General features: G+C 45.2%; 2 protein-coding genes across 2 annotated transcripts; one reads left to right on the top strand and one right to left on the bottom strand.

Annotated features, from left to right (window-relative positions):
- Positions 1-10,896: 10,896 nt before the first annotated feature.
- psmb6 (proteasome 20S subunit beta 6) lies at positions 10,897-32,388 on the bottom strand. Its single transcript, XM_084315830.1, has 7 exons — positions 32,237-32,388; positions 31,686-31,753; positions 21,885-21,950; positions 21,303-21,368; positions 19,105-19,234; positions 11,758-11,902; positions 10,897-11,138 (listed from the first exon to the last, which is right to left on the bottom strand). The coding sequence occupies exons 1-7, from the start codon at positions 32,333-32,335 to the stop codon at positions 11,011-11,013; spliced, it is 702 nt and encodes a 233-aa protein (XP_084171956.1). The 5' UTR covers positions 32,336-32,388; the 3' UTR covers positions 10,897-11,010.
- A 3,514-nt stretch (positions 32,389-35,902) lies between these two features.
- Positions 35,903-68,279, top strand: trappc1 (trafficking protein particle complex subunit 1). The gene is made up of 6 exons (XM_084315841.1): positions 35,903-35,945; positions 36,986-37,002; positions 53,387-53,485; positions 55,811-55,881; positions 56,278-56,416; positions 67,366-68,279. The coding sequence occupies exons 3-6, from the start codon at positions 53,387-53,389 to the stop codon at positions 67,492-67,494; spliced, it is 438 nt and encodes a 145-aa protein (XP_084171967.1). The 5' UTR covers positions 35,903-35,945; positions 36,986-37,002; the 3' UTR covers positions 67,495-68,279.
- Positions 68,280-71,410: the final 3,131 nt, after the last annotated feature.

Here is a 71,410-nt window from a genome sequence, read left to right as displayed (position 1 = left end):
GTACAAAGTTATTCCTTTGAAATGTAGTGGAGTAAAAGTATAAAATCCTAATACTGTCTAAAAATGCAAGTAACATATTCAAGTAAATGTACTTAGTTACTTTCTCCCCCTGCCCTCCAGATCCCAGAGGTCTCTCCCAGCTCCACCCCGGTCCTGCCCAGTCTCAATGTGCTCCGGCTGGGCTCCAACACTCTGACTGGGCTCCCTGCTCACAGCTTCTCAGCCTGCCCTGGTCTCACCGAACTCCACCTCCACAACAACGCTATCGCCACTCTCAATGACCAGACCTTCTCTGGTCTCACTAAACTAGAGGTTAGTTTAATACTCTCAATGACCAGACCTTCTCTGGTCTCACTAAACTAGAGGTTAGTTTAATACTCTCAATGACCAGACCTTCTCTGGTCTCACTAAACTAGAGGTTAGTTTAATACTCTCAATGACCAGACCTTCTCTGGTCTCACTAAACTGGAGGTTAGTTTAATACTCTCAATGACCAGACCTTCTCTGGTCTCACTAAACTAGAGGTTAGTTTAATACTCTCAATGACCAGACCTTCTCTGGTCTCACTAAACTAGAGGTTAGTTTAATACTCTCAATGACCAGACCTTCTCTGGTCTCACTAAACTAGAGGTTAGTTTAATACTCTCAATGACCAGACCTTCTCTGGTCTCACTAAACTAGAGATTAGTTAGTTTAGGTTAGCCTGTCAGCTTAATCTACATGTAGACCTACTACAGTATGTCAGAGGTAATCCCTGACGTTTAAACATAATAGACTACATTTGAACATGTGTTTGTTCTGTTCAGTTCCTGACTTTGTGATTGGCTATTGTGTGCTCTAGATCCTGGACCTGTCGTCCAATCATATCAGGGTACTGCCTCCTCGCATGCTCCACCCCCTGTCAACCATCGAGACCCTCTACATAGAATACAACAAGGTAAGATAGATAGATAGATAGATAGATAGATAGATAGATAGATAGATAGATAGATAGATAGATAGATAGATAGATAGATAGATAGATAGATAGATAGATAGATAGATAGATAGATAGATAGATAGATAGATAGATAGATAGATAGATAGATAGATAGATAGATAGATAGATAGATAGATAGTTGATTTAGAGCAGTTATTTATTTCAAAGGTGCTATAGATAACATTCAACCACTAGATGTCGCACTAGAGCACCAGCATGTCATTTATCCACTCAGGTGCATTCCATGTGGGGAAATGGGAAGTAGGGAGGGGATACATGCATATATAACACAATATATGAACAACATACATTTAATTATAAATTAATTCATCAATAATTATTTGGGGGGGAAAGCAATCATTTTATTGCTCTACATAAAATCTTTATCTATAGCACCTTTAATTACTTGCCACTAAACAACATTCATGCCTCGCCTCCCAGATCTTAGTGATGCCAGATGATTGGTTCAGCCAGAAGGAGGAAGTGCCATACCTGTTCCTCTCAGCCAATCCCTGGGTCTGCTCCTGTTCCCTTGATTACCTCCATCGCTATCTCGAGGACTATGACTACAATGTGTACGTCAGAGACGGCCCCATCATCACCGTGGACGGAGAGAGTGTGGTGAGCAGCAGGAAAATACACTTTAACACAATAGTTTGCAATGTCCAACACGAGAAAACATAAATAAAGTATGAATCAACCACAGGAAAAAAAGTACATAATGTACGTTATGTTATAGCCAAAGGTAATATATTTACACATTGTATCGGCAAAAGTCCAAAACAAGCGCCGCAAACCAGGAGTTTAACCAACAGTCATTGCAATCGTGGATGAGTGCTCTGACCACTGTTCGTTTTAACATTCGCTTAACGGTTATGGTTAAGACATAACCAAACATATGGTTAAGTTAGGGTTACGGTTAGGGTTCGATCCCCAGCATGGAAACTTAAAGTAAATTTTTTTTTTTATATATGTGTATTATATGTACTTATTTGTAATAATTACGTACACATGTTACATGTTTGATACAATACGTAAATACATTACTTGTGTAATGTACCTTTTTTCCTGTGGTCGATTAGTAGCCTACTTTATTTATATATTTTAAGCGAGATGGGGCTGCAATGAAAGGGTAAATGGTAAGTGGCATTTATATAACAGATTCTATCCAAAGCGTTTTACAATTTTGTTCCTCACATTCACCCATTCACTCACACATTCACTCACAAACCATGCTAGGTGCCAACCTGCTCATCGGGAGCAATTAGGGGTTAAGTGTCTTGCTCAAGGACACATCGACATGCTGCCCGGGAGGAGTGGGAATGGAACCAGGAACCTTCCAATTACCAGACGACCTCTCTACCTCCTGAGCCAATGTCGCCCCAATGACGTAGCCCTATTTCCTTCTTACCTATGATGTTGTCGATTGTTTAGAGTCCTTCCCCGACACCACCCATGCTATTCTTCACACTGGACACCCATCCTCATTTAGACACCGACTTAACCCTTTCACTACCACACTAGGGTTAACCGTCTGTAGTGTGGTAGTGCAAGGTTAACCTTCTGTAGTGTGGTAGTGAAAGGGTTAATGCCACACTGTAGAAGCTGGCTGAAGCCGTCTGAAACCCACTCCACGGTGCAGCACACAGACTTACATGTACATGTCAATCAGATCGTACACACAGGAGTTACAGGTATCCTAATGAATCATTTGTTGTTGTTGTTGTTGTTGTTGTTGTCGTTCTCAGGTGTGTGAGTCTCCGGCTTGGTTGAAAGAAAGACCCGTGGTGACTTTAACGCAGCCGGAGTTCTGTGACCCGGCATCGCCTGCTGGGGACATGGACCTTCAGACTCCACCGCCTACTACTACTACTACTACTACTACTACTAGTCCTACTACTACTCCTACTACTACTCCTACTTCTACTACTCCTACTACTAGTCCTACTACTAGTCCTACTCCTACTAGTCCTACTACTAGTCCTACTACTACTCCTACTTTCCCTACTACTGCTTTCCCTACTACGATAACCACTGTAACTACTATCCTTCCTGACACGACTCCGGTGCCTGTCACCCGAGCAACACTCCAGACTCAGCCGGTGCCACCCAACGTACAGACAGAATCCTGGTTTTGGACGGGTGCCCCCAGCGTGGTCACGTGGTCCTGGTACCAAGCCTTTACAAGCCTCGTGGAGTGGCGTTCAGAAGAAGTCTCCTGGGGTTCAGAGGTCAGAGGGGAGGGGTCAATGTTAGCGTCAGACAGTTGGACTGCGTCTGCTGCTGGCACCTACAGGCCTACTGCCCCCTTTAGACGTGGCGCTCAAACTACACCTACTGTTCAAATTCCTATTACTACAATCAAACCGATTACTACTGCAACAACACCCACTACAAGTGCTATTCCTAGAAGTACTATTACACCAATAATTAAAACAACAACCACTATTTCCATGACAACCCCAACCACGACCCCTTCACCTGTGACCCTTGAACCCTTAGGAGGTATCGGGAGACATAGAGGTCGCGTCAGGGGTGCAGGCGTGTTCTGCGTTTGGCTGTTTGCTGGGTGTGTGTTGCTGTGCGTGCTCTCGGGGCTGTGTGCGTGCGTGACAGCTGCCTGGCTCACTAAGTGGTACCGCCGTGTCTACAAGCCTCTGCGTCTGGCACTGGGGAGGAGAGGAGAGGAGCAGGTCCGGTTACTAACGCATGTTTCCACGAGAGCAGAAAGGCAGGAGGGGCCGGCGGAGACAGGGGGCGACGGGAGGATCTCCCTGCCTCTAGGGGGCACCGCAGCAGGAGGAGGTATAGGAGGAGGTGTGATGGCGCTGTATCGCTCCGTTCTGTTCATCTCCAGAGAGAGAGGGGAGACAGAGGGAGAGGGAGTGGGAGAGAGGGAGAGAGAGGCTGTGAGTGCAGGAGAGAGAGAAAGGGCAGACGACACGGGAGACAGAGAGAGAGAAAGAGAAAGAGAGAGACTTCTTATCATGTTAAAGCCGGCAGGAAATGGTGGAGCCACAGCAGGCGAGAATGGGAATGACGGAAGAGAGCGAGGGGGGAGAGGGGGAGACGGAGTGACAGAGTGGACCGGAGGGAGGGAGGGAGGGAGAGAGAGGAGAGGGGTGTACAGGAAGACTCTGCACCGCGTGCTCAGCCGTCAGGAAACAATAGAGGGATGGAGGGATGTGACGGAGGAGTGCTGGGAAGAGAGAGAGGACAGAGACACCGACGGAGGGGCAGGGGGGAAGGGAGGAAATGAAGGGATGGAAAAGAAAACAGGAGGAATGGAGAGGAGGGGAGGAGGAGAAAGAAGTTCCAAGAAGCGCTACAGTGTGATTCTGAGGGAGGAGCGCCGCGAGGAGGAGCAGGGCGAGAGAGGGGAGGTAGACTGGGTGGTTGGGGGGTGGGAGGTGACAGGAGGGGGAGAGAGAGGAGGGGAACAGAGGAGCAGTTGGGGGGACTGGCTTTCACATTATCTACCCAGCATGCCTTGGGGCGTGACCTCGCCTCCTGAGACTGGCACGCTGGAGTGATGTCATCAGATTCTAGATCATAGCTTTATTATTATTTAAAATTTGTATATGGTGGGAATGTTTAAGGTTAGGGTTAGGGTAAGGGATAGGTTTATAAAGGGTTAGGGTAAGGGGCAGGTTTATAAAGGGTTAAGGTAAGGGGCAGGTTTATAAAGGGTTAAGGTAAGGGGCAGGTTTATAAAGGGTTAAGGTAAGGGGCAGGTTTATAAAGGGTTAAGGTAAGGGGTAGGTTTATAAAGGGTTGTGGTAAGGGGTAGCTTTATTATTAGGTTTTGATTATGGCTGCATACAGCAGTGCTTTAACACTTTGAGCGCCGGACGCGAGTAGTCGGGTTAACTCGCCGAACGTTCGGCGCCAGACCCGAGTATAGTCGGGTTTTTGGTCGTTATTTCTTTTATTCGCTATTTCCATTCATAATCCATCGAGGGAGCCTGATGTTATCATTGGGAATGGGTCTGAGATCGCAAACGTCCAATACCGGCCGGTATTGCACATCCTTGGAAACTCTCTGGCTTGGTCTGTGCGTCGATCTAAAAAGTCCAGTCCAGGTTTTCCTTGTCGGGCAGGATAAGCGTTTATAATGCATGGATTGAGGAGAATCAAGCACTCCCTGTTCATGTTCTTTGGTGGATTGTGTTGGCAACACGATCGACATCAATACTTGGAATAGCGATCAGATAATTGGAATATTCTTTTTGGAGTACATCCTAGTCAAGGTAAGGGCTATATGGTATCAATCTTGCGTTGATCCAAGAATCCATTCACAGCGATCCGACCTTATGTGTGTAATGTGTGTGTGTGTAACGTATCCCGTTGGTGGCGATCAAACCATGGAAAAAACGACCCCCCCCCCCCCCATTTCATGCATTCATGATGAAACATAATACCGATAATATAGCGTTGATTTCAGATTGATTGTTGATACAGGCGAGAAACGGCGCGCTTTTGAGTGAAATGCACTAAACGCTGCATAGCGGCGTTTTCTGGGACTAGACAGGATTACTCTAAAACTATACTCATATTCACCACGGTATAAAACGGGAATGTATGGATGAAAAAAGTATTTCTTTTTCACAAATTGAACGATAGATACGATTTATGTCAAATGGGCAAGTTTTATATCCATAGCTATGATATTTAATAGAGTTTGAGCCCTGCAAACACCGCCATGTATCCGTATACTTTAAAGCGGTGGCCTAATTACCACACAGCGACCTCTGGCGCTGAAAGTGTTAAAGGACGGGCTGTTTTGACGACAGACCAAAACCAACAATGCATTTCTCCTTCTTACAAGTCTGGTCCATCCAGCCACAGATTATAGTTCATATCCAGAAGTCATAGAACTCCATTGTTCACGGTTTGTACTTTCCCCGGGAATTCCTTTATGAGGTGACAGCGATTGCCCTGGAAGTAGTTCCGGTTCAGGCAGACTGTCCCTTCATAAAGTAATTAGATAAAGTAGAATAAATTAATTGTTGAATAAACAAGCCTTTATTTGTAGCGCCTTTCATACAAAAATTACAGCAAAGTGTTTTACAGCACAAAATACTGAAGATACTTTAACATGTTGTGATAATTTACTTCTACATTTACATTTACATTTAGTCATTTAGCTGACGCTTTTATCCAAAGCGACTTACAAGTTCTGTACGACAAGCCATCAGGAAGGGCACAACTCTATCAGCTGAGCAACAATGTTCATCAAAGTGTTGAGTGCTACAGTGTAGGTTAGTTTATTAGGACAAGTGCATGACAGTACGGTTAGTTAGGGTTAGATTTTTTTTTTTTCTTTTTTTTTAATTCAGATAATGGTTGAAGAAGTGCGTCTTTAGTCGACGGCGAAAGATTGGACGTGATTCGGCTGTCCTAACTGGGGTGGGTAGTTCATTCCACCATTGTGGGGCAAGGACTGAGAATAGGCGACTTCTCTTTGATGACCCTCCCGGAGCTTGGATAGGAGTAGGTCTGAGGCGGCCAGAAGATGCAGAGCGTAGGGGTCTTGAGGGTGTGTAGTTAGAGACCATTGACCGGAGGTAGGCGGGAGCGGTTCCCTTTGCCGCACGGTATGCTAGGTCGAGGGCCTTGAAGCGGATTCGTGCAGCAATGGGGAGCCAGTGCAGGTCCCTAAGAAGTGGGGTGACATGGGCCGACTTCGGTAGGTTTGAGATCAGGCGGGCCGCTGCGTTCTGAATGAGTTGAAGAGGCTTAGTGGCAGTGGCCGGGAGGCCAGCGAGCAGTGCATTGCAGTAGTCGAGGCGGGAGATGACTGTTGATTGGACGAGGAGTTGGGTGGCTTCTTTTGTCAGGAAGGGGCGTATCCTTCTGACGTTGCTCAGGAGGAATCGGCAGGTTCTGGTCGTCGCTGCGATGTGAGCAGAGAAGTTCAACTGGTCGTCGAGGACAACACCAAGGTTCTTGGCGGTCGGGGACGCAGTCACAGCTGCATTCTCGACTGTGATTGAAAGGTCGGTTAGGGGGGAGGATTTGGCCGGCAGGTGGAGCAATTCTGTTTTGCTTAGGTTCAGTTTGAGGTGGTTGGACGTCATCCAGGCTGAGATGTCGGACAGACAGGCCGAGATCCGCACAGAGACGTGGATATCTGAGGGAGGGAAGGAGAGGAAGAGTTGAGTATCGTCGGCATAACAATGGTAGGAGAAGCCATGAGACGTGATAATGTTACCCAGTGATTTAGTGTAGAGGGAGAAGAGAAGGGGTCCTAAAACCGAGCCCTGGGGGACACCCGTCCGCAGGGGGCGGGTGGCCGACAGGGTCCCTCTCCATGACACTTGGTAGGAGCGGTCATTGAGGTATGATGACAGCCATGTCAGCGCAGAGCCAGCCACTCCCATTCCTGCGAGGGCCGCAAGGAGGATCTGGTGGTTGACTGTGTCGAAGGCTGCAGATAGATCTAGGAGAATCAGGACAGAGGAGAGGCCTTTCGCTTTTGCTAAGTGAAGTGCCTCTGTGACCGCAATGAGGGCTGTCTCTGTGGAGTGACCAGTCCTGAAGCCTGACTGATTAGGGTCTAGGAGGTCATTCTGTAAGAGATAAGTAGTAAGTTGGTTGGATACAGCACGTTCAAGTGTTTTAGAAAGGAAGGAGAGAAGAGAGACAGGACGGTAGTTGCCTATGACAGTAGGATTCAGGGTTGGTTTTTTTATGAGCGGCGTGACTCTGGCTTGTTTTAGGGAGGTGGGGACCACCCCCGAGTTGAGTGAGGAGTTGATGGTTGCAGTTAGGAATGGGAGGATGTCTGGTGCTATGGTCTGGAGGAGTGGGGAGGGTAGCTGGTCCAGCTGGCAAGTAGTCGGACGGTTTGACGTTACCAGTGTCAGGGTCTCTGCTTCTGTAATGGGAGAGAAAGATGACAGAGTGAAGGATGAGGTTCTCGATTCAGCATTTGGAATGGGTGGGGGTTGGGAGAAGGAGCTGCGGATGTTCTCCACTTTTTCCTCAAAGAAGATCGCAAAGTCTTCGGCAGAGAAAGATGAGGGAGGGGGGGGTGGGGGGGGAGTGAGGAGGGAGGACATGGTAGCATGCAGTTTGCGAAGATTCTTGGCAGAGGCCTCGATCCTATGGTGGAAGAAAGAAGCTTTGGCATTAGTGATGGTTTTGGAGAATGTTAACAAGAGGTTGTGATATGTGTCGATGTCAGCAGTGAGGCGTGACTTTCTATACTTCCTTTCAGCTGCTCTCAGGACCTGTCTTTGTTCTCTCACTGGATCTGTCAGCCATGGACTGGGTGGGGAACGGCGGGCAGGTTTCTCAACGAGGGGACAGAGCTTGTCGAAGGAGGTTGCAAGGGCTGAAAGGAGGGTGGAGGTTGCCATCTCTGTGGAGAGAGCAGAGAAGGTGTCACTCAAAGGTAGAGCGGATAGTATGTCAGAGGAGAGGGTGGAGGGGGATAGGGAGGGCAGGTTGCGTCTGAGTGAGACTGTTTGAGTTGGGGTGAAGACCTTTCGGTTAAGCATGAGAGTTAGTGAGAAGGATATGAAGGAATGGTCAGATACATGTAGGGGAGTTACCGTGGTGTTAATGATGCTGGAGTTACGGGAAAATATGAGATCCAAGGAGTTGCCTGCTTTGTGGGTGGGAGGCATGGGAGTGGGAGTCAGGTCAAACGATTGTAGGAGGGAGACTACTATGACTGACTGAGATGAGTCAGGCAGGTTGAAGTCGCCCAGTAGAAGGAGAGGGGTACCATCTTCCGGTAAGGAGCTAAGAAGCATGTCCAGCTCATCTGTGAAGTGATCGAGCGGACCTGGAGGGCGGTAGAGTGTAACAATGGTGAGATTGAAAGGATTAGAGACAGATACTGCATGATATTCGAGAGAGGAGAGTGACAGTTCTGGGAGTGGTGTTACGTTTGTAGCCCATGAAGGAGATGTCATGAGGGCAGTGCCTCCACCCCGTCTGGAAGGTCGAGGTGTGTGAGTGAAGTTATAGTTTGTAGATAATGCTGCAGGTGTTGATGAGTTCTACAATACTGTTCAAACACTGAAGCCAATCCATACAGCTCTTATTACTGTTGTAACATACACTAAATGTATACATATAAACACATATAACAATCCTTTACTTTACTGTCTCTGTCATTGTTTTAACATGTTATCAATAAAGATCAATAAAGTCCCTGAATCACTGTCTCTTCTGTTAACAGAATCTATCATATATAGTGTTTTCTATCTCCAGTGTACTATTTGAGATAGAAAACACTTTATATGATAGATTCATATTAAAGATTATAACTCTGTTACTAGGGCTGGACGGTATGGTCTAAAATGTATATCACGGTATAATTTGAAGCATAGACGGTAACGGTATATATCGCAATTTGCGGTATATTAATTTATCTTAAAATGACTAACGTTAGCCCGTTGCTGCGCTAAAGCAAGTCTCCTCTCAGCCTCCTTAGCCAAATTGAAATGCCCAAACTATATGGCAAGGTCCGTGAGCAAGTGGAGAAAAACTCAGTACAATTAAACACTATGCAACGACCACTGCAAGCGTTTAGTGAATCGTCAAGTAACATTAACGTCATTGCTACTGCTGTCACTAGCTGCTCTAGTCTAGTCTACCGGTCACAAAGTATGAAGGTATAATCAAAATTCATACCGTTTATACCGTCCACCCCTACCTGTTACTCTAAATTCCATCACAGCCCTGAGAGTATAATGTATAGTAACTCTTGAACACACACACCCTGCACCTTAAGATGCACATACTTTTACACAAGACACTTTCTGTAGAAATGTACTATGATTTTATCTTACCTCATTCTGATATTTTATTATCGTACTACTACTATGTATTGTTATTGGACACACACACCCCCTGCACCGTATCATGCAAGACTTTCTGTAAATAATTGACTATTTGATCTTACCTCATTTTACATTTTATTTTGACGTTACTACTACCTATTGTTACCATTCTTGTATTCACTGATGTTGTGCACTGTTGAGTCCGAGCTCTAAATTCAAGAAGTTCATTACATGAAATGCCCCTGTATTGTTGTGTATTTGACAAATAAAGAACTTGAACTATAGGTTCTACCTAAATAGGGCACACACCTCACCCATGTGTAGATGGTAGGGCTGAGCTATAGCTATATGGCCGAAAATTCATATCACAATATATTTTTTTAACGGTATAGCGGTATTCAACTATATTCAGTTTTCCAGTACAATTTCCAAAATGACATATTTGTATGTCTTTATGTTGTAATAAAGTTGTCATGTACCGTTTGTATAGTTACACCACTAGATGGCAGTATTATATTAAAGGCCATAGCCTAGTCGTGGTAACCCATACAGTATGCAAGTTAATGGGGGAAGTTGAAATAAAAGGCATTCTTACAAGAGTACTCTGTGGACAGTGGATAGTAATAATCTATATAATAATAACTTTGCATGGATCCATGATGGTATAACTTATTCTATGTACCTCCTAGCCCTATGCTATAGATCATCTATACATCTGTCTTACCTTTATACAACTTAAAAACCACCTCGAAAATATACACACAAAATGCTAATAATTCCAATGATTAGCAGAAAGAGGGATGCATTTCTGTGATAGATATGGTACTCAAGATGTATTACTGTGATAGATAATGGTACTCAAGATGTATTACTGTGATAGATAATATGGTACTCAAGATGTATTACTGTGATAGATAATATGGTACTCAAGATGTATTACTGTGATAGATATGGTACTCAAGATGTATTACTGTGATAGATATGGTACTCGGATGTATTACTGTGATAGATATGGTACTCAAGATGTATTACTGTGATAGATAATATGGTGTATAGAATCACAACTGCAGCACAGAGCTCAGTTTGACCACTAGGTTACAGACGACACAGAAACATGACTTCAATCAACACCTGTCTTTTATTACAAATCTCAAACATGTCAACATGGAAACACGCCAACATAACGATATCTGAAAAACGTGTTTACGGGCGTGTGTGTGTGTGCGTGCGTCTTCAGTGAGTAGAGAACTTGGGGATCTTGTCGCCCAGTACAACTTGTCTCTCCACTCCGGTCTCAGAGATGGCAGCCAGTCTGATCACACCTCCACTAGAGCCATCTCTCTCCATCGCCAAGGCCACAGCTAAGGAGAGACAGGCAGAAGAACAGGTAGAGGGAGAAAGAGAGAGGACAGACGGACAGAGACGGACAGACCGAGACAAACGGAGAGAAACACGAGAACACATTAGAACAGAGGATCTCAGAAAGATGTTATCTTGGGTCACTACAGCATAATGTAGTGTATATGTAGTATAATCTTCGGACTATAAGCCACGCCTTTCCCCCCCATTTTTCGACCCTGCGGCTTATATAACGGTGCGGCTTATATGTGACTCGACGTGACCAAAACCGAAAATGTAAAAATCTAAATATTGCTTTTTTGACTGCATTGAAATGTTATTTATCTGTTCCCTTATTTGCTAAACTTTATACAACTTGTAAATGAGTTAATTCTTGTTATTTGTCCGACAGTATTGTGTCCCAATGCTAATTACATATGGTAATTAAACATTAAAACACCTGCGGCTTATAGTCCAGTGCGGCTTATATACCGGTATGTACACATCATTCAATTTAGCTGCTGCGGCTTATATTCAGGTGTGGCTTATAGTGCGAAAATTACGGTAGTATAATCTTTGGAGAAACATAAGGAACACCGATGCTTCCATAGTTACTAAGACACTTTTAATGGTCTCTCTTACCAGCAGTGGTGAGCTCCAGACATTGTTCTTTGGTCATGGAAGGCTTGTAGTTGGAGTCCATGAACCCATAAATGTAGGTGCTGCCACTGCCTCCAATAGAGACCGGCTGTCTCACCAACATACCTCCAATAGGTACAGAGTACACCTAGGGAGCGAGAGAGAGACAGAGAGAGAGTCTCACCAACATACCTCCAATAGGTACAGAGTAGACCTATGCCTCTTTTCCATTGCATAGTACCTACTCGACTCTACCCTACTCTACTCGCTTTAGGTACCTGGTACTTCGTTCCTTTTCCACTGCAGGTAGTACTCAGTTTGTCTCCGTGTGGGGAGGCGGGGCCGCTGGTGTACAGCATGAGAGCTCCGTGAGCATAGCTATGTCCGTGAGGGATTGGAGCAAGCCAGAGAAAACAGTTTTCAATCAATCAATCACAACATTAACCACTCTCGGTGTGTCTATTCCGCTAACATTACCTCTCGTGTCTATTCTGCTAACGTTAATGCTTCCTCTCGTGTCTATTCTACTAACTTTAACACTACCGCTCGTGTCTATTCTACTAACGTTAACGTTAGCATTAGGTAATAACCGGTTTAAAATGGATGATGATTACCTCACGTTGTGTCTATTCTACTAGCATTAGCGTTACTAGTACAAACAATCAATAGCGAGTTATATTGATCTGTGCACGCTATGTACGCTAGCCAAATGCTAATGGTAAAACGCAATCACATAAGCTAACAAATCAGCGATCTTTTTGTGAGAGTAAACTCTCCGCTCGGTGGTAAATTGTGTTGATGTTGGTTTTGTTTCATCAATAAATGAGGCAGAATACACAGTGAATGTATCCTTTTTTGTTTATTGCACTTGTTCCTGCTGCAAACAAATAAAGAAATCCTATGCCTCTTTTCCATTGCATAGTACCTACTCGACTCTACCCTACTCTACTCGCTTTAGGTACCTGGTACTTCGTTCCTTTTCCACTGCAGGTAGTACTCAGTTTGTCTCCGTGTGGGGAGGCGGGGCCGCTGGTGTACAGCATGAGAGCTCCGTGAGCATAGCTATGTCCGTGAGGGATTGGAGCAAGCCAGAGAAAACAGTTTTCAATCAATCAATCACAACATTAACCACTCTCGGTGTGTCTATTCCGCTAACATTAACATTACCTCTCGTGTCTATTCTGCTAACGTTAATGCTTCCTCTCGTGTCTATTCTACTAACTTTAACACTACCGCTCGTGTCTATTCTACTAACGTTAACGTTAGCATTAGGTAATAACCGGTTTAAAATGGATGATGATTACCTCACGTTGTGTCTATTCTACTAGCATTAGCGTTACTAGTACAAACAATCAATAGCGAGTTATATTGATCTGTGCACGCTATGTACGCTAGCCAAATGCTAATGGTAAAACGCAATCACATAAGCTAACAAATCAGCGATCTTTTTGTGAGAGTAAACTCTCCGCTCGGTGGTAAATTGTGTTGATGTTGGTTTTGTTTCATCAATAAATGAGGCAGAATACACAGTGAATGTATCCTTTTTTGTTTATTGCACTTGTTCCTGCTGCAAACAAATAAAGAAATCCTATGCGAGGCATTAAAGATGGCGGCTTTCTGTTTTTGTGCAGACGTTCCAACGTGTGACGCTTCTCTCTTCTGACCAATCAGTGGTCTGCAGTGTTTCACGTCACTTTTTTGGTACCACTTCTACCCGCTTGGAACCTCGACAGAGCAGGGACTAAAAAAGGACCGGGTTCCAGGTACTATCCGCAACTTTTGGCAATGGAAAACCGAAAAGACAGTAGAGTAGAGTTGAGTAGGTACCATGCAGTGGAAAAGGGGCACTAGAAAGTTCACCAACATACCTCCAATAGGTACAGAGTACACCTAGAGCAGGGGTCTCAAACTCACGGCCCAATTGCGGCCCGCTGGATGATATTTTGCGGCCCCCTACTTGCCATCAAAGTTTAGTGTTAGAGCGGCCCGCGCGCAACTTGTTGCAGAGTGTGCGAGTTGGACGTTTTATTTATTTTATGACTTGTAGGCTACCATAGCGCAGGCTCATGACAGCAACGTTACGTTAGTGACTTGGTTGAAACGTGATTCTGGAGTGATACCAAGTGGAAGGGAAATATATCCAGTGCGTGCGTATGGCAGGCATCCTCGAAATTCTCCGGTCTCCTCTGCAAGCAGTGCTCTGCCTGTCTGTGTCTGTCTACTCTGGTCCAATCACATTCAGCGTCCCGTCAGCGTTTCTCCCCCCCACCCACAGTCTGCGAATCAGAGCAGAGTAGGGCGGGTTTTCACGGAATGAGTTGTCTCTTTCAGCGGGTCCGAGTCAGAGCGAGAGTTGACAGCGCATCTACAGGTAGTCTAATCTGCAGGTACTGTAGCTAGTAACCTCGTTCCCAGTTTTACAGTATCTCCGTGAGATAAATGTAGCTAGTAGCCTAGTTTCGCCAGCAGGCAGTTAGTAGAAAAATATGGCATGCTCATGCTGAATGGACTGAAAAATATGCGTGCATCCTCCCAGCACCAAACCAATGTGCCTAATATGCCAAGTAATGGTAGCTCTTGGGGTGGGGAAAAAAATCGATACGTAGTAGTATCGCGATACTTTGCGTGGCAATACTGTATCAATACAGGGACGCCAAGTATCGATATTTAATTATTAACACTTTGGGTGCCATGGGTTAAATTCATTATTAACCGTAGGTTGCCGGCTCTATTTGTCTATAGAGAAAGTCCCCTTCTTTGCAGGGCTATAACTTTTTAAATTCTATTGCTACATTGCCATTATTAGGGCCCATTCAAAGTCCTATATGTATTGTTCATTGTGTAGCAACGTTAAACTTTTTCATTCACATATTCATAGTAAAGTATGGTCTAATGTATAAGTATGTTTTCATCTCTTTCTGCAGCTTTCTCCAGAACGTGATCTATAGCCCCAAATACATTATATTGATGATGCAATACAGTTTTATGGCAATCAGCGCGATATAAAAAATTCCAACTAGACGTACTTCTAGAAGTTACTACACGTCATCTGATGTTGACCGGATGGGCTAGGGGGCGTTTATAATTCCGTGGGCAGCGTTATACCAATCATCTAATGTGGGTCAAATGTTGATAATAGCAGTTAGTATCGAAGACGGTAATTTTACACGCTAAAACTCACCCCAGTCTCCGCGCGCCATTGGGCGATCATCATAGAGTAGAAATTTTACCATTATGGGATGTCGATTTACCCGGTCCATCTCCAGCTTGTATAATGGTATATACGTCCAAATCATGTTGTTTATCGAGTTATTGGCAATCGATCGCTATGTAGTGTGTCGAGATCGAGTCCCGGGACCTATAGCGAGTGCCCGGAAGTAATACGGCCGACCAGCACAACCTCTACGGCACTTCCTGTTAAGCGATTGCGCCGATCGGCCACCAGATGGCGCTCCTGAACCGCCAGAGAGCTCAGTGGGTCCTCCTGGTGGATCTCAGGCCAGCGGAGGGGAAATATGAATCCGATCCCAGATTTTTGAAATATTGATATTAAAGACGCTGTAAAGCGTCCTCGGCAACTTGAGCATGGCCGGGAATGACGCTTTTAAGCGTTTTCCGGCAGTCAAAGTGTTAATAAAAAAAATAAAAGTATACGGAAGTTGCATTGTTCATTTCAATACCTGTAATAGTACAGTAGTCCACACACACATGCATTCAGTTAAGTTGGAATATGACTAATACAAACAGTTCAGTTTGTCAGGTACATGCAACACAGATTACAGTGTTTACATCTGTCTGCTTGAGAAAATACCATGTTCTGCAATAAAAATGATTGAAGTGAGATGAACAGACTGAACTTTATTTTATTAGATAAAACATGTTGACAACGTTTTACTTTGCAGTTGAAAAAAGGTAATAAATTAAATTTGATCAAAAAAGAAAAAAGTTTTTTCGCAATACTCAGTGTATCGCGATATATTTAGTATCGGGACACAAATATCGCGATAGTATCATATCGTGAGGTCTCTGGCGATTCCCACCCCTAGTAGCTCTTGTGAAGAGTGGCAATTTGAAACGCCACTACGAAACAACAGTTATTTTGATGCAGCCTTTCCTCAAAATTCAGTGCCAAGAACCACAAAAATAAATGGAATGAAAATATCAAATCAAATCAAGCTGCAAGCAGAATTATTGTTAAAGCTATGTCACAACGAGAAAAATCAACCAAGTCCTTACTCAGTGGCATGGGTGTTGGCTAAACACAAGAAGCCATAATAAAATAATGTATGACTGAAGTGATGGAGACCATGTTTGAAGGCAAACAAAAGCAAATCCTCCTCAGATAGCACAGCAACCAGAATAACCGAAATACTGGCTGATGATTTGATTAAACAGCTTTGTGATAGAATAAAAAAAAATTTAGTGCATTTCCATAGCTGTGGATGAGTCCACTGACACCACTGAGAATGCTCAGTTGCTGGTGTTTGTGAGGTTTTAGTGAGTTTGTGAGAAGATTGGATCAGTTGTACTTTTTTTTTGGAATACTTGAAACCCTTTTTTTGTGGAATATTTGATGCGGTCCAGCCTCGCCCAGCCTCACCCAGACTCTACCTCCAGCGGCCCCCAGGTAAATTGAGTTTGAGACCCCTGACCTAGAGAGACAGAGTTTCACCAACATACCTCAGGGCTCCAGGGTGCGCCCGTTTTGGTAGCATTTTACGACCAAATATCAGCGCAGTGCGACTGGATGTTTTCCCTTGTCGCACTGGTGCACCTCCCAGCAGGTCTGTGTGTGTGTGTGTGTGTAGCGTCTTTTTCCCGGCCATGTGCGTTCTATAAAAAAAAAAAAAAATCTCTGCCTTTGATTGGTTCTAAGTTAACACGTGCATTATGCAAAGACCAGCCCTGATCTGCCTCTGATTGGCTCTGATCGTTATTCACTGAATGACGCCACTGCACCACTGTGAAACCTGAAACCAAAATATATATCTTTCGGGAGGAATGGCTGGTTCAATTTCCCTGGCTCCACTACGATAAAGCGACAAACAGTATGGTTTGCATGTATTGCAAGGAGTGTGGTCCTAATATGGCTGTAGGCCTGCCGCGATAAGCAATAAATCGATTAATTGCCGCGATAATTAAAATTAATGCAATGATTTTGACGGGCGCGATTAATTGCTATTTGCGCGTTTGTTTTAATGAGGCGGAACCAGTGCCCCTTGTCAGTCACTGTCCGTGTTGGGAGGCGGGCCGCTGGCTTTACTACAGAGCAGAGAGCACAGCACAGGAGCTCCGTGGGGCAACACCACATAGCTTAACTACATTTCTCAATAGTGTTGCTCCTTTTAACCAAGTAGCGTTATTTGTAGTGTAACGTTAGCGTTTTAACGTTAGTAGCTAACGTTAAAACTAACTTAAAGTTAGTTGTTCACCAACAATCTCAACATTTGTTTTATCATTAGCTCATGTCGATCTACTAGTAGCATCAGCAAGCTAACGTTAGCTGGCCCCAGTCCACTAGCAGCATGTCGATCTACCAGCAGCATCAGCAAGCTAACGTTAGCTGGCCCCAGCCCATTAGCAGCATGTCGAAGTAGTAGTAGCATCAGCAAGCTAACGTTAGCTGGCCCCAGTCCACCAGCAGCATGTCGATCTACCAGCAGCATCAGCAAGCTAGGATAATCACAACAATACTTCCGGTCCGGTCGGTGGGCTTCAAAATAAAAGTCTAAAACACCGGAAAAGACGGAGCGGTGGGCTTCAAAATAAAAGTTTTGGGAAATAAATTTCTCAAAAAAAAATTCTCTAACCGGTCGCAATAATATCGCTTATCGCGATATTTTCGGGGGCAATTAATCGCCCAGCAAAATTTGTTATCGTGGCAGGCCTATATGGCTGGCAGTACTGCTTTGCTGTCAGATCATCAACATTCAGAATAGAAACATTAGAAAAGCATAGTGTCTCCAAAAAACACATACTGTGTCGTGACAGGTGTGTTGCCAGCACATCAACAGTGCCTCTCCACGAAGCATTTCAGCGCCAGACGGCGGCAAATAGAAAAAGCGAGGAGGAAGAAATGAAAATCAAAAACACTGCTTATAATATCGCAAAAGAAGAGCTGGCGTTTACTAAATTCGCAGATCAACCTAATGAAAAAAAAACGGCTTAAACGTCAACCCGACGTACAGCAACGACACTGCCTGTGCCCAGTTCATAGGAGTGATTGCAGACATTAAAAAAGACGTCCCTTCAGATCACGGAGAACATCTACATGAGCTTCATGATCGACGGAGATACAGACGTCTCTGCAAAGGAGTGCGAGCTCGTCTACAGCCGCATTATATTGCGCAATGGGAGACCTATCAATATCCTAATTGGCCACATCGAGGTGGAGCACGCACATGCAAAAGGTACAGCAATGTTATTATATAATAACTCCAGTTTAAGCAGAAATAAGACAAGCAACACATTTAAATAATTAGGCTATTCAAATACCGGTAGATGCAATAAGCATATAGGGCCCTAACTATGGAATCTGTTATTATTACGTTTTATTTTTTCAATATAATTTTCTGTTTTAATGTTGAGTAATAATAATAATAATAATAATGAGTAATAGACATACAACCTGGATTTAGGCTACTGGAGCTGAGCTGAATGTGTTAAAATAGACATAAAAAAGTGAAGGATTGGACTTTGCTAACTGTAATACAATGTTATTTTTTCATAGGAGTCTATGCTGCCAAGTCAAGCACAGCACTGTTCCCCCCTTCTTCTAAACAATTGAGGTTATTGCAATCTTATTTAAATTTTTAAGCTCCAGTGGAATTTTGTGAGACAATTAGTTTGAAAGCCATTTGTCTGAACTTTAAGACCTGCTGTGTGTCATATGACAATTTCTTGTTTGTGATTTAAATAAAGAAAAAACATTTATCTGTACCTTTTATTCCTGTTTACAATAATTTACACAACATATTAATAAATTACTAATGTGTATGGGAACTGACAAAAAAAGGTAACGGTAACGCTTAAAATGTATTATTGCAGCGGCAAGAGGCGCTGTGAAAATGTTTGGGTGCACCTAAATGATGTGCTGGTGCACCTAAATGAAAAAGTTAGGCGCACTGGTGCAACCAATGTAAAAAGTTAGTCTGGAGCCCTGTACCTCCAATAGGTACAGAGTACACCTAGAGTCTCGCCAACATACCTCCAATAGGTACAGAGTACACCTAGAGAGACAGAGCAAGATAGAGACAAGGAGAAAGAGAAGAGGAAAGGACAGAGCAGATAGAGGAGGGGAATAGCGAGAAGGAAGATGAGGAGAGAGAAGAGGAGAAGAAGAGAAAATACCTGTCCTCCTCGTCTCTTGTCCCATCCAGCCACAATGATCCCAGCAGACAGCTCCTCTCTGTACCTATAGCAGCTGGCCTTGAACAGATTGGCAGCTGTCTCCACCAATGGGGGCTCATCCAACTCAATACTAGAGAGAGAGAGAGATACACACACAGGGAGCTAATTACCCCTTTCTAACCTCAGACTCTTTCACTGCTAACAGCTTAAAACTCTTGGTGGGTATGTTAGGTTTTCACAGCCTGGTCTCACATTACCAGACCTACTGGCTCCACACTGTGTTTTGACTGAGAATAAATACTGCCTCTCAACACCAAACGCTTTGCTAGCTCAGTCTTGATGAAATATGAAGATATTCACTCAACATCTTCAGCTATAGGACGTGCTAGCTGACAGTCACACCATTTAACGTCACAGTGACCAAATGCGTCCCCATTTTTATAGGATTCTATCACATTTTCATAACAACAGCGAATATAACTTACCCTGCACCGTTTTCACTGAGGTTTCTTACAAATTAACAATGTTTTATTTGTCCTTTATATACGGATAACCTTAAAATCTTAAATTGTACCATTATGTTCCCCTTTAGACAACAAACATAATGCTAATGATGCACTTTTGTTAAGATAATTAGGTGACCATTCTCGGTCACTATATTCAGGTCGCATTAATAGTTTAACGCTGTTCAGATCACGTTTTTTCTAATCCGGTGCTGACCTGTGAACTAGGTGATAAATGGGTAGCACTTTATAATAACACCCTGTTATAATACATTTATAAGGTATTTGTAGATAATGAACTAATCATGAACAAACCATTTATATACATTCATAATTGATTATTAAATCATTTATAACTATATTTGTATAACATTTACAGATTAGTTCTACATTATTTATAACTCATTATCAACATTGTTTGTACTTGGTTTGTTCATCATTAAATAATGTTGTTTAATGTGTAGTAACACATTTGTAGATGCTTTGAAAAATGGATATGAAAAAACGACTATAGTGTATCTCCATTTATTTTTCATGTTCAACAAATGATTTGTTAAGACATTCATAAAACATTTATAAATCATTTGCAGATGCTATCGTGGGGGCCAATCTGAAGTGAAGCCTATTCATCATTAACAAATGTCTAATACAGTTAATTATTTGTTTACTTTTTCATCACATGTTACAAATGTTGTAGGCAGCTTTCGGATACACGCTTCTTTGTGACATCAAACAGTGACAGAATTAGGACTAAAGATAAATGCAATTTTATTAACATATAAAATACATGGGCATGACATATAGTGTAACTGGGGGGGGGCACTAGGACCCAGGAGTACCCTGGCCAGGTAGAGTATCTAGAGAGGAAGTCTCACGCGAGCGAGACTTGACGTCACGTATGTTGCACTGTTGCCGTCTGTTTGAATGGAAGCACAAGTTATCCGTGCTGCGTCTATACTTTCGCTTTTAATAAGGTATGGGCAGGTTAAACACCTATTTTTGTTGGTAAATCTGTTCCATCATTTCCGACCTACAAACAACTCTTATGTTGTGTAGACGTTCGTGTAGATGTGGTGGGCGCTAACGTTACATTTGGTCCTAATGTGTGCTCAGTGTGCTCAGTGATGATGACACGACACAAATAATTATTACTCTTGTGTGTCGTGTCGAACAAATGTAACGTTAGCGCCCACCACATCTACACGAACGTCTACACAACATAAGAGTTGTTTGTAGGTCGGAAATGATGGAACAGATTTACCAACAAAAAAAGGTGTTTAACCTGCCCATACCTTATTAAAAGCCGAATTTGGTCTACAGACAAAGAGTGTGACCGAGATTGGTCTACGTTCCGTTAGATCATCCGACCATGACGTCTTGTGATGTTCATCTATAACAGGATACATTGTAACGTTGTTGTTATGTTAATCTATAACAGGATACATTGTTGTGATGCTCATCTATAACAGGATACTAGGGCCGTCTTAAATACTTCGAAGCTTAATCGTTCGATAATAAAAAAAAAAAATCTCTCTCTCTCGAAGCTTCAAATTAAAATCGAAGCTCGGCCCCCGAAGCTTCGATTGCCAAAAAAAGCTTCGAAGGTCAGCCCTACAAGATACATTGTAACATTGTAGTGATGTTCATCTATAACAGGACACATTGTAATGTGTGTGTGTATGTGTGTGTGTGTACCTATGGAAGCCCAGCTGGTAGGTCACCACATCAGCGATGGCCTGAGTATCAGCAGCTGATCCAGACCTGTCAATCAAACATAAACTATAATAGTGAACCAGACAAGCATGAAACTAAGAGGAGGGAGAAGAGCGAAAAGAGAATAAGAGGAGAGAATATAATAGGTGGGTATAAGAGAATAAGAAGAGATGAGGAGAGGAGAGAAGAGTATAATAGGGGAGGGGAGAAGAGAAGAGGAGAGAAGAGAATAAGAGGAGAGGATAAGAGGAGAGAGAGAAGAGAAGGGAGGAGGAGAGGAGAGAGAAGAGTATAATAGGGGAGGGGAGAAGAGAGAAGAGAATAAGAGGAGAGGATAAGAGGAGAGAGAGAAGAGAAGGGAGGAGGAGGAGAGGAGAGAGAAGAGGATAAGAGAGGATAGAGAAGAGGATAAGAGAGGATAGAGAAGAGGATAAGAGGAGGGGAGGAGAGAGAAGAGGATAAGAGGGGAGGAGAGAAGAGAAGAGGATAAAAGGAGGGGAGGAGGAGAGGATAAGAGGGGAGGAGAGAGAAGAGGATGAGAAGAGTGGAGGAGGTCTGACCAACCTGCAGCAGAAGATGCGGTCATGGATTGGGGTCAGCTTGTCTGTTACTCTGTTTGCTATGTAGGCCCTAGAGAGAGAGAGAACATGTTACTTTATACTGATGCAGTAACATGAGGCGTGTTCGAGATTGGCGAGGCGGACGCAGATCTGCGCAGGTTTTACTACGGCCTCGCCAAGCGCGTTGCATGACTGTTAGAATGTTGTCCGACTTGCTCTGGAAATCTCACGAGGCGAGGAACTCTCGCGGGAGCGAGCCACGCACAGCCTTCAGAGCGAGGCTCCACAGTACCTCTCACCCGACTGCTCCACGCAAATCCATGATGGGGAACGACTTGCTGTCGTTGCGCAAATCGCCTATTGGCTCAGAAAAGTTGTCACCTGGTTGTCACCACCAGCCACGCCCACAAGAGGAAGTTATGAGACCTTTGATTGATTGAAAACTTTATTAACCGATTGCAGAATGGGTACAATACAGTACGGGTCCCGTCTATCAGATATATTTATTATTATTATTGAATACAGGAGTTTGGGTGAACTACAGGAGTTCATGATGAACTTCAAGCTGTCAGACACCAAATTATTTTTTTATCAGAGTAATGAATGCTGTCGGAGTTTATATCAAAATAACAATATATCAACCCCCCTGAACAAATGGTGATTGCTTCTTCAAGTCGATTCTACAGACGGACTGTTTCTATCATCGGAATTAAATAATTATAACGATAATAAATACAATTACGTTTTGCATTTATAGTCATGACTCAATGAGCAATCTGAGCATTACCGCTCTATACAGTACTCCTCTAAGCAATCTGGCTCTCAGTTAACCCAATCGCTAGATAGATTAACGAATTCCATATAAATCTATAGTTCATTAACGATGCAGCAGCTGATCTGATACTGTATCCTGCACACACGCGTCGTCTGTTTTGCCTCAATACTGTATATATATAATTCTGTTTTGTCTCAATATACAGTATATATATGATGCAAAACAGAATTATTCAGCAGTCTGTGTGTGTTGTGTCTGCGTGCGCGCTGCAGTGGCCAGGAGCGCGCAACAAGATGGTATACATTATGGATTATGAATAGTATATTCCACTATAGCAGTATATGGTGTGCTGTACATTTGAATCTAATCTAATTTTGCACACGGCCATCGCATTATAATGAGCTGGACAGGTGTGTATGTCTGTGTGGTAACGTGAACGCGTATCTGCCATGCGAGACTAGACGAGCAGGCTGTCGTCAAATCTGAAGTGTCCGACGTTCTGACTCCTCCCCCGGCTGCACTCGTCTACTCGTCTATTTTCGAGGCGAGCCGAAATCAATCTCGAAAACACGCCTATGTACACACACACAGCTGCCCACATGGAGCAGCCACGCCTCCTCCTCGCTGCTCTCCCTCTCAGCCCCGCCTCCTCACTGCTCTCCCTCTCAGCCCCACCTCCTCCTCACTGCTCTCCCTCTCAGCCGCGTCTCCTCCTCACTGCTCTCCCTCTCAGCCCCGCCTCCTCCTCACTGCTCTCCCTCTCAGCCCCGCCTCCTCCTCACTGCTCTCCCTTTCAGCCCCGCCTCCTCCTCGCTGCTCTCCCTCTCAGCCCCGCCTCCTCCTCACTGCTCTCCCTCTCAGCCCCGCCTCCTCCTCGCTGCTCTCCCTCTCAGCCCCGCATCCTCCTCGCTGCTCTCCCTCTCAGCCCTGCCTCCTCCTCGCTGATCTCCAGGGTTTGTACACCTTTTCCAAGGCAAAATGCAAGCACTTTTCAAGCATTTTCAAGGTACATTTTCAAGATTTTCCAGCATCTTATGCGGCTGTGGTAAATTAAATATTTACTCAAAATGATTATTTCACTTCTTCCATCACATTAGATCAGATGTTATTGTGCTAAACAACCAAAATTATGTAGACTTGGCATCATATATAACCTGGCTGAGCCGATCTGTTATGCAGTAACATACTGTATATCTGTATGTCATAAATGTCATGATGAATTGAAAATGGGGGACCCTGATGTAAACAAGACGAAAGTCTTTCTCTGGTCTGCATCCCCTTAACAATTATGTGTATTGAGCCGTACTGTATTGTACCCATTCTGCAATCTGTTAATAAAGTTTTCAATCAATCAATTAATCAACTCCACTGCAAGCTACTCCACTGGCTGCTCTGGCTCTCACTACACTGCTGGTTGTTGATGTGGATGTAGCTGTGCTGCTTGATGCATTGCTTGTCTGCTGGAAATAATCCACTAATGCAGGACCTGGATTTAGACGTGCTTTCATCAGAATTTGATGCTTCTTCCCTAAATAAAAAGGAGCAGCATGTTATAAATAAAACAAAGTGTTTTATTAATTTAATCTCACTGGTTGCACTTAACTTTAAGAGTGTTTATTGTTTAATGTTGACATCTAATGCCTATGAATTTTAGAGCCTAATGATGGCCTGGAATGAACTAACTACCTTAACATTAGTATCCATGTAATTAACTGTAAAGTTCACGTTAGCTGTTAGATTGCATATTCCATAAATAAACATGCTAAAATTGGCCTGGCTCGTCACATTTGATGATGACTATGGCTCAATACACACAATTGTTAAATGGATGCAGACCAGAGAAATACTTTCGTCTTGTTTACATCAGGGTGCCGCATTTTCAATTCATCATAACATTCGACATACACGTTCCAACCTACAACTGCTCCACACCAGTTCCACACCAGTCTCCGTAAATGTTCTGTTATAAAAATAAAATACCATTTCAATACACAACAAGTTTTCATGTTTTGAAATACATGAAAGGAAATTAGCTAACGTTGATTTGCCTAACGTTAAGCTATGCTACATGCTATAACACTGCGGTGAAAAACAGAGTCCGGTAAACACGAGTTTGTAATTCCAATAGTGTATTCTGCCTGTTACTTGACTATTTCGATTATTGAAGTGGTATTTTTATAACAAACATTTACGGAGACAGGTGTGGAGCACTTGTAGTCTCGAACTTAGTTACCTGGCGAGCCAGGCCGATACACGTTAATAACACCCATGGCTCAGTGGCTCACCTTTCAACGTGGCTCGAACGTGCAGACTCCCACATGGTAAAAATCCTTTCTGCATATTTTGCACACGGCTACTCGAGGATGTTCTCCTCTTTTTAACCATGAATTATATTTGATATCTCCGAGCCAGAGCTCATTAAAACGGCAGCCTCCCGGCATTTTGACCACACACACGCGCGCTGTTCTCAGATGGCACAGGTAAAAACACTACGGGTAGAGCCGAGCCACATTTCATTTTGCGTGAAAGGCGAAAGCAAAAATAGGCTTGCGAGTCGCTCCGACTTATTTTATTTCTTTGTCTAAAAACAAAACTATTCAGTCAGATAGCGATTTATTATTAAAGTATAAAGTGCAATTACAATTTCAATAACTTTCCGGCACTTTATACACAATTCAAGCACATTTAAAACCTTGAAAACAGCACATTGAAATACAAGCATTTTCAAGGATTTCCAGCACCCGTACGAACCCTGGATCTCCCTCTTAGCCCCACCTCCTCCTCGCTGCTCTCCCCCTCGCCTGTACCTGTTCCGCAACAGTAAGTTACTTCCGGGGTAGGCCTGATTGGCCCCGACAGGCACGTGACGCGGCAAACTCAGGACGCGCAACGAGGCTGCTGAGAGCTGTCGCGCGGAAATAGGCTGTCTATTGCCATTCTCTAACACAAACTCTAACCTTAACCAGCTCCTTAACAGCGCCTAAACTTAACCGTTCTAACCTTAACCAACTCCGAAACAATGCCTAACCTTAACCTTAACCATGCCTAACCTTAACCATAGAAAGAATATTGCCATTCTCTAACACAAACTCTAACCATAACCAGCTCCTTAACAGCGCCTAAACTTAACCGTTCTAACCTTAACCAACTCCGAAACAATGCCTAACCTTAACCTTAACCATGCCTAACCTTAACCGGCGAAAGAATACACGTAAAAAAAAAAATCACGTTAAAAAAAAAAGATTTGATGGGATTCGAACTCGTCAACAACGGACCGCAGTATCGCAGGACCGCCGCTCTGCCAGGTGAGCTGAAGCGCCGAATGAAAGTCATGGCTGATTTGGACGGTTACGTAATTCCGCAAGCTCTGCCGCTCCGCTCTGCGGAGCGTGCCGCGCGGCAGCGAAAGTTGCGCGTCACGTGCCTGTCGGGGCCAATCAGGCCTACCCCGGAAGTAACTTACTGTTGCGGATAAGCTATAAGCCTCCCCCTCAGCCCCACGTTGTTATTTTTTTTCCTAGCCGCATTTCTCGGAGACGCTCTCTGATTGGCCACTGACATGTTTTCTTAATCGCGTGACGAGCTGTGTCTTTGCCCATTTCCGCATCGAACAGCCTGCAAACTACCTGGCATTCTATCGCCATGCTCTAAGACAAACTCTAACCTTAACCAACTTCGAAAGAGTGCCTAAGCTTAACCAGTGTAGAAACAGGCGTCGGCCAATCAGAGAGCGTCTCCGAGAAATGCGACTAGGAAAAAAAAAACGCCTCAGCCCCGCCTCCTCCTCGCTGCTCTCCCTCTCAGCCCCGCCTCCTCCTCGCTGCTCTCCCTCTCAGCCCCGCCTCCTCCTCGCTGCTCTCCCTCTCAGCCCCGACTCCTCCTCGCTGCTCTCCCTCCAGCAGCAGCTATACTGTATGCAAGCCATGCTACAGAATAGTACCAGGTAACAGGTTCTAGCGCAACACATTTAGCAAAGCACCGAAGGTTAAAGGATAGACACGCAGGGCGGCGCACCACGTTACTGCACTGGAGACCTACGCGGTCGACCCGGGTTTGTCTCCCGAGCCCGGACGGTGGACGTACATTTGCCGCATGTCTTTCCCCACATCTCCTCCTGACCTTCCTCTCGCTCTGCTCTCTGTCGGTCATGTCTGACCCGAAAAGCTGTAAAAATGCTCAAAATAAATCTTAAAAATAAAAGAAAAAGGATAGACACACTGACCTCTATAAGTTAAAGACAGCTCCAATTTCAACATGACTGAAGCATTAAGATGGCTCAATAAACCGTTGTTGGTTGCAGTGTGTTGATTGAAGTGTGTTGCCCAATAGCCATTTTCGATGAACCCTCCTCAGAGCCATCAGGCCTGAGAAATCATACTGCTGGCCGGGTTTCAAACTTTCAATTGATAAGGAATATACTGCTGAGAACCCCGAGCCAAGAGAAACCACGTCTGAACTCGACATCCTTAGTTATACATGTCTAATTCACTACATTTCCCTCAGCTAGTGCGACTCCTGCTCCAGTCTCCTGCCTGCAGTCAGACAAACTCCTGCTCCAGTCTCCTGCTGAAACAGACAAACTCATGCTCCAGTCTCCTGCTGAAACAGACAAACTCCTGCTCCAGTCTCCTGCTGAAACAGACAAACTCCTGCTCCAGTCTCCTGCTGAAACAGACAAACTCCTGCTCCAGTCTCCTGCTGAAACAGACAAACTCCTGCTCCAGTCTCCTGCTGAAACAGACAAACTCCTGCTCCAGTCTCCTGCTGAAACAGACAAACTCCTGCTCCAGTCTCCTGCTGAAACAGACAAACTCCTGCTCCAGTCTCCTGCTGAAACAGACAAACTCCTGCTCCAGTCTCCTGCCTGCGCAGTAAGCCACATTAAAAGTACTCTGGATAGTTTGTTATCTTCATGTGAGCATTTCCCTCCCGTCATTCAAACAGCAGCTTATAATTTCATGAGCAATAGCTGTGGGTCCTTTATAGGAATGTCCCCAAGATCATTTTGGAGATGTGGCTTGTCATATAAAACCTTTTATTTTAAGCACAAAGGGAGTTCAAATAAGCTACAATATATGAAGGAGTGGAGATAAAAGCAGCGAATCAGGGAGAGAATAACAACCTTCTTAGAACGTTAAGAGTTTGATTGATTGGACATTTTATTAACAGATTGCAGAATGGGTACAATACAGTATGGCTCAATACACACAATAGACCTGTCGCTAAACCACACCCCAAAATAGAATTTGTCCAATCATATCACAGCAAAAATCTTCGCTGCAGAAAACTCGGTCAACACCAGAAAAGCCATTTGTGGGCTGCATCAAACCAGACGGCTGTGATCAAAACCACTGTGTAAGAGTTCAGTTTATATGTTATTATCTACCTAATATCCGATGGTGAAACGCTGTGCGTGGGGTACCTGTAATTCGGACACCAGGTACCCTGAAAGACTGGATGGAGGAGTATATTTCATACCTTTCCCGAAGCCCAAACGAAAACTAGAGAAATGCAAGCGATGGATTATGTTGTGTCGTCGACCACATACACAACTGAATGTGAAGACCATTACCAAGGACACTTATGTTTGCTCAAAGGTAAGGTCAATTCATAAAGACATAATATTTGACGGCATGTATTAGAAACGTAGACCAAACTATTAGTTTGCCAACGTTTGACTTTGACTGCGAACTAGCTATCGTATATACAGCCCAGCTGCCAACATGTAACGATACCGCAGATATTTCTGCATCATAAGGTTAGCTTTCTGCATCATAACGTGAGCCTTCTGTATCATAAGGTTAGCTTTCTGCATCATAACGTGAGCCTTCTGTATCATAAGGTTAGCTTTCTGCATCATAACGTCAGCAACGTTACCGCAAGCCAGGTGCATAACAGTGGAAATGATGACCAACAAGGAATACTATGAATACTACTACATGTAGAGCTGCCGCGGTATTGATGTTTTCCTTACCGCACACATTTGCAAAATATTTCCTACCGCCGCGGTATTACCGCACACACACAAAAAAAAAGTTTGAATGCATTTTTTTTGTAGTCTACTCTTTATATAGCATATAGCCTGCCTCTAGTCTAAATGTCTATCTTTAGAGGATGACTTTGCAGCATGAATATTGTTTGGGATTCGGCATGCACGCATTCGTTATTAAAAGTGAAACACGGATTCGAAGTCTCCCCTCGGTGTCGCGCCCGCCGGTTACCCCCCCGACCCTTTCTTCTTATTATTATTATAACGTTACTACTTATGATTACAAAGGTATTCGATTTGTGGCATTAACGTTAGTATAGTTACACGTTCGTATTTACCGGACCACATAGCAAGGCAAGCGTTACTCAATTAATATCTACGTTCCTTTCTTTGCTCAGAGCGTGCCGAGTTGTACCCATTCTGCGGTCTGTTAATAAAGTTTTCAATCAGACAAGTGTATAGAACGAAGGGCTTTTATTATAACATTTCGTTGCAGTAAAATCATTATGCCTCGTTCCCTGAGGAGCGACGGCGTCGGTAATCCACTCCGGTCTCCGGTGGGAGCTAACGTACTATTAGCCGTGTTGTGATGGCTGAGATTCAGGAAGTAAACGCACTGCAAGATGCTCCAAGCATGTGACGCGTATCTCTTCTGACCAATCAGTGGTCTGCAGTGTTTCATGTGACTTTTCTGGTACCCAATAGGGTCGCTTGGAATCTCGACAGAGAAGTAGGGAATATCTGCAGAGCCGCAAGCCCAACGAGAGCGTAATAATAATGATAATATAATAAAAAACAGCGGTGATGCCGGTATTCAGCCCAACGCTGCGGTGGGCATGATGTAACAGCGATACCGCGGTAATACCGATACCGCGGCAGCTCTAACTACATGCACTAAGAATGCTCGATGCACTTCAGATGCCATAGTGCCACTTGAAACCAGTAACAACAGGGACAACGATGTAAACAGTAAATAAGTCCTGGACTTTTCGTTTTATCCCTGACACTACTTACTTACTTAGGCCCATCGCTCCCAATGTCAACAGACCAGGCTATTAATCCATAATGGAGGTACTAGAAGAATATAATGTTAAATTACCATAGATGCATCACAACAACACATGATATTGTTCGCTATTCCAGTTTATATCGTACATCCATTTGTTTAACTGTAAATCCATGTATATTTATTGTATATATTAAAAATAGTGGCTATTTATGTACACTTTAGTTGTGGGTTTTCTTTTCTAATCAGAGTGATCTATCTTGAGAATGTGTTGTATATGCATTTATTTATATTTATATTAAATATAACTTATACTTAGTGTTATAAGAAAAGCTATGTCCTGACCTGTACCCATTTACTGTGATTTACAGGTATTTTGGTAAATGGTAAATGGCTGTATTTATATAGCGCTTTTATCCAAAGCGCTTTACAATTTGTTTCTCACATCTTACCCATTCACTCACACACCGACGGTGGAGGCAACCATGCAAGGTGCCAACCTGCTCATCAAGGACACTTCGACACGCTGCCCGGGAGGAGCGAGAATCAAACCGGGAACCTCCAGATTACCAGACGACTGCTCTACTCCCAAGCCACTGTCGCCATTAGGTCTATTTTATTATTAGGTATTTTTACTTTGGTCTCTATCACTATACATTTATAGTTAGTGTAATCAATCATTTGACCTGATGTACACTAGAATGTGCAGCATACCATTCTCTGACGTCTCACCCCTTTATGGAGGAGGATTGTTGGCAAGTGACAGCTCTCACTTTTTTCCTCATTCTAGTGACTAGTGACACAACTGTCGGGTCTAGCTCGTATACTGCGTTGGACCACTAAACTAAATGTATCAGCAATAGTAGTAATCATGGATTATCGTCATAGTTCTTGTAATCTTCAATCAAGTCAACTGTAAGTAATGCCTGAGACGTTATCTATAGCTAATGCTTGCATCACCATGGAGGTCTAAGGTAAATGTGTATCTCATGAACGTACTTTTCCACTGCATATTGTAACCCTCTCCGTCTGCTTCTAGATGAAATATTTGTGTTATCTTTAAAAAACAGGTCTATTACCTGCTGTGGTAAATCTCCAGCGGCCTAGCCCCTTTCGTGACTGTGAAGCAAGGCTGCATCACAGTCAGGAAAGGGGCTGCTTGCCGCCATCGTCAACGAGAGTCATTCACGGTCGGCTCTGTGTCAGTTTTCAAAGGGGGCGTGGCTTAGCGATAGGTCTATTGTTAAGGGGATGCAGACCAGAGATGCAGACCTCGAAATTTACAGGGGCCAGTTTAGAATTGCAGCCTCCCGTAGGTGCTCTTTGAGAGTGGTTTTGAAGGTGGGTAGTGATTAACATTCCTTTACAGCTGTGGGTAGGGCGTTCCACATTGTTGTGGCATAATTGCAAAACGTGTTTAGTCCCTTGTTTGAGACAAATCTGGGTTGAACATGATTTGTGGAGCTCCCTCTGGTGTTGTGATCGTGGAATTCACTGACCTTTGGGAAGTATTTCGACAGGTACATGGGTATCTTAGTGGTGTAGTGTATCTTGTAGACCAGGCCCATTGCAAGTTGCTGTACTCTCTCTGGTGAGGTGGGTTTTAGGAGTAAGGTCAAGCAGTAGTCTGACCAGTTTGTTTTGTGATGTTTGTAGTCTTGTTTTTAGTGCCTTTGATGTGCTTTGGTACCATGAGGTGCAAGCATAGTCGTAGTACCCTTGATGAGTGCTCCTGTTAAGAGTCTTCAGGGTATTCTTGCTTACCAGAGAGGAGATCCGGTACAAGAATCGTGTTCGTTTGTTGACTTGTTTTAATTACATAATTTTGCCATTTTTTCACAGGAAAGATTTGCCTCTAGGATAGAGCCCTAGAGAGTGTTTACAGACATCTTGCAATACTTTTGTATGTTGCATCCAGTCTGGTTGTGAACCTTGATCTGAAATGGTCTTTATATGCGTCACACCTCTGATGCAGGCATTTAGTAAAGCTACTTTAATGCAGGATGATCTCTCTTTAAAGGGGCTACAGTCTCACCCAGTAGTAGTACGGGAATCAGCTCCCATCACCACTCCTCCATCATACTCTACTGCCATGATGGTAGTCTGAGAGAGAGAGGAGAAGAGAGAGAGAGGGGAGAAGAGAGAGGGGAGAGAGAGAGAAGATACATTTAATGTGTTGCACTTGCATCATTCATGTAAAATATAAAGTAAAGATAATGCAGTTACATTGCAACAATTACCGAGGAGCTAAATGAACGGTAGCGAGCTTCCAAAAGACTACATCATCAGACGAGCAATGGCTCGACCACCACCAGCCCCAGACAAGTACAGTATTAGCTAACGGTACGTTACAGTCAGTACAGTCAGTACAGTAGGCTCGTTAGTTATCAATGATAGTCAGTTGGGTTGTAGTTGCGTTTATAAACAACGTGACACATGATGGACACTGACGTTAGCTCAGTCCTCCAGCGGGAGAAGTGCTGTCTCACTCTGCCTGCTAGCTTAGCTCAGCTCTCCAGCAGAACCTTCCCCGGGGTCTAAACCTTCACCCAGACCAGGTCCGGGTCTACACGGACTAGAACTTACTCCAGTGCTGACTTCCTGGCCGGCCCAGTCCGGTACCATCATGTCACTTCGAGAGGAAACCTGCTGCTGCTGTCCGAACCGCATCATTGTTGCCGACATCTTGGTCAGAATTCTAATCGGCAGCGTGAAGTAACGTGACGTAGTGAACACCGTTAACGTACCGGGCGTAATGACGTGAACGCCGTAACGTGCCGTGCGTAATGACGTAGTGAATACCGTTAACGTGCCGCGCGTAATGACGTAGTGACCACCGTTAACGTGCCGTGCGTAATGACGTAGTTCACGTTCCGTTGATGATCTATTGATTGATTGATTGAAAAGTTTATTAACAGATTGCAGAATGGGTACAGTACAGTACATCTCAATACATACAATTGTTAAGGGGATGCAGACCAGAGAAAGACTTTCGTCTTGTTTCCACCAGGGTCCCCCATTTTCAATTCATCATAACATATATGACATACATGACATACAGATAGATAGTACTGCTACATCTATACATTTATGACATATCAGATTTGCAAATACAGTACTGTTTGTGATACAAAAGTGTCCAGAAAAGGAGTGTATATACATTTGGCGTAGAAACTGTACATTGGAGGAGGTTGGTGGGGTGGGGTTGGGTGGGTTGGGTGAGGGCTGTACATTGGAGGTGGGGGGGGGGGGGGGGGGGGGGGGTTGGGTAGGGGACACACACACATTTTACACTGTACATTGGAATGTTGACAAAGCCTTACTTGGTCATTTACTGTACAACTAGGTTAGGACATTTGTAGGGGCCAGTTTCGAATTGCAGTCTCACGTAGGTGTTTTTTGAGAGTGTTTTTGAAGGTGGGTAGTGATTCACATTCCTTTACAGCTTTAGGCAGGGCGTTCCACATTGATGTGGCATAATTGCGAAACGTGTTTAGTCCCTTGTTTGAGCCGAATCTGGGTTTTACATGATTTGTGGAGCTCCCTCTGGTGTTGTGATCGTGGTATTCACTGACCTTTGGGAAGTATTTTGACATGTACATGGGTACCTTGGTCGCGTAGTGTATCTTGTAGACCAGGCCCATTGCAAGTTGCTGTACTCTGTCGTCTACTCTAAGCCATCCTAGGTTGTCAAAGTGGGCAGGGGTGAGGTGGGTTCTAGGAGTCAGGTCAAGTAGTAGTCTGACTAGCTTGTTTTGAGATGTTTGTAATTTGTTTTTTAGTGCCTTTGAGGTGCTTTGGTACCATGAGGTGCAAGCATAGTCGTAGTACCCTTGAATGAGTGCTCCTGCTAGAGTCTTCAGGGTATTCTTGTTTACCAGAGAGGAGATCCGGTACAAGAATCGCGTTCGTTGGTTGACTTTTTTTATTACATTGGATGCCATTTTGTCACAGGAAAGATTAGCCTCTAGGATGGAACCCAGGTAGGTAATTTCATCTTTCCTTGTGACAATATTGTCACCCACTGTAACCGAGAAGTCGTCAGTCTTGCTGAGTTTGTTATTTGAACCGAAGAGAATGGACTCTGTTTTGCCCATGTGTAATGATAGTTTGTTGTCGGCGAGCCATATGCAGATTTTGCCTAGTTCCGAGCTGAGGGCTTTTTCAACCTGTAACTTGTTCTTGTCAGAGACCAGCAGGGCTGAGTCGTCCGCAAACAGGAACAAGTTGCAGTCACAAGCTGACGACATGTCATTTGCATAAATTAGGAATAGTAGCGGTCCTAGTATGCTTCCTTGTGGAACACCACAGCTCACTGTGAGGGGGGGGGATAGGGTACCGTTTACTTCCACCATCTGTTCCCTCCCCTCCAGGTAGGATTGTATCCAGCTCACTGATAAACTATCAAAACCAATTGCTTTTAGCTTGTCAATCAGAATGGTGTGATTGACAGTGTCGAAGGCCTTTTGTAGGTCCAGCATGACCATGCCGCAGTATTTGCCCGCGTCCACCTCTTGTTTGATGTGGTCGTTCAAGTAGAGAAGGCATGTGTCAGTGGAGTGGGATGTTCTGAAGCCAGATTGGAATTCGTAGATTAGATTTTTTTCCGCGAGGTATTTTTCGATCTGTTCGTATACTATTTTTTCCATGACTTTCGAGATGGATGTAAGGATAGAAACAGGGCGGTAGTTACCCGGGTCTAATTTGCTGCCCTTTTTGTGCAGGGGTGTTACTCTCGCAATTTTGAAGTCCTTGGGGACGTGTCCCTGTTTTATGGAGAGGTTTATTATGTGTGTGATGACTGGGGTGATGGCTGCTGCTGAGTCTCTGAGGAATTTGGAGGGGATGTTGTCATGGCCAGTGGCCTTGTTTGGTTGGAGGGCGCTCAGTTTTTTGAGTACCTCATCTGTAGTTACTATTTCCAGTTTGAAGTCGTCTTTGTGGACGCCTAGGTTCATGTAGTATGCTACTATGTGTTCTACCCCATACTGCCCTGAGTGGGAGGGTAGTTTGTTTACCAGTGTTGTGGCTATGTTTGTGAAGAAAGTGTTTAAGTAATTGGCTACATCCAGCTTGTCTGTGATGAGCGTGTTGTCCGTCTTTATGTTTATGTTTGAGAACCTGGTTTTGAGTTTTTTACTGCAGCCTAGTTGATTGTTGAGTAATTTCCAAAGTTCACGTGGTTTATTTTTGTTTTCCTCGGTTTTGTCATTGATGAAATTTTTTTTTGCAGTTTTGATCATGGAGTTTACGTCATAACATTACTTAGTAAATATTCATAACAATACTACAACTCTATGTATACATCCGATTAGCACTATTACTCAGTAGCACTAATTTAAGATATTTTATATCCATTAATCACCTGTACATTTACTGTTACATTTGCACACTGGTTTTGGATGCCAAACCTGATTGATTGATTGATTGATTGATTGATTGATTGATTGATTGATTGATTGATTGATTGATTGATTGATTGAAAAGTTTATTAACAGATTGCAGAATGGGTACAGTACAGTACAGCTCAATACATACAATTGTTAGAGGATGTAGACCTGAGAAAGACTTTCGTCTTGTTTCCATCAGGGTCCCCCATTTTCAATTCATCATATGACACACACGACATACAGATAGACAGTACTGCTACATCTATACATTTATGACATACCAGATTTTCAAATACAGTACTGTTTGTGATACTAAAAAAATCCAGAAAAAGAGTGTATATACATTTGACATAGAAACTGTGCATTGGAGGAGGTTGGGTAGGTGGGGTGGGGCTGTACATTGGGGGGGGGGGGGGTTGGGTAGGGGACACACACTGTACATTGGAATACTGACATTACATTTGACATAGAAACTGTACATTGGAGGAGGTTGGGTAGGTGGGGTTGGGTGGGGCTGTACATGATTGGAGGTGTGTGTGTGGGGGGGGGGGGGGGCACTGTACATTGGAATACTGACAAAGCCATGCTTGGTCTTTATTGTACAACTGGGTTAGGACATTTGTAGGGGCCAGTTTCGAATTGCAGTCTCCCGTAGGTGTTCTTTGAGAGTGTTTTGAAGGTGGGTAGTGATTCACATTCCTTTACAGCTTTGGGTAGGGCGTTCGTTATACTGTACTTGTACTTGTATATAGTAGGTGGTGGTAAGTAATGCAATTTATTGGATGCCAACCGTGAACCGTACTCGTAAAACAAAAGAGATTAACTAAAAATAGCGGAATGTCTTCTGGCATCGCAGCGGACTCCTCTTAGCGGGGTCCCGACTGAGCTGAAGCAGGAAGAGGAAGGTAAACACATTTGGACATTTCCTTATGTCCGATAAATGTTGTGTTTTATGTTATTATTACGTGTCTTTGTTGTGTTTATGAGACGGTCAAGAAACCGTTACAGTATCTAGTTAATGTTAGTTCGTTTAAATATGTTTCCTCGTCAGTTAAACCATAAACAGAACCAGACGGCCTGCTGCCTGTCTGCCTCCATAGGTCGGTGGTACTGAGTCAGTTAGATCAGATCAGATTAAAATAGATTGTCATCATACATCACAAATACAGTACAGCGAAAATAAGTTTGGCATCCAACCAGATTGCAAATCTAACACTAAAGTACAATATAAATATATGATATACAGGTGATTAAACTGGATATGAAATATATAAATGAGTACTACTGAGTAATACTAGTGCTAATCAGATGTATACATAGTTGTAGTGAATATGTACAGTGATACAGGTATAAATAAACTATGGTAGTAGTAAGTCATACTGGCCAGCGGTATAACTTAATAGTAGGTAAGGGATATGTACAGATATAGTATACAGTATGTAAAAAGGATTATATGCAAAAGGCAGGTATATACAGACAGAAGTGGATACATATATATACAGTAAAAATAAATGTGTATATACAGCATTATTGTACATGCTATCATACAGAGTTATGGGTTACATGGTGCAGGTGTATAAGTGTGACTATAAGCCAAGGTGATACCGTGATTATACGACTTACTTAGTGAAATGTACTGTGTCTCTGCTGCCACCTGCACACACTACACCTGTACAGTGATTATTATACTGTGATTATGATATAATAACTTGGTGCTACTAGTTGTTTCTGAGCTGCTTTGCACACACTACACCCATGCTGTGAGTGTTATGTTATAGTCTAGAGCTACTCTATCACTGTTTCATTGCCACTTTGTACACATTATATCCACACTGTGAATATTGTAAAATAGTGCAATTTGATTGTGTTTCTGCTGTTTTTTTTTAATGCTATTTCTATGTTTCTGTTCTCCTTTTTGTCTATTTCATTGATTGGCTTCTACAAGGCAGAGGAGCCAAGACGGTAAGCATTTCACTCCTGTATGCTGTACAGTACCACTGCACAGAAATGAGACATTTTCTTTTGAAAGTGGTTACCAATGGTTACAGGCTGCCATGTCGGAAAGAGAAAGAGAACTACATAAACATTCAATGCAACGTCTCTTGTGTTTTGGTGCCAGTGGTTCAGAACACACAATAACATTCACCTACAGACACGTGGTACTCAGTAATGTTAGCCTACAGACCGACATGTGGTACACAGTAACGTTAGCCTACAGACATGTGGTACACTACACAGTAATGTAATGTTAGCCTACAGACAGTGGTTCGGGAGGTAGAGCAGTCGTCTGGCAATCCGGAGGTTCCCGGTTCGATTCCCGCTCCTCCCGGGCAGCGTGTCGATGTGTCCTTGAGCAAGACACTTAACCCGTAATTTGCTCCCGATGAGCAGGTTGGCACCTTGCATGGTTGCCCCCGCCATCGGTGTGTGAATGTGTGAGTGAATGGGTAAAATGTGAGTAACAAATTGTAAAGCGCTTTGGATAAAGCGTTATATAAAAAAGCAGCCATTTACCATGTGGTACACAGTAATGTTAGCCTACAGACATGTGGTACACAGTAATGTTAGTCTACAGACATGTGGTACACAGTAATGTTAGCCTACAGACATGTGGTACACAGTAATGTTAGCCTACAGACATGTGGTACACAGTAATGTTAGCCTACAGACATGTGGTACACAGTAATGTTAGCCTACAGACATGTGGTACACAGTTATGTTAGCCTACAGACATGTAGTACACAGTAATGTTAGCCTACAGACATGTGGTACTAATGTTAGCTTACAGACATGTGGTACACAGTAACGTTAGCTTACAGACATGTGGTACACAGTAACATTAGCTTTTTTTTTGTATTTTATTATTTTTTAAACAAACACATAAACAAACATGACAACACACGATAAGATATACAAGCATTAGTTGTCCGTGCACATCCAATGAGATCACATTTTAGTTAATTGTCTTATATAGGATATACCCTTAATACCTGTTATCTAAAAACCTACACACATTATGCTCCAGCTCGTACCCCCCCCTTCCGGACCCCCCATTGGATAATCCATCCATTTTCCCTCGCTCCTAACCAGACATTACCATTATATGCTAGCTTTTATTTTCTCCACCACTTCTAACCACAATGTCATTTTGGATTCATTGAGACCCAAAATTCTTGCTGTAGACATTTCTTGATAGATCACATCGAGATATGTAATAATAATCCAGACCTTTCGGCACATTTTTTCCGGTTGGAACCATCGTGATGCTATCAGCTTTTTAGCCACTGTGATACCCAATAAAACCAATCTCTTTAGCTGTGGATGTACTGCACACTCAAAAACATCATTCAGCAGTAGTACAGAGGGGTGTACAGGTATATTCCAAGTTAAGAGATTTGATAGTTGCTGGGTCACCTCTTTCCAGAATATCTTAACTGGTGGGCAGTCCCAGTACATGTGCATAAATGTCCCCTCGTCCCCATTTGTACATAAGGAGCATTTGGAGTCTTGTATAAGACCCATTTTTCCAGTCTTATACTGTAGGAGTCAAGTATGTCCTGTGAATATAGTTAAGATTGATTTGTTGATGGTCCGGGTTCCTTGATGTGAATCGAATATTTGCCCAGGCTTCTTGCCAATCAAAATCACTTTCCAGGTCTGGTATATCCCTCCTCCAGACGGAGTCTAGGTGGAGGGTTTCATATGAGGACGTTAGTAATTGATGATAAAAATCTGAAACAAAACCTCTTGATGTCTCTCTTTCATAGAAGAATTTGTGGTATCTGTGGTGTACAATTGGTATATTTAATGGAACACCGTGAGCCTTCAAACATGCCAATAACTGTGCGTAAAAGTAATATGTGGACTTGGTGAGATAAATTTTTTTGCGTATTTCATTGAAACTACAAAAACCCTGTTTATTGAAGACGTCTCCTAATGAGTGTATGCCTTGCTTTTCCCATCTAGGGAATCTTATAGGTTGTTTTCCTATCCAGAGTGCATTGTTATTGAATAAGGGAGTATGATTATGCCATTTATGTAGGGTAGAATATTGTTTTTGTGTTTCGCGCCATATCCGGATCGCATGAGTGATTATGGGGCCAAATTTCCGTTCGCATTGCTTAATTGGTAATTTGGTGTATACTATGCCCTTCAGCTTATGTGGAGCTACTATATTTTCTTCTAAATTTCTCCAGGATTCTAATGCTTGGGGATCAAACCATGTTGTTAGTGGTCTTAAAGTGTACGCCTTAAAGTAGTGGTAGAAATCTGGAAATGCCATACCTCCGTCTGCTTTGTTTCTCTGTGCGGTGGATCTTTTTATACGTGGTGGTTTGTTATTCCAAATAAATTTGTATGTGGAGGAGTGTAATTCTTTCCAGTAACCCTTTGGAGGGGGTAACGGTAGCATTGAGCTGAAGAAGTTGATTCTAGGTAGGACGTCCATCTTGATTATTGATATACGTGCCTGTACTGAGTTTTTAAGTTTCGACCACCTGACAAGGTCGTATTTGATTTTGTTTGGGATTTTTATGTAATTGTGCTTCACCGTTTGGCTTATGGTGGGGAATATCTCAACTCCCAAACATCTAAATTGTTTTACCATCTGTATCTCTTTTGGGAGGGTTATATTTCCTTTTGCAGGGGCGTTAAGTGGGAGGAAGGCCGACTTCGGCCAATTTATCCTAAATCCCGATAGATCTCCAAAGTCCTCAATCAGCTTGAGAAGATGAGGCAATGCTGTGTTGGGGTTTTGCATGAACAGTATTACGTCGTCCGCATATAAACTAATTTTGTGTTGTGTGCCCTTGATTATGATTGGTTCTATGGATTGGGATTGTCTTATATATTGTGCTAAAGGCTCTAATGATAGATCGAATAGTCCGGGACTAAGAGGGCAACCCTGTCTGGCTGAGCGTGATACCGGAAAGATTTTGGAGATGATTGTACCTGTTGTAATCATGGCCGATGGGTCTTTGTATAATACTTTAATCATATCAATGAATCCTTTTCCTAACCCCATCTGTTGTGAAGGATCAGATTAAACCGAATATGTATATTTATTTATATATATATATTTAATTGTATTTGTATATCGTTTGATATCCCCTGTATATTCCTTGTACAATATGCATTGAATATCCCCGTTTCTACTAAACAGCCCATAATAGTTTCATTCTACCATTGGACTAGAACCTGGCGCCAGGTTGCCATACCCCTAGGTTCAAGTTCAATCGTGCCGCCTAACATGTCGAGGCAGCCCCCGGTTCCGCGCAGTAATATGCCGGGCGAAATACGTGTGGTACTATTTGTTCATAGCGCATATATATATGACGCTCGTAAAGTAGAACTTTCTTTTAGTCCAGTTCTTTACCCTCCAACAGAGTGACAGACGCAAAAGCCTCCCCACGAAGCACGTGCGGTGTAGTAGGGCCTACTTGGCCCAGAATAGGCATTGAGACATCGTGTAGATTAATAGTTGAATGGTCATAGTTTGGCACCATACCGTCGAGTTGGACGTATTCTATTAAGCTAATAATAGTCTATTTATGTATGGTGCATCGTTCGGTTCGAGTCCTACAGTTATCAGTACCCCCATCGTTCCTGACGTTATCTGGACGCTTATCCAGGCTGGTCAGACCCCTAGTGGTGATTGCATCCGAGGAGCTCCGGGTCAAGAGCGACTGGACCTGTATATTGGATTACTCTACCCGACGACGGCGAGCCTTCCACGGCTCTTGGATTATGCTTTATGTGCTTTGATTATTCCATGGATAAAGGCCAACACTGTCGAGTGTTGGAATTACCCCCCGGAGAGGACTACAGGTGAGGCGGCGCTCTACACGTGAGGTCGCACCACGTCTCTCCGTCGTGGACCGGCAGATACCGTTCCACAGAGGGTCCAGCTGTGTTCGTCTGCGGCCCCAGGTTCTGTGGGCACTGGGTCTAAGACTTTGGATTCTCCCAAGACACCGTCGGCCAGATGGGATACCGCCAGCGACTTCTCTAACCCCCCCCTCCTACTGTCTTACAACCAGCGGGACCCCCCCCCCCCCTTAGTGTATCCAGCTATAATTATTTAAGTACTATCGCTATCGTTTCCTAAATATTCCAGGTTGTATACTTACTCCCTGCGCAACCAGAGATTGGACATTCAATGTTGATTTACCTACGAATACTCATTTGCCATAAAAGTGCATACTTAACATTTCAAATCATAAATGTAATTAAGTGAATATTGTGTACACCCTTTGCTGTATTAAATATTCGATTTGGTCCATTTGTGTTGGTTCGTTTCATCAGGTGGGAAAGTGTTCATCATACTTATATCTTGTACTGGGTGGCCAGAAGTTAAAGTACATGAGGTAGTGGTATTAAATATCATATCTAACAATACAGTCAGGGAATTGTACCCCTCAGCTACAATTGGTCCTTCGAGCCGGATGGTAACTAGTGTAATATTAATATAGTGTTATTAATATCGAAATGGCCTATGATGAACACTCCACGAAACGATCCTCCTAACCTAGAACGCCCGCGGCGCAGACGACAGACACCTCAGTACTTAGAGGCTTACACTGTCAGTCAACTACCTAGCCTTCGACAAACGGTAAACGTGGTAAAAGTAGAAAGTAAAATTATGTCTGACCTTAACGACCAGGTTTCCCCGACCACAGAGGCCCTAGCAGGTCCTAATGTAACTGACCAAGCCCACGGTGGAGACCAAGAGGGAATTGACATGCCTTTACCCCCCGCCACTACTAAAGAAGTAGTCCCCGACACGCCCCGGGAGGAAGACAACCCTACAGAGAGAGAACTCTGCACGGAAGAAGAAGAGGAGAGCGCCGAGGAACTAGAGCTCCAGGACTCCCCAACGAGTACCCCCAGGAGCGGTTCACGCAGGAGCGGCTCACCTCCACTACCGCCTTCCCCCAGCGAAGCGGAGAGGATACTACAACAGGCGTTCCTCGTCAGCCTGACAGCCTCTACCGAACGCGATCGGCTCCAAGCACAGACGCTTAGCGAGCGCGAACGTCTCCAAGCCCAGGCGACCAGCGAGCGCGAACACCTCCAAGCACAGCAACGGAGCGAAGAACAGCGCACAAGTCTGGAGATGAGACGCTTCCAGATGGAAGAGAATATGGCAAGAGACCGCGCCGACGCCCAGCGCACCGCTGCCGGTGCCCAAAGAGACGCAGAGCGCGACAGACTACAAGCGCAACTAATAGAGCAGCTGATCAAAAGGACAACTCCCTCTCCCTCCGCCAGGGGCTCAAGGAACTCGTCGAGACAGCAGTCAAGAGCAGCGTCACCGCAACGAGCAAGCGACCCTGAACTTGACCAACAGACCGAGTCTAGACCCCCCGCAGACCCCCTTCCCATACCGGTCCAAGCGAGACCCAGCTACAAGGAAGGAGCGGCCTACACTGCGGAGAAGCTAAATAAACGATTACAAGATCTGGAAGATTTGATAGAAGAAGAAGAGGGAGAAGAGGAGAACCAAGCCCGACGACAGCACAGTACTCCACCGGACCAGGAGGTCCCATACAGTCCAGGCTATACCCCCGCGGCGCTGCGCTACAGACCCCCGACTCTATTTACGGGTGAGCACGACGCACGACCAGCCCCGAGGAACAGTACCTGGACCAGCGGGCCATGGTACCCTGCCAGTACCGGCCCACAGCGAGGCGCAAGAGGGGACTCGCCCAGGAGGTCTCTCCCCCAACGCTCGCCGATGTATTCGCCATCCACGGCGTCATACAACGCCACGCCATCAATCCCAGACTTCGTCTATGAGAGTCGAGCACAGTACACGGAGCTCCGGATGTGCTTAGAGACAATGCTGGCGGATGTCATTGATGAACGCCACAAGTATGCAATATTATTGAAGCACCTGAAAGTACAGCGAGCACACAATATAGCGCTAGCCTATGCTACCTCCTCGACCCCATACACAGCGGCCCTTGCAGCGCTGGATCAAAGATATGGACGTATATGGGATTACGTAATCCAGGAGATAAGGCATATTGACCGCCTACCCCCAGCCACAGACAATCGCTCACTAGATGACCTGTCAATCAAAGTGCAGTCCCTGGTGGGGATGCTGGGAGCTCAACGGGAGAAGGGCAGGCATGAGCTGTACGCCAACTCTAACGTTGAGAGGATTTTGGAGAAGCTGCCACCCGCAAGACAGGAGCGCTTTCGGCGGCAGAGGGACTACCGAGATCCCGACGGCCCCGAGCCATCCCTCCTTGATCTGGCCGACTTCCTGGCGAGAGAGGTCAGCAGCTTACGACTGGACACCTTCGGGCGGAGCACGCCAAGCTCCAGAGAGGGACCCAGGAGAATAAATGATGGAAGAAGATCGGTGACTGTCATGCACCAATCAGAGTCAGTACCGAGCAGTAAGAGTCACAGCACCCCCTCGAGGAAGGAGAAGTGGAAGATAGCGTGTCCCTACTGTGAGAAAGAACACTGGCTGTCACAATGTGACACATTCACAAAGATGAATGCAGAAGAAGTGAGCCAATGGATAAAGTCCAACCGGCGCTGTTATCGATGTGCGCGGCCCCACATGGCAGCCGAATGCCGCCTAAAGAAAAGGTGCAGCCGGTGCGATGGAGCCCATCTAGATATACTACACGATAGTAACGGAAGACGGCCTACACCTGCACCACGGAGCGGCACCAAGGCAAGTGTCATGTACATTGACCCCGCCAGCAGCAACGGAGCTCAAGTGCTCTTAAAGGTAGTCCGTGTGACATTGAGCTACCAGGATAAAGTCATGGACACTTACGCCGTCCTTGATGACGGGTCAGAGAAGACCCTTCTGCTCGCCTCCGCTGCGACTCAACTGGGACTGCGGGGGAGCAAGAACGAAATGACGATTCGGACAATAAGAAGAGATTTGAAGACGATAAAGGGCGAGAATGTCTCCTTCACTATCGCAGCCAACGGGCAGCCAGAGCGACAGTACAAGATCACAAATGCTTTCACCAGCCAAGAAATAGGACTCTCGCAGTACACCTACCCTGTCACCAAGTTGATGGATAAATATGTGCACCTGCGCCAATTACCTATCCCGCTCATAAACGGCGCTACCCCGACCCTGTTGATAGGCTCCGACCATGCAGAACTCATAGTCCCGATTGACCGGGTCCACACCGGTCCCCGAGGCTGTCCTGCAGCCGTCGAGACCCGCTTAGGATGGACATTACAAGGCCCCCTCGCTAAATCTCTCAACCGAACCGCAGCCACTAGCTGCTTCCACTCCCGAACGACAGAAGAAGACACCACTCTCCTGCAGCATGTCGAGAGGCTATGGACCCTAGAGACAATGCCCTTTAAGAACGAAAAGAAAGACATTCGCTCTAAAGAAGACATTTACGCCATCCACCTACTCGAGCAGGGGACAAAGAGAGTCACAGTCGGCGGAGTGATGAGATACGCAACTCCACTCCTGAGGAGAGAGGGAATGCCCCCCTTTCACGCAAAGAAAGACGCCACGGAGCGCTATCTACTGAACACAGAGCGGCGCCTGGCCAAAGACCCCGCTCAACAGAGTGTGTACCGAGCTGAGATTGAGAAGCTAATCACAGCGGGACACGTAACAAAGATTGACATTAAAGAGGCCGATCAGACGACCGAATCATGGTACGTGCCGCATCACAAGGTCCATCACAATGGCAAGGATCGCATTGTGTTTAACTGCAGCTACCAGATCGGATCCCAAAATCTGAATAAAGAGCTTTTGCCCGGCCCCACACTCGGCCCCTCCCTACTAGGCGTGCTACTGCGCTTCCGCCAGGACAAGGTGGCTATAAGCGGGGATATCAAAGGGATGTTCTTGCAAGTGAGACTAGTAGAGGAGGACAAGCCTCTGCTACGGTTCCTATGGAGAGAGAAGATCGGAGATGAGAACCCATCCATCTACCAGTGGGAAGTACTCCCCTTCGGAACCACATGCAGCCCGTGCTGTGCTACATTTGCACTACAGAAACACGTCACAGAGGACCCAACAGCAAATGAAGAGGTCCAACACAGTGTGAAGAACAGTTTCTACGTAGACAACTGTCTACAAAGCGTCTCGACTCAAGAAGAAGCCGAGGCTCTCCTAATCAAGTTACGCGCCTCCCTAATCAAAGGAGGCTTTGATCTCAGGCAGTGGGCCAGCAGTGACCCGCACGTATTGCGCAGCCTCTCCTCCGCAGACAAGGCTGCCAGCAGCGAGACCTGGATGGCGACAATCCCAGGAGAAGCCCAAGAAATGACACTAGGATTGGTCTGGCGCTTCAAAACAGACTCGCTCCACTATAGACACAAACCCTTGGCTCCAGAGCAAGGAAGGTCGGCGGCGATACCGACCACCAGACGGAGTGTGTACAGAACACTCGCCAGACAATATGACCCGCTGGGATGTATTCTACCTTACACCACCAGGGCAAAGATGATTGTACGAGCACTATGGGACAAGGACCAGGGCTGGGACGACCCAATACCCGCACACCTTGCCTCAACATGGAGAGAGTGGGAGACGGAACTCCGCTCACTCCCAGGTGTTAATATACGCCGCAGCTACTTCCCATCCACAGTGAGGCCAGAGACATGCGAGATTGAGCTACACGTCTTCAGCGATGCCTCCGAAGTAGCCTACGGATCGGTTGCTTATTTGCGTGCCCAAGAGATGGGAGGAGAGATACACACTGCTTTCATACTGGCCCGCTCAAGGATAGCCCCACGTAAGCAACAATCTATCCCACGTCTAGAGCTCTGCGCAGCCCTCGCAGGAGCGCATCTAGCCACGTTAATCCAACGTGAACTCACCATTCCGGTGCATAGAACAATCTTGTGGTCAGATTCCACGACAGTACTCACATGGATTAAGTCTGATTCATGCAGATACAAAGTCTTCGTGGGAGTCAGAGTCACCGAGATTCAGGAACTAACAGAAGAAGCAAGCTGGAGATATGTGGATACCAAACACAACCCAGCTGATGTCATCACCCGGGGAATGTCCCTGGATGACCTAACCCGTCACAACATCTACAGTGACGGACCAGCATTCCTCCAGCTCCCGGAAGGAGATTGGCCTACGCCCACCCCGAGGGAAGCAAGTAGAGAGGAGGCTGAGAACAAGAAGCCTATGTTCTGTGGACTGAGCACTGTCGCCTCCACAGACCCGAACATAGATGACTGCATTACCCTAGAGAGTGCGCAACAAAGGACATTCCTGCGGCACCACCCAGAGATTCAGTCCACCACTGACATGTCAGCAGCTGACTACGAAGAAGCAGAACTTCTTCTACTACAACGAGCCCAGAGAGACTCGTTCCCCGATGAGCTAGACTGTCTACAGGGAGGAAACCCCGTCCCATCAGACAGCAGACTGATTCACCTGGCACCAGAGAGTGACGCACATAATCTCATCAGAGTGGGTGGTCGCCTGCGGAGAGCCCCCGATCTACCAGATGACATTAAGCACCCGATCGTCTTGAACAGCCGACACAAGGTCACAGAGCTGATCATAAAGAAATACGACGAGGATGTGCACCACGCCGGAGCAGAGAGAGTCTTCGCGGAGATCAGACGTCGTTATTGGATATTACAAGGGAGAGAAGCAGTACGGCGCTTCCAGCGAACCTGTCTAGACTGCCGTAAGTGGCGCGCGCAGCCCAGCATACCACGGATGGCTGACCTACCCCCCTGTCGCCTCCGAATCGGCGACAAGCCATTCCACTCCACAGGCATGGACTGTTTTGGCCCGTTGTATATAAAAAGAGGAAGAGGCACCGAGAAGCGGTGGGGTATTGTATTCAAATGCATGACCACCAGAGCGATACATATCGAGCTCCTTCCGACCATGAGCACAGACTCATTCCTTATGGCCTTCCGGAGATTCATATCACGGAAAGGACAACCGTCTACATTGTTGTCTGATCACGGGACCAACTTCAAAGGCGGAGAAAGAGAGCTGAGAGAGAGCTTCCAAGCTATGGGCCCAGAACTTAAGACCCACCTCGCTCCAGCCCAGGTTGACTTCCAGTTTAATCCCCCGAACGCACCCCACTTCGGTGGAACCTGGGAACGAGAAGTACGCTCTATAAAGACAGCCCTGTATGCCGTACTCGGAGCCCAGACTGTGGCAGAGGAAGTCCTAATGACAGTCCTCACGGAGATCGAGGGAGTATTGAACTCCAAACCCTTCGGTTACGTCTCCAGTGATGTAGCAGATGTCGACCCAGTCACCCCCAACACACTCCTAATGGTGCGGCTGGACCCCGCGCTACCCCAGACAATGTACAGGCCCGAAGAAGCGAACGGCCGAAGAATGTGGAGGTACAGCCAAGTACTAGCTGACAAGTTTTGGAGCAGCTTCCTACTTCACTACCTACCATCTCTACAGACCCGCCAGAAGTGGGTAAAAGAGAGAGACAATTTGACAGAAGGAACAGTCGTCATGATAGTTGACCAGTCACTCCCCAGAGCTATGTGGCCGGCTGGCCGCGTAAGCAAAGTGATCACCGGTGCCGATGGCAAGGTCCGAGCAGCTGAAGTACTCGTCCAAGGGCGCACCTACACACGGCCCGTGGCGAGGCTCATAGAACTGCCCCGACTCCCAGATACTATCGATGATGACCATGACCCTATGACTTTGTGAGTTGACTGACCTTACAGCGGACCTTGAGTGGAAGACAGTGCGGTTAATCTGTCTCTGCTTAGCTAATTAGGTGGGACTAATTAGGGGGCGGCTGTTGTGAAGGATCAGATTAAACCGAATATGTATATTTATTTATATATATATATTTAATTGTATTTGTATATCGTTTGATATCCCCTGTATATTCCTTGTACAATATGCATTGAATATCCCCGTTTCTACTAAACAGCCCATAATAGTTTCATTCTACCATTGGACTAGAACCTGGCGCCAGGTTGCCATACCCCTAGGTTCAAGTTCAATCGTGCCGCCTAACATGTCGAGGCAGCCCCCGGTTCCGCGCAGTAATATGCCGGGCGAAATACGTGTGGTACTATTTGTTCATAGCGCATATATATATGACGCTCGTAAAGTAGAACTTTCTTTTAGTCCAGTTCTTTACCCTCCAACAGAGTGACAGACGCAAAAGCCTCCCCACGAAGCACGTGCGGTGTAGTAGGGCCTACTTGGCCCAGAATAGGCATTGAGACATCGTGTAGATTAATAGTTGAATGGTCATAGTTTGGCACCATACCGTCGAGTTGGACGTATTCTATTAAGCTAATAATAGTCTATTTATGTATGGTGCATCGTTCGGTTCGAGTCCTACAGTTATCAGTACCCCCATCGTTCCTGATGTTATCTGGACGCTTATCCAGGCTGGTCAGACCCCTAGTGGTGATTGCATCCGAGGAGCTCCGGGTCAAGAGCGACTGGACCTGTATATTGGATTACTCTACCCGACGACGGCGAGCCTTCCACGGCTCTTGGATTATGCTTTATGTGCTTTGATTATTCCATGGATAAAGGCCAACACTGTCGAGTGTTGGAATTACCCCCCGGAGAGGACTACAGGTGAGGCGGCGCTCTACACGTGAGGTCGCACCACGTCTCTCCGTCGTGGACCGGCAGATACCGTTCCACAGAGGGTCCAGCTGTGTTCGTCTGCGGCCCCAGGTTCTGTGGGCACTGGGTCTAAGACTTTGGATTCTCCCAAGACACCGTCGGCCAGATGGGATACCGCCAGCGACTTCTCTAACCCCCCCCTCCTACTGTCTTACAACCAGCGGGACCCCCCCCCCCCCCTTAGTGTATCCAGCTATAATTATTTAAGTACTATCGCTATCGTTTCCTAAATATTCCAGGTTGTATACTTACTCCCTGCGCAACCAGAGATTGGACATTCAATGTTGATTTACCTACGAATACTCATTTGCCATAAAAGTGCATACTTAACATTTCAAATCATAAATGTAATTAAGTGAATATTGTGTACACCCTTTGCTGTATTAAATATTCGATTTGGTCCATTTGTGTTGGTTCGTTTCATCAGGTGGGAAAGTGTTCATCATACTTATATCTTGTACTGGGTGGCCAGAAGTTAAAGTACATGAGGTAGTGGTATTAAATATCATATCTAACAATACAGTCAGGGAATTGTACCCCTCAGCTACACCATCCTTTCTAATACTGCCCATAGATACGACCATTCCAACCTGTCAAAAGCTTTCATTGCATCCAGGGACAGTATCGCCTTAGGTGTGTTGTCTTCCTTGTTGGCATCTAGTACGTGTAGTAATCGTCTTATGTTATCGGTGATCAAGCGACCTCTTATGAAGCCAGTTTGGTCCGGGTGAATTAAAGATGTCATATGCTTTTGTAGTCTGATGGCTAATACCTTAGAGTACAGTTTGATATCGGTTCCGAGGAGGCTTAAAGGTCTATAACTACCGCACTCGGTGGGGTCTTTGTCTTTTTTAAGGAGGACTGTTATGAGTGCAATATTGTCATTCTTATGGAAGTTCCCCAACTTAACTGAGTATAAAATCATATTTAGTAATAATGGTCCAATTATGTCCCAACAAGAGAGGTACATTTCTGGTGGGATACCGTCTCTTCCAGGAGCCCTACCACTTTGCATTTCAGATATGGCCTCCCTAAGTTCATCTAGTGTGATCGGTGTTTCTAACTGTTTAGCGTCATCCTCTGAAAGTTTAGGGAAAATAATTTGATTAAGATATGTGTCCATTTTGTTTTGATCGAAGGTCGTTTCTGATTTATACATTTACATTTACATTTAGTCATTTAGCTGACGCTTTTATCCAAAGCGACTTACAAGTTCTGTGCGACAAGACAGCAAGAAGGGTATAACTCTATCAGCTGAGTAACAATGTTCATCAAAGTGTTGCGTGTTACAGTGTAGGTTAGTTTATTAGGACAAGTGCATGGCATTAAGGTTAGTCGGGGTTAGATTTTTTTTTTTTTTTTTTTTTATCATTTCAGATAATGGTTGAAGAAGTGAGTCTTTAGTCGACGGCGAAAGATTGGACGGGATTCGGCTGTCCTAACTGGGATGGGTAGTTCATTCCACCATTGTGGGGCAAGGACTGAGAATAGGCGGCTTCTCTTTGATGACCCTCCGGGAGCTTGGATAGGAGTAGATCTGAGGCGGCCAGAAGATGCAGAGCGTAGGGGTCTTGAGGGTGTGTAGTTAGAGACCATTGACCGGAGGTAGGCGGGAGCGGTTCCCTTTGCCGCACGGTATGCTAGGTCGAGGGCCTTGAAGCGGATACGTGCAGCAATGGGGAGCCAGTGCAGGTCCCTAAGAAGTGGGGTGACATGGGCCGACTTCGGTAGGTTTGAGATCAGGCGGGCCGCTGCATTTTGAATGAGTTGAAGAGGCTTGGTGGCAGTGGCCGGGAGGCCAGCTAGCAGTGCGTTGCAGTAGTCGAGGCGGGAGATGACTGTTGATTGGACGAGGAGTTGGGTGGCTTCTTTATATAAGTCGGAGTAGAATTCTTTGAATGTATCATTTATTTTTTCAGGGTCTGTTTCTTGTTGCGCTCTAATGGTAGTTTTATCTGCAAATTTTGCATTAATTCTTAATTGCATGGCTAATAGGTGACTAGGTTTAGAACCTTGGGAGTACTGCTGTTGTCTTGTGCTACGTATTTGTATTTCCGATTGTTGTCTGTATATGGCATTGATCTCTTTTTTTAGTACCTTAACTTGATTTTCTAGTCGAGTTGAGTTGTTGTATTTTAAAGAATTAAATAACGCTGAGTAAAGCGTTTCCAGCTCAGCCAGTTTTATGCATCGATTCTTGCGCATTATGGAGGAAAAGCTATCAGTGAAATCTTTGATCATTCCCTTTACCGACATCCATATTATTCTGGGGTCTTGCACCGAGTTTGCATTCTCCCGTAGGAATACTATAAGAGCTTCTTTGAGTTGTGTAATGAATTCCTTGTTATTAAGCAGCATCGAGTTTGATCTGTGCTTCCTGCTCTGTTGTGTGTGTCTGTGTGAGAGCGCAGTAGCGACGCCCACAAAGCACTGAAAGCGAGGCTTCTCTTGGTAACGTCACACGCAACAGGTTACCGTAGTATTCGGTGCAACGCGCCAGTCAATTTAACTACATGCATATTTTACACAAACGTTTCTGTGCGCAACAGATTTCAGATGTGTGCGGGAGCGTTTTGCCATGTGCGCCCGCGCGCACGGGCGCAGCTTAGGGGGAACATTCTAATGTTAGCTTACAGACATGTGGTACACAGTAATGTTAGCCTACAGACATGTAGTACACAGTAACGTTAGCTTACAGACATGCGGTACACAGTAATGTTAGTCTACAGACATGTGGTACACAGTAATGTTAGCCTACAGACATGTAGTACACAGTAACGTTAGCTTACAGACATGTGGTACACAGTAATGTTAGCCTACAGACATGTAGTACACAGTAATGTTATCCTACAGACATGTGGTACTCAATGTTCCCTCTAATTTATTTTCGGTCTGAGCAAACACTCAAACCTCCTGAGCAGACATCAGCAACTACTGAGCAACATACGTCACCTGCCAATTAACCGGTTAGTTGATAAGCGGCAGTTTGTGAAAAATCTGAGAATCTTAATTTCCCTCAATGTCTAACATAAAAATATATACATTTTGCTGATACACAGAGAAATAATACAAAAAGGCATATTATATTCCTTAATCAAATATTTATTTGACCACTAATTGACGATACAGAGCAAAGTCCTTACTTTGGTGTGAGTCGTGTCACTAACTTTTGTCTTTTTAGGAGGCTTTTAAATCACTTAATTATTTTATTAAGTGAATTATAATGCGACTTCAAGGGTGACCATATTGTGATTTTTTTTTAAAGAGGACACTCTGCCTTCAGCCTCAAGATAATTAATGATACTCAAAGTTTAATCAAAGATGCCTTATCATTATAATATATTTAAAGTATGCCTCCTCTGTATTGATATAAAATTATTGTTTATATAATTTTATAATACAAAATAATATCTCTCTATAACCAAAGTTACTCAACATGATGTATTATGCCTAAAGTAATTATCTGACAAATCTCAAGAAAATAACTAAATCAACCTATGACAAAATAATATATATTTTCAAGTCTTACTGGACAAAATAAATAACAAGAAAAATATGAAGTAATGTTCTAAATAATACCTCTTCTGTATTAGAAAATCCAGCTTTAAAAAAATATATCTTTGTATCTTTTCAATGTAATGTATATTATAAAACAGTAATCTCACAAAGATACTAATTTAAAAGTGCACTATGCAGTTTCAGATTTGTTGCAATTAGTGTACTAAACTAATTTATTACACACATAATCCTTAGAATGATTGTATCATAAGCATCTTATCAAACCAAAACATCATTTTGAGGCATCAAAATAGTTTTCAATTATTTTCTTTCTCTCTCTGTATAGCTGCATTCTTCAATCAATTCGGTCAACTTTGCCATCAAACTCTCGCCTCGCACTGCTTTGTTTGTAATGTTTTTCTGTGTCCATGTGAGCTTTGAGATCGCCAGCACCTTTATTAGACACAGAAACATATGGTCAAGCTTTGCACTCGTTGCACTCCGCTTCCAATTAAACTCGCCCGGGACGATACATTGGGAATTTTCTCTGCAGTTCATCTGTAATGTACATTTTCGCGTTTGCATTGTGAGGAGCCAGCGATGCTGGTCGGATCTGTGCTTCCTGCTCTGTTGTGTGTGTCTGTGTGAGAGCGCAGTAGCGACGCCCACAAAGCACTGAAAGCGAGGCTTCTCTTGGTAACGTCACACGCAACAGGTTACCGTAGTATTCGGTGCAACGCGCCAGTCAATTTAACTACAACGTTTCTGTGCGCAACAGATTTCAGATGTGTGCGGGAGCGTTTTGCCATGTGCGCCCGCGCGCACGGGCGCAGCTTAGGGGGAACATTCTAATGTTAGCTTACAGACATGTGGTACACAGTAATGTTAGTCTACAGACATGTGGTACACAGTAATGTTAGCCTACAGACATGTAGTACACAAACGTTAGTCTACAGACATGTGGTACACAGTAATGTTAGCCTACAGACATGTAGTACACAGTAACGTTAGCTTACAGACATGTAGTACACAGTAATATTAGCCTACAGTCACAGACATGTGGTACACAGTAATGTTAGCCTACAGACATGTAGTACACAGTAATGTTAGCTTACAGACATGTGGTAACACTACAATGACAACTAATACACCACTAAAAGGCTAGCCACTTCATGTGTTTGGATATGAACCAACAACCTCCTGATCATGTTCTTGCATCCATAATTAATGTCCCGTCCCACCCAGATGACGGTCCATAACCTGTACATATTCGACCGGAATGGATCCTGCCTGAACTACAGTGAGTGGAACCGCAAGAAACAGGCTGGGATCTCTAAAGATGAGGTAAGATGATTAATATAGAAACAGACTGCATCTCTAAAAGAGGAGGTGAGATGATTATTAATATAGAAACAGACTGGGATCTCTAAAGAGGAGGTGAGATGATTATTAATATAGAAACAGACTGGGATCTCTAAAGAGGAGGTGAGATGATTGATATAGAAACAGACTGGGATCTCTAAAGAGGAGGTGAGATGATTGATATAGAAACAGACTGGGATCTCTAAAGAGGAGGTGAGATGATTATTAGTATAGAAACAGACTGCATCTCTAAAGAGGAGGTGAGATGATTATTAATATAGAAACACTATCTCTAAAGAGGAGGTGAGATGATTATTAATATACAAACAGACTGCATCTCTAAAGAGGAGGTGAGATGATTGATATAGAAACAGACTGCGATCTAAAGAGGAGGTGAGATGATTAATAATATAGAAACAGGGGCGGTCAGGTGGCGTAGCGGAGATTGCGTTCGTCACCAACACCGGAGACGCTGGATTCGCCTGTTCGAATCCAGCTCAAAGTTCCGGCGTTGTCACCAGCTTGGCTGGCCGTTCACACTAATACAATTGGCTGTATTAGAGGGTGGGAAAGCTGGCGGGGTGGGTCCGGGTCGGTGTAAACAGCGACTCCTAGAGTTCGGTCGGGGCGCCTGCTCAGCGCGGATAGGATCTAAGGGGGGTAGTGTGATCCTTCCACACGTTACACCCTCTCAGTGAGAGTCCGCGCTGCCAGGTGAAAAGCGGTTGATTGGCTAGACGTGTGTCGGAGGAAGCACGTGATAAGTCGTGATAGCCTCCACTCTCCCAGACCGACTGTGGGGGGTAAGTGCGCAGCGACCAGGAAGGGGATTGGGAATTGGCATAACGACTAACATTGGGATGGGAGAAAATCTGAGGAAAAAGGAGGGGGAAAAAGATCAATAAAAAAAAAAATATATATATATAGAAACAGACTGCATCTCTAAAGAGGAGGTGAGGTGATTATTAATATAGAAACAGACTGCATCTCTAAAGAGGAGGTGAGATTATTAATATAGAAACAGACTGGGATCTAAAGAGGAGGTGAGGTGATTATTAATATAAAAACAGACTGCATCTCTAAAGAGGAGGTGAGATGATTATTAATATAGAAACAGACTGGGATCTAAAGAGGAGGTGAGATGATTATTAATATAGAAACAGACTGGGATCTAAAGAGGAGGTGAGATGATTATTAATATAGAAACAGACTGCATCTCTAAAGAGGAGGTGAGATGATTAATATAGAAACAGACTGGGATCTAAAGAGGAGGTGAGATGATTATTAATATAGAAACAGACTGGGATCTCTAAAGAGGAGGTGAGATGATTAATATAGAAACAGACTGCATCTCTAAAGAGGAGGTGAGATGATTATTAATATAGAAACAGACTGGGATCTCTAAAGATGAGGTGAGATGATTAATATAGAAACAGACTGTATCTCTAAAGAGGAGGTGAGATGATTAATATAGAAACAGACTGGGATTTATAAAGATGAGGTGAGGTGATTAATATACCGTACCTTTCGCACTATAAGCCGCACCTGACTATAAGCCGCAGCAGCTAAATTGAATGATGTGTACATATATAAGCCGCACTGGACTATAAGCCGCATGTGTTTTAATGTTTAATTACCATATGTAAGGAGTGGAGCCTGCGGCTTAATTTGACTCAACACGGGAAACCTCACCCGGCCCGGACACGGAAAGGATTGACAGCTCTTTCTCGATTCTGTGAGTGGTGGTGCATGGCCGTTCTTATATTGAGCTTTAAGTTCCCACCTCTACAGAGAATGACTCCCATTGGGACACAATACTGTCGGACAAATAACATTAACTCATTTACAAGTTGTATTAAGTTTAGCAAATAAGGGAACAGATAAATAACATTTCAATGCAGTAAAAAAAGCAATATTTCGATTTTCGGGTTTTGTCCACATATAAGCCGCACCGTTATATAAGCCGCAGGGTCGAAAAATGGGGGAAAAAGCCGCGGCTTATAGTCCGAAAAGTACGGTACAAACAGACTATCTCTAAAGAGTAGGTGAGATGATTATTAATATACAAACAGACTGGGATCTCTAAAGAGGAGGTAATCATATCTCCTCCATCCAAAAACAAACAAACAGGAAGTGGACTCTCTTTAAGGATGTGAGTGTGTGAAACATCATGTCTGGTAAACTGATCGATTCATTTGAATGAAGCTGAATGAACTTAATGAATCTCTCTCTCTCTCTCTCTCTCTCTCTCTCTCTCTCTCTCTCTCTCTCTCTCTCTCTCTCTCTCTCTCTCTCTCTCTCTCTCAGGAGTATAAGCTGATGTATGGCATGCTGTTCTCCATTCGTTCTTTCATCAGTAAGATGTCTCCTTTGGACATGTATCCTTTAAATGTGTTTGTGTGTCTGTGTGGGTGACCATGCATGTGTGGTTGTGTGTGGGTGACTGTGTGTGTGGGTGTCTGTGTGGTTGTGTGTGGCTGACTGTGTGTGTCTGTGTGGTTGTGTGTGTGTGACTGTGTGTCTGTGTGGGTGACCGTGTGTGTCTGTGTTGGTGACTGTGTCTGTCTGTGTGGGTGACTGTGTGTCTGTGTGGGTGACTGTGTGTTTGTGTGTGGGTGACTGTGTGTCTGTGTGGGTGACTGTGTGTCTGTGTGGGTGACTGTGTGTCTGTGTGGGTGACTGTGTGTCTGTGTGGGTGACTGTGTGTGTCTGTGTGGGTGACTGTGTGTGTCTGTTAGTGTGTTAGTGTATGTTTTTCCTTAACCCTCTCTCAGGAAGGATGGGTTTCTCTCATTTCAGACCAGCAGATATAAACTCCATTATTATGAAACTCCAACAGGATTAAAGTTCATTATGAACACAGACCTGTCTGTCCCCAATGCCAGGGAGACCTTACACCAGATATACAGCACGGTAAGAAAGCCTGTCTGTCTTTTTACCTTTCTGTCTACCTGTCTGTCTGTCTGTCTGTATGTATGTGTGGAGTACATAGTGAATTATTAACTGTATATGTGTCTTCCAGCTGTATCTAGAGTACATGGTGAATAGTCTTATTTCTTTTTATACATTTATTTATTAGTCGTCAAAGGTACAGTTGAATACAGTACACATTGAATGGCACATCAAAAAAGTTGTGAAGGGCCAGATTAAACCGAATATATATATTTATTTATATATATATATTTAATTGTATTTGTATATTCTCTAATATTCCCTGATATCCCTTGTATATTCCTTGTACAATATGCATTGAATATCCATTCTAGCCTACTGAACATCCCATAATAGTCTCCATTCTACTATTGGTCGAGACCTTGGTGCCAGGCTGCCATACCCCTCAGACCCAGTTCAAACGTACCGCTCCACATGTACGAACAAGTCCTAGTTCCGCGTAGGAATCTGGCTACCGCACCACTAATGGGACTATTTGTTCATAGTGCGTATATATACTGCGCTACTAAAGTAGGACTTCCTTTTCAGTCCAGTTTCTTACCCTCCAATAGAGTCACAGACGTAAAGCCTCCCCGCGACGCCACGTGTGGGAGTAAGGCCAAGTTCGCCTACCATCGGTATTGAGACATCGTGTATATTAATATTTGAATAGTCATATTTGGCACTATATCGTCGAGTTGGACGTAGTCTATTAAGCTAATAATAGTCTGTTAATATATAGTGCTTCGTGCGGTGAGAATACTACCGTAGTCAGTACCCCATCGTTTCGGGCAGAGAACTGGCTGCTTATCCAGGGTGGTTGACCCCACGTGAAGCTGCACCCGAGGAGCCCCAGAGCCGACGAGCGAGTGGACCTGCATACCGGATTATTCTACCGACGACAGCCCGCCTTCCCAGGCACGGATTATGCTTTGTATACTTTGATTATTCCATGGATAAAGACCCCCGACACTGCCGTGTGTTGGAACCCCCCCCCTGGAGAGGACGCAAGGTGAGGAGACGCTCTGCAAGACGAGGTCGCTTCACGTCTCTCCCCCGTGGACCGGAGAGAGCCGGCCCACAAAGAGTCCACCTGCTTTCATCTGTGGTCCAAGGATCGCCGGCGCATTGAACGGCACTACAGTGGGTTCACCTGGGATACCCTTGGCCGGATGAGGCAGCCGGATTCTACCCCCCCCCCCTCCTACTCCTGTCGGCTTACAAGCGACCGGATTAACCCCCCCTAGTGTGTCCAGTATATAATCATTAAAGTATCATTGCTGTTATTCCTTAAACTATTCCAGGTCGTATATGTACCACCTGCGCCTTCAGAGATTGGACATTCTCTATTGATATACCGACGAATACTCTTGCCATAAAAGTGCATACTAATTTCCATTCATAAATGTGATTGATTTGATTAAGTGCTTGCTCTACACACCATCGCTGTGTAGAAATAAAGACCTATTTCTAATTCGTACATTTGTGTTGGATCCGTTTCATCTACGTGACAGTGTTCATCATAATATATTTATGCCGTGTACTGGGTGGCCGAATATTAAGTACAAAGGTAGTGGTAGTAAGTATCATATCTAGTAATACAGTCAGGGAATTGTACCCCTCAGTTACAATTGGTCCTTCGAGCCGGATGGTAATTAGTGTAATATTAATATAGTGTTATTAATATTGAAATGGCCTATGATGAACACTCCACGAAACGATCCTCCTAACCAACGCCCGCAGCGCGAACGACGGCTCCCTCAGTACTTAGAGGCCTACGCTGTCAGTCAACAACCTAGTCTTCTACTAACAGTAAACGCGGTAAAACTAGAAAGTAAAAGTATGTCTAACCCCAACGCCCAGACTACCCCGACCATAGAGGCCCCTACGGGCTCTAATGTAACTGACCAAGTTCACGGTGGGGACCAGTGGGAACCAGACATGACTTCACACCCCGCCAGTACTGAAGAAGTAGTCCCCGATGAGTCCCGGGAGGAATACAACGCTACCGAGAGAGAACTCGGCACGGAAGAAGACGGGGAGAGCACCGTGGAGATAGAGCTCCAAGGCTCCGCAAGGAGTACCCCGAGGGAAGGCTCCCCTATACAACCGCCTTCTCCCAGCGAGGCAGAGAGGACCCTACAGCAGGCCTTCCTCATCAGCCTGAACGCCGCTGCTGAACGCGACCGGCTGCAGATCCAGCAGCGGAGCGAAGAAGAACATATACGTCTAGAACTAAGACGCATTCAGAGAGAAGAGAATGTGGCCCGAGACCGAGCAGACAGCCAGCGAGCAGCTGCTGGTGCTCTACGGGACGCAGAGCGCGACAGACAGCAAGCGCAACTAATAGAACAGCTGATCAGACGGACAACACCCTCTCCCTCCGCCAGAGGCTCCAGGAACTCGTCTAGACACACCTCCAGGGCGGCATCCCCTAGCCGAGTAAACAACCCTGAACTTGACCAACAGACGAGGTCTATACCCCCCACAGACCACCTCCCCCCACCGGTCCAAGCGAGACCTAGCAACCGGGAAGGAGCAGCATATCCTGTGGAGAGGCTAAACCAGAGACTACAAGCACTGGATGACCTAACTGAAGACGAAGAGGAAGAGGAGGAGAACCACGCCCGACGACAGCACAGTACTCTACCGGACCAGGAGGTCCGGTACAGCCCAGGCTATACTCCCGCGGAGCTGCGCTACAGACCCCCGACTCTATACACGGGTGAGCACGACGCACGACCCGCACCGAGGAACAGCACCTGGACAAGCGGGCCATGGTACACTGCCGGTACCAGCCCATACCAAGGAGCGGGAGGAGACTCGCCTAGGAGGCCTCTCCCCCAACGCTCGCCGATGTATCCACAGTCAGCGTCATACATTGGCACGCCTATGGTACCCGACTTCACCCAAGAGAACCGGGCCCAGTATACGGAACTCCGCATGTGTCTGGAGACCATGTTGGTGGATGTATTGGATGAACGCCATAAATACGCCATCCTACTGAAGCACTTAAAGGTGCCCCGCGCACATAATATAGCGCTCGCCTACGCGACTTCCACCACCCCATACACAGCAGCGCTGGTAGCATTGGACCAGAGGTATGGGCGCATATGGGATTACGTGATCCAGGAGATCCGACACATCGACCGCTTACCCCCAGCAATAGACAATCGAGCACTGGACGACCTGTCCATCAGAGTGCAGTCCCTGGTAGGGATGTTGGGAGCGCAGAGAGAGAAGGGGAGGCATGAACTTTACGCCAACTCAAATGTGGAAAGGATCTTGGAGAAGCTGCCGCCCGCTCGACAGGAGCGTTTTAGGCGACAGAGGGACCACCGAGACCCGAATGGCCCCGAACCGAACCTCCTCGATCTAGCAGACTTCCTGGCGAGAGAAGTCAGCAGCCTACGGCTAGATACATTCGGACGGAGCACCCCTGGCTCCAGAGAAGGAACCAGACGACTAAATGATGGAAGAAGATCGGTGACTGTGATGCACCAATCGGAGTCAGTACCGAGCAGCAGGAGCCACAGTACCCCCTCCAGAACGGAGAAGTGGAAGATAGTGTGCCCCTACTGTGAGAAAGAACACTGGCTAGCGCAATGTGACTCCTTCCCCAAGCTGAACGCGGAGGAAGCAAGTCAATGGATAAAGTCCAACAAGCGCTGTTTTCGCTGTGCGCGCTCACACATGGCAGCCGAATGCCGCTTAAAGAAAAGGTGCACCAAGTGCGATGGAGCCCATCTGGACATACTTCACGACAGTAACAGACGGCGCCCTTCACCCGCACCATCCAGCCGCAAAGCGAGCGTCATGTACATCGATCCCGCCAGCAGCAGTGGAGCCCGAGTACTCCTAAAAGTAGTGCGTGTGACACTAAGCTACCAGAATAAAGTCCTGGACACTTACGCCGTCCTCGATGACGGGTCAGAGAAGACCCTTCTGCTCGCCTCCGCTGCGGCCCAGCTAGGGCTGCGGGGAAGCGAAACCCAAATGACAATTCGGACAATAAGACGAGATTTGAAGACGATAAAGGGCGAGAATGTCTCATTCTCTATCGCAGCAAGCGGCCAGCCTGAGCGACGGTACCAGATTACAGACGCTTTCACCAGCCAAGAAATAGGACTGTCGCGGTACACATACCCCGTCGCCAAGCTGATGGAGAAATATGCACATCTGCGCAAGTTACCGATCCCGCTCATAGACAATGCTATGCCGACCCTGTTGATAGGCTCCGACCATGCAGACCTCATTGTCCCGATAGACCGGGTTCATACCGGACCCCGAGGCTGTCCTGCAGCAGTCGAGACCCGTTTGGGATGGACTCTCCAAGGCCCGCTCGCCAAATCTCTCAACCGAAGTACAGCCACTAGATGTCTCCACTCCCGAGTCACAGAGGGAGAAACCGCACTCCTGCAACACGTAGAGCGGCTATGGACCTTGGAACAAATGCCCTTTAAGAACGGAAAGAAAGACATTCGCTCTAAAGATGACATTTACGCCATCCACCTCCTCGAGACAGGGACCAAGAGAGTCCCGGTCAACGGCGTGTTGAGATACGCCACGCCACTCCTGCGGCGAGAAGGAATGCCTACTTTCCACGCCAAGACAGACGCCACAGAACGGTACCTGCTGAACACGGAGCGGCGCTTAGCCAAGAACCCCGCCCAAGAGAGTGTATACCGCGCTGAGATTGAGAAGCTCATCACAGCGGGACACGTCACAAAGATGGACATTAAAGAGGCTGACCAGACCACTGAATCGTGGTACGTGCCTCACCACAAGGTCCATCACAACGGTAAAGACCGCATAGTATTTAACTGCAGCTACCAGATCGGATCCCAAAATCTGAATAAAGAGTTACTGCCCGGTCCCACACTCGGCCCCTCCCTACTCGGCGTTCTACTCCGCTTCCGCCAGGAAAAGGTGGCCATCAGCGGGGACATTAAAGGAATGTTCCTGCAGGTGAGATTAGTAGAGGCGGACAAGCTCCTGTTACGGTTCCTATGGAGAGAGAAGCCAGGAGATGAGCACCCAGCCATCTACCAATGGGAAGTCCTCCCCTTCGGAACGACGTGCAGCCCCTGCTGTGCTACATTCGCACTACAGAAACATGTAGCAGAGGACCCAGCAGCGGACGAAGAGGTCCGACACAGCGTAAAGAACAGCTTCTACGTAGACAACTGTCTACAAAGCCTTTCAACCCAGGAAGAAGCCGAGGCTCTCCTGATTAAACTCCGCGCCTCATTGATCAAAGGCGGCTTTGATCTCAGGCAGTGGGCCAGCAGCGATCCGCAAGTACTGCGCAGCCTCTCCTCCGAGGACAAGGCAGCCAGCAGCGAGACCTGGATGGCTACAATCCCGGGAGAAGCCCAAGAGATGACCCTGGGATTGGTGTGGCGATTCAAAACAGATTCGCTTCACTACAGACACAAGCCCCTGACTACGGAGCAGGGAAGGCCGGCGGCGGCGCCGACCACCAGACGGAGTGTGTACACAACACTCGCCCGACAATATGACCCGCTAGGATGTATTCTACCGTACACCACCAGGGCAAAAATGATTGTACGAGCATTGTGGGACAAGGACCAGGGCTGGGACGACCCCATTCCCGCACACCTTGCATCCACCTGGAGAGAGTGGGAGATGGAGCTCCACTCACTCCCAGGCGTTAATATGCGCCGAAGCTACTTCCCACCCACGGTGAGGCCAGAGACATGTAAAATGGACTTACACGTCTTCAGTGACGCCTCAGAGGTCGCATACGGATCAGTAGCCTACTTGCGGGCCCAAGAGAAGGGGGGAGAGATCTACACAGCATTTGTCCTCGCCCGCTCGAGAATAGCCCCACGCAAGCAACAATCTATCCCACGTCTAGAGCTCTGCGCAGCCCTAGCCGGAGCGCACCTAGCCACGCTCATCCAACGTGAGCTCACCATACCGGTGTCTAGAACAATCCTGTGGTCAGATTCCACGACAGTACTCGCCTGGATCAAATCGGACTCATGCAAGTACAAAGTCTTCGTGGGAGTCAGAGTCACCGAGATTCAAGACTTAACCGAAGAGTTAACCGGAGAAACAGAGTGGCGCTACGTTGATACAAAACAGAACCCAGCTGACGTCATCACCCGGGGGATGCCCCTGGATGACCTCACCCGTCGCAATGTCTACAGTGACGGCCCCGCATTCCTAAGACTCCCGGAAGGACAGTGGCCCATGCCTATCCCGAGGGAAGCAAGTCCAGAGGAGGTGGAAAATAAGAAGTCTGTGTTCTGTGGATTGAGCACCGTAGCCTCCACCGACCCTAACATAGACGATTGCACGTCCATAGAGAGTGCACAACAAAGAACATTCCTGCGGTACCACCCGGAGTGCAAGTCCCCCGCTGATATGTCAGCAGCTAACTACGAGGAAGCAGAATTGCTTCTACTGCAGCGAGCCCAGAGAGACTCGTTCCCCGATGAATTGGCCTGTCTACAGGGAGGAAAGCCCGTCCCATCCGACAGCAGATTAATTCATCTGGCCCCCGAGAGCGACGCTCATACCCTCATCAGAGTGGATGGTCGCCTACGCAGAGCCCCCAATCTACCGGATGACATTAAATACCCGATCGTATTGAACAGCCGACACAAGGTCACAGAGCTGATTATAAAGAAATACGATGAGGATGTACATCACGCAGGAGCAGAAAGAGTCTTCGCGGAAATCAGACGTCGTTACTGGATCCTACAAGGAAGAGAGGCGGTACGACGCTTCCAGCGAACATGTCTAGACTGCCGCAAGTGGCGCGCGCAGCCCAGCATACCAAGGATGGCTGACCTTCCTCCATGTCGCCTCCGAATCGGTGACAAGCCATTCCACTCAACGGGTATGGACTGCTTTGGCCCGCTGCACATAAAGAAAGGAAGAGGAACCGAGAAGCGGTGGGGTATTGTATTCAAATGCATGACCACCAGAGCGATACACATCGAGCTTCTCCCGACCATGAGCACAGACTCATTCCTTATGGCCTTCCGTAGATTCACATCACGGAAAGGAAGACCGTCTACCCTATTGTCCGATCATGGGACAAACTTCAAAGGCGGCGAAAGAGAGCTGAGAGAGAGCTTCCAAGCTATGGGCCCAGAACTTAAGACCCACCTCGCTCCAGCACAGGTTGATTTCCAATTCAACCCCCCAAACGCACCCCACTTCGGTGGCACTTGGGAACGAGAAGTGCGCTCCATAAAGACAGCCCTGTACGCAGTACTTGGGGCCCAGACCGTGGCGGAAGAAGTCCTAATGACAGTCCTCACGGAGATTGAGGGAGTACTTAACTCGAAGCCCCTCGGATATGTCTCCAGTGATGTGGCGGATATCGACCCAGTTACCCCCAACACACTCCTGATGGGGCGGCTAGATCCTGCATTACCCCAGACAATGTACCGGCCTGAAGAAGCGAACGGCCGACGAATGTGGAGGTACAGCCAAGTATTAGCCGACCAGTTTTGGAGCAGTTTCCTACTGCACTACCTACCGTCTCTACAGACCCGCCAGAAGTGGGTAAAGGAGAGAGACAATTTGACAGAAGGAACAGTCGTCATGATTATTGATCAATCACTGCCCAGAGCTATGTGGCCGGCCGGCCGCGTAAGCAAAGTGATCACCGGTGCCGACGGCAAGGTCCGAGCAGCTGAAGTGCTCGTCCAGGGTCGCACTTACACCCGTCCCGTGGCGAGGCTCATAGAACTGCCCCGACTCCCAGACACAATCGATGATGACCATGACCCTATAACCCTATGACTTTGTGAAGTTGACTGACCCCTACAGCAAACCCTTATGTGTAAATAGACAACGCGATTAATCTGTCTCTCTTTAACTGATTAGGTCTGGGACCAATCAGGGGGTGGCTGTTGTGAAGGGCCAGATTAAACCGAATATATATATTTATTTATATATATATATTTAATTGTATTTGTATATTCTCTAATATTCCCTGATATCCCTTGTATATTCCTTGTACAATATGCATTGAATATCCATTCTAGCCTACTGAACATCCCATAATAGTCTCCATTCTACTATTGGTCGAGACCTTGGTGCCAGGCTGCCATACCCCTCAGACCCAGTTCAAACGTACCGCTCCACATGTACGAACAAGTCCTAGTTCCGCGTAGGAATCTGGCTACCGCACCACTAATGGGACTATTTGTTCATAGTGCGTATATATACTGTGCTACTAAAGTAGGACTTCCTTTTCAGTCCAGTTTCTTACCCTCCAATAGAGTCACAGACGTAAAGCCTCCCCGCGACGCCACGTGTGGGAGTAAGGCCAAGTTCGCCTACCATCGGTATTGAGACATCGTGTATATTAATATTTGAATAGTCATATTTGGCACTATATCGTCGAGTTGGACGTAGTCTATTAAGCTAATAATAGTCTGTTAATATATAGTGCTTCGTGCGGTGAGAATACTACCGTAGTCAGTACCCCATCGTTTCGGGCAGAGAACTGGCTGCTTATCCAGGGTGGTTGACCCCACGTGAAGCTGCACCCGAGGAGCCCCAGAGCCGACGAGCGAGTGGACCTGCATACCGGATTATTCTACCGACGACAGCCCGCCTTCCCAGGCACGGATTATGCTTTGTATACTTTGATTATTCCATGGATAAAGACCCCCGACACTGCCGTGTGTTGGAACCCCCCCCCTGGAGAGGACGCAAGGTGAGGAGACGCTCTGCAAGACGAGGTCGCTTCACGTCTCTCCCCCGTGGACCGGAGAGAGCCGGCCCACAAAGAGTCCACCTGCTTTCATCTGTGGTCCAAGGATCGCCGGCGCATTGAACGGCACTACAGTGGGTTCACCTGGGATACCCTTGGCCGGATGAGGCAGCCGGATTCTACCCCCCCCCCCCCTCCTACTCCTGTCGGCTTACAAGCGACCGGATTAACCCCCCCTAGTGTGTCCAGTATATAATCATTAAAGTATCATTGCTGTTATTCCTTAAACTATTCCAGGTCGTATATGTACCACCTGCGCCTTCAGAGATTGGACATTCTCTATTGATATACCGACGAATACTCTTGCCATAAAAGTGCATACTAATTTCCATTCATAAATGTGATTGATTTGATTAAGTGCTTGCTCTACACACCATCGCTGTGTAGAAATAAAGACCTATTTCTAATTCGTACATTTGTGTTGGATCCGTTTCATCTACGTGACAGTGTTCATCATAATATATTTATGCCGTGTACTGGGTGGCCGAATATTAAGTACAAAGGTAGTGGTAGTAAGTATCATATCTAGTAATACAGTCAGGGAATTGTACCCCTCAGTTACAGATACAGTTCACTTTTAAGTGGTGTTTCTATAGCAAATTATTATTATTAATAAAGAGAAAAAATACAAATTTAATCGGATCCAATATTTATGGCTCAAAGCCAATCTCAGACAATTAGCAATACCGTAATTCAGAAAATGGAAAATAAATAAAATAAATTCAATTTCTTGATTTAGTACAATTCTATCATGGATGAACAACAACCCTTAATATGGTTGATCGATTTGGGGCGGCTACGTGGCGTAGTGGGCAAGGCGCTCGCCACGAATGACGGAGACGCTGGGCTTGCCTGTTCGAGCCCAGCGCTCCACATTGCTTTCAGTTTAGCTGGTCGTTCATACTAATACACATTGGCCGTATTAGGGGGTGGGAAACTGATGGGTGGGGATCGGGCGTTGTGGACAGCGACTCCTACAGGTCAGTTGGTGCGCCTGCGCAGTAGAATCAGGAAGTGTCGGGGGCAGCGTGAGCCTCCCACGCGTTACTCCTCGCCACTGAGAGATCGAGCTGCGCAGGTGAAAAGATGCGACTGCTGTTACCTCAAGTACCAGAGGGGACTTGTGCTATGTATGACTTAGTCCACATTGCAGCCGGCTTGTGGGAGGCAAGAAACAGCGTTCGTGACAGGGGAGGGTTGAATTGGATGATACGAAATTGGGATGGGAGAAAAATATAGAAAATGGGAGAAAAAGTGGATCAAAAAAAAAAATATGGTTGATCGATTTGAATTTCAAGGACATTCCAAGCAGGCTTTGATCTCTTTTTTTGTGTCAAAAACAAGCACTAAGCATTTCAAGGACCTTGTACGAACCGACCAGCCCACCCCCCCCCCCCACCCCCCCTCCCATTCTCCCTCCCCTGTCCTACCCAATCCTACAAATACAGAAAACATAGAACATACAAACACATATCTCTCTCACTCATCCTTCCTTCTCATTGTCCTAGTGTCTTTAGCTTGGCTATGTAACCAATAAAAGGGCCCCATACTATTTTCGAACTTTTCAATAGACCCCCTTATGTTGTATTTAATTTTCTTTAGATTTAAAAAGAACATGAGATCTTTGAGCCATAGGGATTCTTTGGGGGCTGCTGGTGATTTCCACTCTAGCAAGATCCTTCTGCGTGCTAGTAGGGATGCAAAGGCAATTCTATCTATTGTTCTTCTCCTAACCCCTTGGTGATCCGGTCTTGGTAAGACTCCAAAGATGGCTATTTCTGCACCGGGAGTTAGCTCCATGTCGAAGGCCTCGGCGAGGTGTTTGAAAATAGCTGTCCAGAAGCTGTGTAGGCGGGGACAAGACCAAAACATGTGCATCATATTTGCTGGGGACATGTGACATCTATTACAAGAGTCTGTAATATTGGGATATATTTAGGTGAATAGTCTTATTAACGGTTTCTCTCTCTCGTCTAGCTGTATGTCGAGTACATAGTGAAGAACCTTATTAACTGTATGTCTCTCTCTCACACACACAGACCTCGCAGAACACACCCACAGACCTCTCTTGCTCTCTCTCTCTCTTGTCCAGCTGTATGTCGAGTACAAAGTGAAGAACCTTATTAACCTTATGAACGGTCACGGTGTCTCTCTCTCTCTCTTCCAGCTGTATGTCGAGTACATAGTGAAGAATCCATTGTGTGTGATTGGAGAGCATCTCCAGAGTGAGCTGTTCTCTACCAGGCTGGATGCTTTCATCAGAGCCCTGCCGTACTACAGTCCTCGAGCTGCCTAACACACACACACACACACACACACACACACACACACACACACACTCACACTCACACTCACACTCACACTCACACTCACACACACACTCACACACAGAAATACACACACTCACACAGAAATACACACATGCGGGCGGCTGATTGGCGCAGTGGGCAAGGCGCTCGCCACTAACGCAGGAGACGCTGGGTTCGAGCCCAGCTCTCGGCGTTGCTACCGGCTGGCCGGTCGTTCATACTAATACAATTGGCAAGTGTTAGAGGGTGGGAAAGCCGGTGGGTGGGGATTGGACGTTGTGGACAGCGACTCCTACAGGTCGGTTTGGTGACGCCGGTGCGGCGGAAGCAGGAAGTAGCGGGGGCAGCGTGAGCCTCCCACGCGTTACTCCTCGCCACTGAGAGATCGAGCTGCTGCGGTGAAAAGATGCGACAGGCTGCCTCCTCGTGTACCGGAGGGGACATGTGATGCAAGGCTTCTGTCCTCACTACAACCGACCAGTGGGAGGCATAGTCTAGCAACGTTTAAGACAGGGGAGGGAAGAATTGGATAATACGAAATTGGGATGTGAGAAAAAAAGAAAAGTAAAAAAAAAAAAAACACACATGCACACACACACACACACACACACATACACACAGTTGCACACACAGAAATACAGATTCAAACACACCTGTATTTCAAACAGATCTATATTGTTGTATGTTGATGTATGTTGTTGTTTTTGAATATTTGAGTGAATATAATATTTGTTCTTTTTTTTTACATTAAAGAGCACATATTGTGGCCATTTCCCAGTTTAATATTTTCATTTTCATGGTCTATTTACAACAATTTACATGTTTTTATGGTCAAAGAGCACCATACAGGTTACAGCTGTACTGGCTCGGTCAGCCTCCAACAGGCACTTCTTGGCCCCTTTTCTTTATATTCAGATGAAAAAACTGTAAAACAAAGCATCTTACTTCTCGCCTAAAGAAACACATTTTAGTCAAACGTTTAGGTGGAAAAAGAGAAGCAATAATAAATACATATAAAATACAAGAATTACAAACAGAGATACGTAAGTCGGAGTCAGACCAGAGTGTATACTTTTTTGAGTGAACAATAATAAATATATCCCAAGAGTAAATTATTATGTTACATATAGTGACGTAGTTATTAACAGAATAACTAGCCTGGACTAAAACAAGGCATTTAATTTAGTTCAAGGAACAAAGAAACTGAGAGAATAACCCCCTTTGGCATGGACTTTGGATTTTATAATTCTGCAGATGTTCTACAGTACATTGAATGGGTTTCCAATCAGTTTTTAGTTATTGTGTGATATAAAATGTTAGCTATAGGTTAGATTTAGAATGTTTTAAATGTATGTGTTTTGTGTCATTGTCGTGTTTTTTTGTTGTGGCCTAACAGCCCTGGGACTATGACAGAAATAAGGGTCTTTCTCATGTTATCCTTTGGATCCTTGTTGTGTGTTTTTAATCCATAAATAAAATAAAATAAAATCATGCACCTCCAGCTACATAACATACTAATGGGGAAAATATAAAGTAATATTGCCTCTTTAAGTGGTATGAAATACTAGTAGTATAGTGGATGCAATGCCATTACCTTACTAAGTCGCGTGGTGGGAGTGACCCAGGAAGCTTCAGACAGACGGGTTCCGGTTCAGGTTCAAGTTAGGGTTACTCCGTGGTTAAAACCTTGACCTGTATGTTATGGTGTGGATTACCACCTTCTTTTGTCTCATGACCCCGTTCGCTGCCTGTCTTGAGGCTTCCCGGTTCGCTCGGAACCAGGTCAGAACTCCAACCGCAGGACTCTGAGTAAGCTACTGGAACTGTATCAACTACACTAATAGAAAGTACTTAATGTCCAAAAATCCAAACTATCCCTTTAAGTATTAATTTCCATCCAGTGTAGAAGTGTTAGCCCAGGGAGCTAAGCTCTGTGACACATCACCCTATTAGAGTTCACTTCAGCAGCTTCCAACATTGTGGAATATTATTACATGGCGTTTTAACATTCGCCGAAATGCTTGATTGTGATTGGTCAATATCGCTTGGTTGCCCATAGCAGCGGTCCGTTATTTTTTGATAACGGACCGCTGTCAGGGGCAACCAAGCAATAATGACCGCTGTTCGCAGCTGGATCAATCAAGCCCACTTTGCATCAGTGCAATCAGACACACCTGCCGGCTGCCGGCGATAATAATAATAACTTTATTTGGGCTGACAGCGGAGCCACAGAACAACTGCGTCTGCATTTGATCTCGTCTGGTCGATGGTGTAAAATGAATTAGGTATATTGTTAGTAAGTTAGCCATGTAATAAGCGGGATAATGTATAGCCTATACTCGGTCATTGTCGCAAAATAATTGACGAGGCGCCTCGGTATTCTAAACTCTGTGTCGGTCAATTATTTTGCGACAATGACCGAGTAGCTATACATTATCCCTTACATAATGTGAAATATATTAAATCAATTCAGTTAGAATATTATACATAGTAGCATGGTAGCTAGTAGTATAGAGTAGAGCTTACTAAATGCTGGAACATGAAGTCTTGATGGCATCATTGTGTACTTGTGGTTGTATTGTTGCTGTTGACAGCTGTTGACACATTTACTTACATACTGTGACTGAGGTACAGGATGTTTAGCCTATATCTCATCCATGTTGGAAGAAACACATGTTGCCATGAGAAATTTACCAACACAAATGTAATATGAATAAAATCTTTGTCTTATTACCGCATCTTGTAAACAAGTCATAGTAAAACAGTAATATCAGGATTTTCCAGCGTGTTACCTGCTCTACCACTCCACAGAAATTAGGAATTTATTTTGGAAAAGTATTTTGGGGGAAATGAGCCACTAATATTTTAGGATTTGTTAAATTATGAAGAAACATTTCTCCCCATTACTGTGCATTCAGATACAACACAAATAGAAATGTTGTCTCACTTTACTCATGTCAGTTTGACAGTTGATAACTAGTCAAACTGGCGTGAAGACATGCTAATGTTCAAGTTTCTTTATTAGTTGTCATACAAAAGTACAGAATACTTTTATATAAAATGCTTCTTTCTGTTTTGCTCCAGAGATTCTGCTAGATAGAAATAGATAAGTATAACATAAGTATAATAAGTATAAAATAGAAGTCAAGTATGTAGACAAAAGTGTTGAATATATACATATATACAATATACAATGCAGAGTAGAAAAGTAACTGAGTTACAATACAATATACAGTACAATGCACAAATGGGATGAGGTACAATTGAGGTACAATTTACAGTAAGGTGTTATGAGGTATGAGTTGTGCAAATTCTTTACCAATAATGAGTTTGGTTTCAACAGTTTTTGTTGTTTCTGTTCAATTGACTAAATTTGGTTTTCTGTTGCATTTGAACGTACAGTCTTGGTCTTGATTAATTGAAAATGGGGGACCCTGATGTAAACAAGACAAAAGTCTTTCTCTGGTCTGCATCCTCTTAACAATTGTGTGTATTGAGCCGTACTGTATTGTACCCATTCTGCGTTAATAACGTTTTCAATCAATCAAACAGTAACAGTCCAGAGAATCAGACCAGCAATAATAAAAATGTTAAAAAAAAGTACATTACAATGAAAATAAGTTTGGCATCTAACCAGAGTACAAATGTAACAGTAAAGTGCAATAGTAACATACAATGCACAGGTGATTATTAAACAGGGTATAAAATATATAAATACTACTGAGTAATAGTGTTCATCAGATGCATGTACAGCGTTGTAGTATTAATATGTACAGTGATGCAGGTATAAAGACCCTATAGTAGTAAGTCATACTGTAAAACATCTTACGGGTACAAGGCCACCCAAAAAAAGTGGCACGAGAGGTGAGTTTAACGTGGTGTCACAAGGAGAGGTGCGCACAG

This window comes from Notolepis coatsorum (assembly GCF_963971535.1).
Source record: "Notolepis coatsorum genome assembly, chromosome: 1".
Classification (NCBI taxonomy): domain Eukaryota; kingdom Metazoa; phylum Chordata; class Actinopteri; order Aulopiformes; family Paralepididae; genus Notolepis; species Notolepis coatsorum.
The sequence above is the reverse complement of the archived record's forward strand: the minus strand, read 5'-3'. Positions and strand labels throughout refer to the sequence as shown.

Bases quoted from the DNA above. Each gene is read 5' to 3' on its own strand.
- psmb6 (XM_084315830.1), bottom strand. From the start codon at position 32,335: ATGTCGGCAACAATGATGCGGTTCGGACAGCAGCAGCAGGTTTCCTCT. The intron at 31,754-32,236 runs GTAAGTTCTAGT...TCTCTCTCTCAG, and splicing joins GCCAGGAAGTCAGCACTGGA to ACTACCATCATGGCAGTAGA. The intron at 11,139-11,757 runs GTAAGAGAGACC...GTCTCTCCTTAG, and splicing joins TCTGGAGCTCACCACTGCTG to CTGTGGCCTTGGCGATGGAG.
- trappc1 (XM_084315841.1), top strand. From the start codon at position 53,387: ATGACGGTCCATAACCTGTACATATTCGACCGGAATGGATCCTGCCTG. The intron at 53,486-55,810 runs GTAAGATGATTA...TCTCTCTCTCAG, and splicing joins CTGGGATCTCTAAAGATGAG to GAGTATAAGCTGATGTATGG. The intron at 56,417-67,365 runs GTAAGAAAGCCT...TCTCTCTTCCAG, and splicing joins TACACCAGATATACAGCACG to CTGTATGTCGAGTACATAGT.